At 35.2% G+C, this 72,089-nt stretch overlaps 1 protein-coding gene and 2 non-coding genes across 3 annotated transcripts; all 3 read right to left on the reverse strand.

The window, feature by feature from the left end:
• Positions 1-785: 785 nt before the first annotated feature.
• LOC123522820 (uncharacterized) lies at positions 786-48,308 on the reverse strand. Its single transcript, XM_053549077.1, has 6 exons — positions 48,219-48,308; positions 11,972-12,551; positions 10,768-10,926; positions 8,089-8,268; positions 6,068-6,137; positions 786-2,533 (listed from the first exon to the last, which is right to left on the reverse strand). Exons 2-6 carry the CDS (start codon positions 12,530-12,532, stop codon positions 786-788), a joined length of 2,718 nt encoding a protein of 905 aa, XP_053405052.1. The 5' UTR covers positions 12,533-12,551; positions 48,219-48,308.
• A 3,447-nt stretch (positions 48,309-51,755) lies between these two features.
• Positions 51,756-51,828, reverse strand: Trnat-ugu (transfer RNA threonine (anticodon UGU)). Its single transcript has one exon. It is a non-coding gene; the product is annotated as a tRNA-Thr (tRNA).
• Positions 51,829-52,008: 180 nt separating this feature from the next.
• Positions 52,009-52,081, reverse strand: Trnai-uau (transfer RNA isoleucine (anticodon UAU)). The gene has a single exon. It is a non-coding gene; the product is annotated as a tRNA-Ile (tRNA).
• Between the last annotated feature and the right edge of the window lie 20,008 nt (positions 52,082-72,089).

The following is a 72,089-nucleotide window of genomic DNA, read 5'->3' on the forward strand; positions in this document are numbered from 1 at the left end:
CACAGTTTTACGGTCCAGCATAAGTGGTATATTCTCTGTGATGATATGATAGAAGACATTGTGTCTAAAATTATTTGTCCTCCACCTACGATTAATAAGGATAAGTTGACTGTAATTCTTTGCTGAAAACAGTACTGGTACAGAATCAAAGGACATTAGATAGGTTAAATGCCTGCCATTACATTACTATAATACTCTTAAAAAATGGTGCGAAACAAAAAAAAATATTTCTACATCACACCTGGTTTACCAATTCTTAGCCCACCTGAGCACAAAGTGTTCAAGTTCAGCTATTGTGATAGCTCGCTATCTGGTGTCCGTCCAAACTTTCATATATGGTAAATCAGGGTTTTGAAAGGAGGTAGTCTCCAGTATTTTTGCACTCAAAATTGTTTTATAAGTCTTAGAATGTAGTGATCGATCATTGCTCACACTGCGGGGAGATCAATGCAGGGATATTCAATGTGGTGCATGTCTTCATTTGTCTCCATCGTATGTATAGACAATTTCGAAATGCTATACCAATTCAGACTCTGGACGGATAGGCTTTGTAATTCTTACAATATGCGTGCTTCTGGCGAACTGGACAGGAAATGAGACATATCTATTTCCTTTAAACAACATCTCTGAAACCATTTGGCGGAAGTTGATGAAACTTGGCCTGGATGTCCAAAAGAAGACATAGTTTGACCAAAATGCAGGTCAGAGTTATGGGACTTGACCCAGTGAGGTTGGTAGTTGACCTAGAAAAAGAAAAAAATCAGTTTCAAAGCTATATAATGCCTTTAAATGTAAATGCTATATGTACTTGGCAAAACCTTAACCAAGGAACCAATAATGAACTCAACGACACTGTCAGGAGAAATAAATTGCTTTTCAAAAATTTTACATAAACGCTCGCAATCGGACGTACTTTGAACGAATATGTCACCTAGATTAAGGCTGGACTGTATACATGCTTGCATTTCTTCTATACATTTAAAAATACATTTCTGGACTGTTGAGATAAGATATGTATGTTTAAAATGATTATCTATTGTTCGTCTGTGTTGCAATACACGTTTGTCCGTTGTAACAATATCGTATATATACTTTGAAACGGATGAAGCGATTTGAGGCTCTAGACCACATAGCATAATTAATACATTTTCCTGTTCTAAGATTTCATCCAATGCTATGCACTTACTGAAAAAGTCTGTAATATGCTGTACACAATGACCAGATAAATCTGTGTTTACCGAATCTGGGAACGGCGCGATACGTTCTTCGAAACAGATAGCAATATATACAGCAGCCAAATATTCTTGAAATGACTTGTGAACAAACGAAATGACCGATCTTCTACTTCTACTTGCAGACAAACTCTGACATTTATCTTCAGACAAGATTCCCAATTTCAAACAACATGATTTTACATCTTTTGATATTTTCTTTTGTTCAAAGGTAGAACTATCAAATGACAAAGACGTTTCTTTCGTGTTATTGAACAGTGTTTCATAAGCTAACCTTGAAACATCATGAATGATATAACTATGTGATTTACAGACTTCAGAATCTCTCAGACAGAGAGGAAGTTTTACATTTTTCAGGTCTTCTGATTTCTTCATCATTTTTGTGAACAGAGGATCGTCGGAGTTTTTCTTGTGCCAATCAAAGAAAAGCTCCAGCATTTCAGTGTATAGCGCACATCTGGAGATTTCATCATGAAGTTTGTCGTCAAACCACAGGCAAATCAACTGCTGCAGCATAATCGCTGTATGTTTTAGATTTTTCACAGATTTGTTTTCAAGCGCCTTTTCACAATCACTTGAAACTTTGTCTTTTTCAAACGTTTTGTTTAATATTGGAACTGTCTTTCCAATCATGTTCCTTAAAGATGTTTTATCATCAAACCCCTTAAGGACAATCTTATGTCGTATCTCTGTATCGCTTATTCCTAACGTTGCAATTTTCCAGGGTCGTGACGTAGTTATGACGGTATACTGCTTCAACGAGTCTCGTTCAGGAGGACGTTTTGACGCTTGAGAAGTCCATTCATCAAGACCATCAAGAACAACGAGACAGGTTTGAGACTCGCATTCAAGAAGCTTCGTTAGAACAGGATGATCGTACTTTTCCTCCAGCATTTCTTTTATTTTTACCTTATGTGTATAATGACGGAGAGGAAGAAGAAACAAAAAGTTAAATTTCTTCATTTCCCTGACGCCACTGAACTCATCGTCAATAATTTGTCCTTCATCAGAATGTGCCAAACACCAGTAATTTACCAAACTTTTACAGAAACTACTTTTACCTGATCCCGCTTCTCCGAGGACATAGACTTTTTTTAAAGGTTTACGGTCTTTTTGGAAAATATCAGACATTGATAGAACAGCAGTCTCCTCTGTTTGTTTGTTACCCTTTGATTCAATTACCATTCGTGGTCTGACGTACAAATCTTTAAAGTCACACAGATTACCCTCCTGTTGTTGTGGAAGTGCAGACATGTGTAGCACATCTTCACTGTAAAACTCTATCAAACTTGTCTGTAACTCTGTAATGTTAAAACACGACTAAATAATTATAATGCACTGAGAACCCATACATACGGAAGCCTGTATGGGGCACCCTGATGATGGGATGATGTCGTCTATGTTGAGTTGCACAACACAACAAGTCGTCAAAAATGTGCCGAAAAACCTCTGTACACCACATCATGTTGTCTTAAGATATGTCAACGTGTCGAGTTATTAAATCCGACAAAATAACATTTTATATATGTCAACTTGAAGTAACATGCCTTCCGACATACTCCATGCCGACATACGGTATACAACGAAACAAGTTGTCAAAAAGCATGACAAGCAACCTCTGTAGATATGTCAACTTGTCATGTTATTTAAGCAACTCTACAATATGGAAGCGTATATCGTACATCCTGCTGGCGTGTTCGTGTAGGGAAAGGCATGTTATGGTATGTCGACATGCTTCAATAGAACACATCATGCCGACATAATTAACATCTCTTGTCTATATAATATTTCAGTATCGCTACTTAAAGTTTTGTGGCATGCTAATATGTTCTTACCTTTGCTACATATATTATTACGACATTTTAATAATAAGGATATGTAGACATACATCAACACATCTTTGCGAGAAGGTGTATCGCGCTTTTGCTATATATACAGAGTATCGCGGTTTATCTTTTCCCTAATTATATATATGATCTTAGTATTCCGACATACGTTTTGACAACTTTACCACTTAAACCATTTCGGAGAAACGTCAAAACATAGTAACTAAACTGTCCGTCCGTGTGTCCGTCTCTCTGTCTGTCCGTCTCCACTTTGCCTGTATGGAGCATAACTTAAAAAAACTAATCAAGGGATTGACTTCTCTCAGTTCGTCTGTCCGTCCGTCCCCACTTTGTTTGTCCGGAACATAACTTAACTAGATGACACGGGCAATATGTCGAGCCCGCCCTTTAAAATATAGACTGTGACCTCGACCTTTGAGATAAGAAAGGTGTTTGCACACATGACACTCCGTCTCATCAAGTGAAACATTCATGCTAAATATAAACAAGATTCCTCAATGCAAGTCAAAGTTATGGGCCGGACAAGATCTGATATGACATTGATCCCCAGTTGTGACATTGACTTTTAAGTTAGGATATGCATTGACACCCGTGTCACTGAAGTCAAATCATGTCAAAGTTTGGGCCGGATTACATGACATTTGACTTTCAACTGTGACATTGACCTTGAGATAAGAACCTGGGGTTTGCGCATGCCACTGTGAAAATGACCAGATGACTCCAGAGCATTAAATAACACTGTCTAAGTAAAAAGAGAACATTTGTTTTAAAAGATATCGTTCCGACGGTACTTGAACCTCCACCCTTCGAAATTTGTTCATTATTTGTTCTTTAGCCAACACCTTAGACCACAGTTACATGGCAGATTTCTTTTTTAAATTGATATTTTATAGAAGCGGAAAAGTAAAGTTCATGAAATTTTGTACTGAACTTAGTTCAAAATGAAATTACTTATGCTAGAGAAATATTTCTTCTGCACTGCACTTCTTTTATTATAATTATTATCTAATCTTAATTCAAATATTGTAGGGTGACCTTCTATAATAACCAAGAAAATAGATGGACAAAGAAAAAGAAAAAAGGAATAACTCAACAATAACTGGGGCTAGATTTAGTTATGGTTACTGGGTATTTCACTCTTTCTCATCGCCATCTACCTAATTCCAAGATTGAAGTTAATCCTAGCATAGTTTTTAAGTTAAGCTCCGGACAAGCAAAGAGAAAGTAAAAATGAGCTAAAACAAATTACTAAAATTGGAATAATGGTTTCTGGGTACTGCACTCCTCCTTGTTGCCATCTATCTATATTCCTAGTTTGAAGTCTATCCCTTGCATACTTCACGAGTTATGCTACGGGCAAGCAAAGTGTAAGTAAAACTCAAAACTCAGAATAACTCAAAAATACTAAGATGAAGTTATGGTTACTAGATATTGTACTCCTCTTTGTCGACATCTACTTATATTCCAAGTTTGAAGTCAATCTCTTAATAGTTTTTAAGTTATGCTCTGGAAAAACAAAGTGGGGACGGACGGACAGACTGAAAAACGGACGGTTCAATTACTGTATACCTAAACAATTATTTTGACATTTTTCGGCAATGGTTTAAGTGGTTAAATTATCAAAATGTATGTCGTAATACTATTATAATATACATAATTAGGGAAAATATAAACCGCGAAGACGTGTTGATGTATGTCGACATATCCTTATTATGAAAATGTCGGAATAATATATGTAGCAAAGGTAAGAACATATTAGCATGCCGCAAAACTTTATGTAGCGATACTGGAATATTATGTAGACAAGTCATCTTATTTATGTCGACACACTGTGTTCTATTGAAGCAAGAAGACATACCATAACATGTTTTTCCTATATGAACTCGTCAACAGGATGTACGATATACGCTTCCATACTACAACGTTATTATACCGACAAAATGATATGTTGTATATGTGAACTTGATGTATGTTGGCAGGAATGTTACTAAAAGTCGACATTTACAACATATTATTTTGTCGGGATTTATTAACTCGATATGTTGACATATTGTAAGACAACATGTCATGGTGTATAGAGTTTTTTTGTCATAATTTCGACGGCTTGTTGTGATGTGCAACTCGAAACAGACGACATCATCTCATCATCAGGGTGCCCCATACAGGCTTCCGTACATACACATACATTTCAGCGAATAACTGGTTTATACCACATTTTATGTTCTGATTTGTAAGTTACAATAATTTTCAAAACATGAAGTAAGATAAAAAGAATAAAATATATCTCCCTCAAGTTTGATCATTTCAACAACATGTTAGATATAAAAATATTCAATGTAAAACATTTTATATAAACGCATTGGAAAATAACACCACAGCTGTCATATACGGGACAACGTCCACGGATATTGGAACAGGGTATACCTGCGGAAACTAGATTTATATTCAGTGGAGTGATAAAATACAATACTGTTTTGTCAAAGGAAGCAAACATTCCGTGTTGGCAAGATAAATTTAAATAAGTGAAGTGAATTCGGTTAAACTCCCCTTTCATCCAGAGAGGGTCATATCAGGGCCGACCAGACTGGGCATCGAACTCACGATATCCTGCTAACAACTGTGCCACCAAGACGATGTTAAACTTACAACTATTGCAGGTTGAATCAAATTCAGATATACAAAAAGTGTATAAAAATACTTTAATCCAGAAAGGCATAATTCATGAAATAAAACTGTCCGATTGATGAGTGATGATGTGGAACAACTACTTTAAGTTTAAGTAAAATCGATTTAGTAATAACAGAGATAAAGTGAGTGCATCAAAATTTTAGCCTGGAATTCTAATTAAACATGGGCCAATTTTCATAAAATATTGGGGTGAGAATTATGACCCTTGTCATATGATGTGTAACAATAGGAAACCAAACTTTAGTATTCAGTCAAATTATTAAGACATTTAATCATTTGTGGTATATAATGCTCTATTACCTAACTTGGACTTTTCGTAATCCGACTGTTCCTTTTTGGCAAAATCATCTGTCTTTGGTCTTTTTATTTCCTTTAAAGAAACATTTCTTTGTTAAACAAATTTTATATATAATACATACATTAAACATTTTTTAACTTACATGTTTCAAAAGAATCAAAAGCCTAGTATCTCTAAGCCAAGATCCACTATATATTAAGAATCAAGAGTCTAAGTATCAAAAGCTTAGTACCTCCAAACAAAGTACACCTATATATAAAGTATCAAAAGTCGAGTATCTCTATATGCCAAGATCCCCTACACATACAGTATCAAAAGCCTAGTATCTCTAAGCCAAGATCCCCTACACATAAAGTATCAAAGGCGAGTATCTCTAAGCCAAGATCCCCTATATGTAAACAAGAGGGCCAAGATGGCCCTAGGTCGCTCACCTGAGAAACATACTACAACAGTGTAAACATGTTTAACCTAGTGATTTCATGAAAACAAATATTTTGGTCAATTTTGATTAAGATTGGACTAAAAATGTGGTCTCTTGAGTTTAAACAAGTATTTTCTTAGATATGACCTAGTGACCTAGTTTTTGATCCCAGATGACCCATTTTCGAACTCGGCCTAGATTTCATCAAACCAATCATTCTGACCAATATTCATGAAGATCAACTGAAAAATACAGCCTCTATCGCATACACAAGGTTTTTCCTTGATTTGACCTAGTGACCTAGTTTTTGACCCAGGATGACCCATTTTCGAACTCGGCCTAGATTTCATCAAGGTAATCATTCTGACCATTATTCATGAAGATCAATTGAAAAATACAGCCTCTATCGCATACACAACTTTTTTCCTTGATTTGACCTAGTGACCTAGTTTTTGATCCCAGATAACCCATTTTCGAACTCGGCCTTGATTTTATCAAGGTAATCATTCTGACCATTATTCATGAAGATCAATTGAAAACTACAGCCTCTATCGCATGTATACACAAGGTTTTTCCTTGATTTGACCTAGTGACCTAGTTTTTTACCACAGATGATCCATTTTCGAACTCGGCCTAGATTTCATCAAAATAATCATTCTGACCAATATTCATGAAGATCATACAGCCTCTATCGCATACACAAGCTAAATGTTGACGGACGACAGACGACAGACAGACGACGGACCTAGGACATCGAGCGATCAGAAAAACTCACCTAAGCAGTGCTCAGGTAAGCTAAAACAACAAGTCTAAGTATTAAAAGTCTAGCATCTCTTGGATAAGATCCCCTATATATATATATATTGAATGACAATGAATAGTTATTATGAAACTCATTAAAAAGAACATTAAGTCATTGTTTCATCAGAGTGTCCATACCTTTCTACAGTTTATTACTTATCTAGAAATAATTATAGCTAAGCATATGTTCATTTGAATTGGTCTACTACTTCAGATGTGGTCTACTCTTCACGAGAAAGAAAGAAAGAAAGAAAGAGAGAGAGAGAGAGAGAGAGAGACAGACAGACAGACAGAGAGAGAGAGAGAGAGAGAGAGAGAGAGAGAGAAAGAGAAAGAGAGAGGATATATATAAGTGTCAAAAGTTTAATATCTCTAGGTCGAGTTTCCCTATATATAGACGGCGATATCAAAATTTATTTCAGGTCGAAAAATCATCATGTTTACATAGTTAAAAGATAATTACTGTGTATTAATAGTCTTTACTTCATACAAAACAACAGAAAAAAAATTAAAGTCAGAAAGTTGATACCTCCGTTTGTTCAGACACGAGAGATTCCAGTTCCGTATACAGAGCTACAGAACATTGAAAAGTCAGGCAGCATATACCTTCATTTGTTTGTGACATGAATAACATAAAATGTACACAGTGTATACCTCCATTTGTTCAGACCTGAACAACATCAAAAAGTTATAAAGTGTATACCTCCGTTTGTTCAGATCGGAACAACATCAAAAAGTTATAAATTGTATATCTCAGTTTGTTCAGACCGGAACAACATCAAGAAGTTATAAATTGTATACCTCCATTATTTCAGACATGAGAGATTCCAGTGTAGACATTTTCATTTTGAGATCGTCACAATCGTCCTTAGTCGCAAGACCTTCTGTTGATTTTCTCATAGCTTCCATTAATTCTTCTTTGATATCTCCAAGAACTTTCTCCATATTTTCAGTGGTTATGATGAAATCGTCATTCTTCAGCTGTTCAGATATACGTTATTATATGTAATTTAGAAAAGTTACTAAAATGTTTTATGACAGAAATTTCTGACGATGGCGCTTAATATCGCATACATTTGATGCGAAAACTAAATAGCGAATTAGTCATGAAGCGCATGTTCTGTTTAGGTTCTTCTGGTACGCCACCATAAAATACTAAACTATCAAAATATATTACGTTGTTCCGTTTATGTGCGCGCTCCCCCTCTAAAATCGCCGGACCATAGGTAATTTGTCAAATGTTCTGGGTAAAATAAGTAGTTTTTCTCGCTCGCTACACTCGCGTACACATACTTTGTCTTTTGTTCTGACTGACGAATATAAAATATGCATTTTTCTCGCTCGCTACGCTCGCATTGATAATTTATCTTTTGTTCTGGGTGAAAATATGCATTTCTTTTTATCTCGCTTGCTATGCTCTAATACGTAATTTGTCTTCTATTCTGAGTGAAAAATATAGAATATACATTTTCTATCGCACAGGTAATTTGTTTTTTGTTTCTGGTGAGAAAAAATGCATTCTTTTTCTCGCTCGCCATGCTCGCACATTTAAAAGCTGACAAAGTTTACATAAGCACTTTACAATTTAAAAACTTCAGAATTCAGGTTAAGAATCAGAGATACTTGTGCAAAAATATTTTCTGACAATTCATAAAATGTGACCATAATTAGCATGTTATTTGGTCTGATTTTGTCACAAAACCTGTCGTTTGTCAATAGCAAATAAAGTACCTAAGAATGCCCAGAATGAACCAGATGGATCCATTGTTTTCAATTTTTTCTGGGGGAGCATCCCGCCCCCCCCCCCCCCCGCCCACTTGCTACATACACTACAAATATTTTACGCCCCCTCTAATACCAAATCCTGTATCCGCCCCTGAAAACGTATAACGACCCCAAAACAGATAATTCAAAAGGAAAACACGCCAACAAGAAAAAATTAGAAATGTGTCCATGGGACACAGATGCCCCCACTACATGACAAAGGACACAGTTCAACTTTGAGAAAACAATATGTTGCTATTTAAAAAAATGCAAAAATAACCATATATAATGTACATATAAACATATATGCTTTCTTGAGATTTTTAGATACCTGACCATCACCGCATTTTACTTTTGGAGCTACGCGCGACACAACATTAAAATGACCAATTTTTAACTAAGTCAGGGGCCATAACTCCTACATGACTGAATGAATCCGGACGCGAAACCCCAGGTGCACAACTACACATGCTGACCAACTTTCCTGTAAACTTTGGTGACTCTAGGTCAAATACTTTTGGAGCTACGCGCGACACAACATTAAAATGACCAATTTCTAACTAAGTCAGGGGCCATAACTCCTACACGACTGAATGAATCCGGACGCGAAACCCCAGGTGCACAACTATACACGCTGACCAATATTCCTGTATAGACTTGTGACTCTACGTCAAATACTTTTGGAGCTACGCGCGACACAACATTAAAATGACCAATTGTTACAAAGTCAGGGGCCAAAACTCCTACACGACTGAATGAATCCGGACGTGAAACCCCAAGGTGCACAACTACATATGCTGACCAACATTGCTGTAAAGTTTTGTGACTCTACGTCAAATACTTTTAGAGCTACGCGCGACACAACATTCTCGGAAGGACGGACGGACGGGCGCACAACGCAAAAACTATATCCCTCCGACTTTCATCGTGTGATAAAAAAAGATTTGCGAAAATAAAAAAAAAACAATATTGGAAATCCAAAATATACTGAAGACGAATGTGAATGGATCCTTCTCAGATCTTCATTTAGAAGATCAAGTCAGATTGTAGCGACCCCTAAAGTATCAGAGACATCAATATGTAACCGCTATCTGTCGGGAATAATATTTGACCAATATTACGGTATTACATCAACTTTGCAAAACTTTTAACGGTTGAAATTGAAAAACCGTACTGGTCCAATATATATTGCTTGATGGGTAACTTAATATTACAAACATTTAACAATCCAGATTTTTCAGTATTACAATAAATGACAGTTTGTTGATGCAAAACTAAAATAACATTAGAAATTCAGTGAATCAGTTTTTATAACCTTTTTTAACCCTTAACTTGCTATATTTTTTATAAATTAAATGAACTTTTCCGGACAGTAGCATTAATTGTTAAAAAGGGTGCTTATCAAAAAGATACCGACTGAGTTGCGAGTATTGCATATTATGATCACGGAGGTGCAGGCTGATCATGATTTGAACTGGACGCAAAGGCAGAATCAATAGTGTACAGTATGATAAGAATTAGACAGATTTAGCAACTTCTTCGAATTTTAATCTTAATCTTTGTCTATTTAAAAAGGAATATCTAAAAACTTACATGTATCGTACCAACCTCTTCAAGTTTCTTTACGGCGTCCTGAGCATCTTTTCGGATTTTAATCTTATTCTTTGTCTATGTAAAAAAACATATTTAAAAACTTACAAAATGTATCGTACCAACCTCTTCAAGTTTCTTTACGGCGTCCTGAGCATCTTTTCGGCTGATCAGTTCCTTACCATCTTCCAGCACTGCAATCATATCATCTATGTATCTATTTGCATCTGCCTCTTCTAATTCCATGGTGCTTGAGTGGAAAATCTCGTTTCTGTATTGTCTCACCTGTTTCATTGATTAAACAAAAATACATTTATCTTTCATTCTTCGATATTGTGAACTTCTTTAAGAACACAGCTGTGTTAAGTGTTACCAGAATCTTAGCTTATATATAAAACCAGTAAAAACAGCAGTAAAGATAGATCTACATGGTTACAGATTTGTAACAATGCCTGTTTAAGATGAATTATGTTTAGCGGGTGTGTGTGTGAGTGGGGGGGTGGGGGGGGGGGCACTACTTCGAACGTAAGATGTTCGCTAAGAGTATTACCTCAGACTCGAAAGCCCCGTAAGTTACGACCCCCTACGTAGACGTTCTCACAGCATATAAAAGACATTATATGTCTACCTCTCTAAAGATGAATTTGTTAGTTTCTTATTTCATTATATATCTTTATATATGTTGCCAAAATTACGACTTGTTTTTAGAAGTAAATATAAAAGGCAGATCTTGCATCTTTTGCATTGTATGTTGTCGGACTATTTTCATTTGATATACATATCCTGAGATAGTTTTATAAATCATGAGCGAGCACAAAAATCCACTCATTTCTATTTTTACATTGACAACATTGAAAAATATTGAAGATTTCGTTCGATAACAAAACAACAGTCAAATACACGGAAGAATAATATTCAAAGGGATGTTCATTATAATTATACTTACTGAATGAATAGCGAACGCAGCAGACCATGATGTGCAGGCTGATCTTGGTCTGCACTGGTCGCAAAGGCAGAATCACCAAGGGTTAAACCTTTTGTAAGTCAGGCGTGATTTTGAGCAGAATTTTCGACAAGTACAGTTACAATTGCTACTACAGATAATCAAAAGTTATATAAGGATGGAAATTTATAGGAATATGTTGTTACAATGCAGACTGCATGTGTAAAAATAGATTTTGTACTTACACCATTTATGTGTAATATGTTTGGAGTTTGCAAGGAAACAAGCTTAGAATGCATTTACCTATAATTTAGTATAAATTTTACCAAGCTGACAAAAATTGTATTTGAAATATTAAAGCAGAAGTGTCCGAATGTACAATTTTACCTTTAGAAATACATTGGCTCCACCTAAATTACACAGAATGTGATTATGAAAATATTTGTTGTTGATAATCACATGCAGTAATCCCGTGCAGTCGATGTCGGCTGCTGATGTCTTCTGATCATATCCAGGAGCGTTGATGAAACATTTAGCTATACTCCACGGATCTCCAGTCCACTGCTGAGATTGGGTGTTTTTCCAAGAAGGAGCTGGTGGTGTGTACGCATGGTTAGTTATAATGTTGTCATAGATGGCGCCACATACGTTGTTTGGACAAGCAATTTTACCAGTCGTATAGCAGCAGTTACAGTTAGCTTGGCCATAAGGACATTGATTCTTTCCTATTTTAACATGGTCAGGTTTGAGAGTTCTCAGAGCACACTGACCACATGTCACAGTCGATAGATTCTTTGTCTGTTTAATGTTATCTAAGATGTCTTTATGCTGTTGTTTGGCGACGTCGTCACAAAAAGGCGATAGTCCTTCTTTTAAATATCCTAAACCAAGTCCGGCTTTCACCCATTGTCTGTACTTTTCCTTCTCTAAATGACGTTGATGTGCCATCCTGATAATGGATTGGAACCTAAGCGAAAAAAGTAATAATTACATATTAATTACAGAACAAACAGACTTCAAGTTCCAACAACGTCATACGCAGTTTGCCGGTCACGATCAACTTGTATATCAAGTCGAGGTTCATACAGGCTTTTTTAGTTATCGATCGGAAACCAGCCTTCAGCTCAAGGTCACTGTGACCTCGACATTCGACCGGGAGCAGACTGGGTCATCTACCATTCACGACCATTAGGCCAAGGATATTTGAGGTTCCTGAGATGAAGCGTTCTTGACTTATTAAACCAATTTCCCGCTCAAAGTCAATACGGCGTTGATCTTTGAGAAAATTCAACTTTACCTAGATAATATGTAATGTTCTTGTACCGAAGCATTTTTCAGTTATCGATCGGAAACAAATTTTCAGCTCAGTGACACCACATTTGAGCAACCGATCATAAAATCAAAGGAGCCATTCATGTACTACAATGTCTTACGAAATCAACACATACGAAAAATAGACACATATAATTATTTTTACAGATTGTACACGGGAGCAAGCATCCGACACTGAGCAAACTTTAGAAAGAATTTTGCCAGGATGCTATAGATTAAGTTTGGTGTACATGTAAATTTGATTAATAGATCCAGAGAAGAAGATTATGTAAATATTGGACAACAGATGCCGGACCAGCCATCTATAAGTTCAGTTCAGGTGAACTAAAAAGGTAGGTGTGAGAATACAACAGAACACAAAGAATGTTTAATTTCTAAACCAAAATAGACTTTCCATTTATAATGTAAACATAAAAAAATTGTATTTGTCAGACTGGGACCGACATTCATGTTATATGATAGGGACAGGTACTTCTCGTTACCACCGCGCTACAGGGGCCTTTCTTACTTTGAAATAGAAAATTTGGATACAATTAATATTTGCGTGTAAACATGACACTTGAAGTCAGGACTTCCCGCTCACCACCCCCACCTTCCTCTCCCCCGTCCATTGTTAAGTTTAACCAATAAAATGCTAAAGCTATTCGCTTAATTTATCCAGGGACAGGGGAGAGGTAGAGGAGAGTGGGGTTGGTGGAGAGTCCTGACCTCAAGTGTCGGTCGATGAAAACATCGCGTATATATCAAAAAGAACTATATATACAGTTTAAAACACCGTAAATACTGATGAATGACCACATATTCCATGTTAAACGTATCATATTATATGGATAAGTAATGCATATATAAGTAGAGGCACTACATACATGTACACTCGTACACTGATTTCAGTACAACATAAAGTGCTCCATAAGGCAAAAATGCCACTAAACCTTTGTACCTTGTGCGATCAATAAACATGTTTTGTGACAGTTAAATTATAAAAGACTAAGCTGACCCGACCCGGGGAGCCATGAGAATTGCTCCAAGGATGTCATTGGACTCAGTGAAGGTAGTACTTGGGTTTTCAGGACTGTCTTGACTGCTCTGACAAGTTCATATTTTGGGAATATTACCGGAATTTGACCTTGAACACTAGCCGACCGGGTTCGAACCTGACGTGGCCTCTTTTCTGTAGGTACTGGCTTGCCATTTGTAACAAGGTATAATTTATTAAAATCGGACATCAGGTTATGAAGATATGGCTCCTCATACAAGGACCACCCCTCTATTTAATATAGGAAGAAGTATGCATATTTTCACGAAAAATGATACATTTTGAGACGGTCCTCCGACGAAACCGTCGGGGTAAAATTATACAAGTTACATATCCGTTTAGACAATGTTTATATTTAATTTATAAAAGTTATTTCATTAAAATATCTTGTGTTTGGAACATTCTACAATTATTTGAAGTTTGAAAAAATTGGACATTTTACGTATGGAAAAGTACGGAAATACAGCTTTTTATCGTTTGGAATTGTCGCGCGTCGACCCTCACCCAAACCCGTGACACGCGACATACGATACGACATTTGGAAAATGATTATCGCATGTCGTTTGAAAATGTCGCCATCGCGTTTGCAGGGTCGGCACACGACAACGCGAAGTGACATCGCGACAATACGAACTGACATAGCGACAATGCAATACGACGCTCGGCAAACGCAACGGCGACATTATAAATGGCCCCAACAGGATTCCGTAGATTTCAGTAAAAATATAACTATGTTAATGTTGGAAAGTTTGGGTGAAGCTTGAAGCACTATCGAGCTAAAGGTAAACATCTAAATAACATTGTTATTATGAAAAAGCTTGGGGGAAGCTTGAACCATTTACGTGTTCGAAGTAAACATCTCCTAAATGGTATTTTTAGTAGGCATTTTTAATCTATCCCGATGACGAGTTGTATACCGGATTAAGGACGTATTTACCTGTTTACCTGTGTAAGGGGACATCTCAAAATATTCAAGTGATATAACGTGGTGTGAGAGTAGCATTAATAATTCCACGACTTAATTGATTTATTTCATACCAATCTGGTGGTTAATATCTTAGTCTGGATATGTCTTCGCTTAGTTTTAAAACGTTTTAGAGTGAAGTTGTACACGTGTAATTGAGTAATGTTAGATATCAACAGGAAGTCGCTTTGAATTCAGACTTTTGTAACCATATTTTCAACAAAGAGAAATGTAAAACAAATCAAACATAATTGTAAAATAATGGATAAACGTAGAATAAATAGATAAACTATAGAATTTTAGCCGTACTGAAAAGGCTGCATTATACGAAAGAGCATTAATGCCAGCTATGTGATATTCAAAAAAGTATGTAACTCTTAATTTCGAGTTACGTACTTTTCTAACCCTATATTTTGAAAAGTTTGATATGCCTTACTGGATATTTCGTCTTACTTCTTCGACATTTCGAATTAAATAACTCGAAAATTGGATTTTCTAATGTCTAATACTCAAAATTTCGACTTAGTATCTCGAGATTTCGTCTAAACAGTTCTATGATAAAACTGGAGTGCGTTCAATCTCCAGATTTCGTACTGTCCACACAAAATCCCACTTATGTAGCCATATGGTGACCACTCGATACTTTGGTCCTAGTTTTTATTTAAAAGCCATATGGCTGATCGACCGACAGTCTGTATTTTCATTTTTAGAAGTCACATGACAGGCCGATCGACCGACATTCGCAGGTTATATATGCTCAAACCCATGCTAAATATTTCGTATAATACGCCTACCGTATATCATTTCCGTATTCGCACATATAGAAAGCGGAATCACTGTATCACTTTATATCACTGTATTTTCTGCTACCATTCTTTTTGTATGGTGTTTGCTCTATCGCAGCGACATAACGACAGACGTTATGAACATCGTTAAGGCGCCCAGTCAAATGTCGCCTCTCCGAACGTCCCGCCAAAGCTGCCCCGCTGAATGGTGCCCCACCAAACGTCGCTGCGCCTAACGTCACCCCGTCAAACGTCGTTATAGCGCCCCGCCGACTGTCACCGAATGTCTCACTGCCGAACTTCGCCCTACTAAACGTCGCCCCGCCTGACTTTAGGGCCTGTGTTTTGCATAGCACTAGCCGCATCATTGAGGAAGTAAAACAGATTTCTCTACGAGTATTAAAGTTACTGCTCGGATAATACTTGCCTTAAGTTTTGCCAAACCCACTCACTCAAGTGTAGCATTGACCTTTCGGAGAGGGATCTAGTGCTCGAACGACAATTCATCTCGCTGAGATAAGCGTAAGGTGTTTTTCCAATGTTAGACAAATTTATAATCTCGATAAAGATAAGACGGTCGGACTGACAAACGTGCGTACGCAAGCATATTGCCCTCTATCTATATTCCAAGAAATATCGTGTAATGTAAGATCGTGGGGTGGGAAGGTTTGGGGAGGGGAATAATTGTGAAATTGAGCAATATTCTCTGGTAACACTTCATAAAGGACATACATATATTCCATCAGAATTAAAATCTTACAATCTTTTATCTCCAATTTAATTGATACTGTCATTTATCACATGTTTGACGTCGCAGGAGTGTAATAAAGCCATGACATAAAATGATAATACACTAGTGTAATAAAGCTTGACGTCGACGTCGTTTATAGTATAGGAGACGTTGGTCAAATTGGCTTGTTTATATAGTAAAAGAAAGTAGAATTTTTGATGTTTCGACAGCAAACCTAACATGTGATAAAAAGAATATTGATTTTGTGATTTTCCACTGTCATATCATTCCGGAAAGCGGAAACGACGTTTGACTGGATGACATTTGGCGGGCCGACATTCGGCGGAGCGCCATACAGACGTTTGTCGGGATGACAATTGTAGGGCGACATTCGGTGGGGCGACGTTTGGCTAGGCACCATAGCGGCGTTCTGCTGGGCGACGTTTTGCGGGGGCCGTAACGACTTTCTGCAGGGCGACATTATGGTTATAATGCAGTAATTCGGTCAAAAATGTGCTTCCTTGGTGTATCGAAAGAAGTCCCTAATACATAGATCCTAATTTTTCCATTTTTCGCGCATTTGCGCGTAAATCGGGGGCCAAATGGGCATTATTTCACTCGTGGAATGACTTTTACATAAAATAGGACACTTTTCATGCTAATATTCGCATGTTTTCGAGTTGTTTACTTGAAAACGAAAGTAGGGTGTTTATTCTGCGGACCGATTTCTGAAATGCGGCAATATGAGGGTACCTGACTTCAGTTGACTTGCATTCCACTGCATACTATTCAACACCCCTTTTTCTTTTCGTTTTCTTGAAGCAAATGTATGGATATCTTGTGGAAAATAGGTCTACGAAGGGGTGAAAATCTAGAAACTGTAACAAAATTGTTCTGAAGTAGCTGAATTTTATACTGATGAAACAAAGAACACTTTCTTTTATTGGTATATAGCCTTATCCGTGGCGACTTCCGGCAGGACGCCATAACGACGTTTATCGTTGTATCGCTGCGATAGATCGAAATAACGAAATATCACAAATCAGCCACCGTATTTCATTTCAAGTCATTTTTTCGATTAATAAATATATAAAACATACAGTTGTTCTAATATATATCTAAACGCAGACAATATATGTACAAAAGTATTGGAAAGCACCGAACATAAAACATGTGTTGAGGCATCCAAACAGTGAACATACGTGTGTCTTTTAATAGTTTTGCAGACACGAACTATTAAAAGAAGTAAAATAGTGCTATATTTTCAATTAGATATAGTAACAAATCTACCTGATTTATTTTCTAAACCAGTGTATAATGATCCTTGGAAATAAATCATCGCTTGCTATAGCCCTGTATCTTTACATGCGTATACTTAAATGCATTTGAGAAAACCCCCAATATTTAATCGGCATACGACATCCAAGTCAGCACCGGGATAGGCTAGAAATGCCTATTAGACATTGTCGGTTTATGTGAAGTCTGACTGTGAACACCGAATGCGGACTGTCTAGGGAGCGTTTCAAAACACATTTATTCATTTAGTTTTGGTAAGCGCCGTTTTTTATAGTATTTCTGTTATGTAACGGCAGGCAGTTGGCCTAACCAGTGTTCCTGGATTGCTTACCGGTACAAGTTAACCCTTTCTCAGCAAGTGACTGTTGCTGTTTTTTCATGGAAAATGTTAAAATGTAACGAGCAAACTATTTTTAAGTTGCTTTAACACAGTGACAAGTCAAACCCACTAACTGTGATACTGAAAATAGACTGGTCGGAGACCATGAAATTACAGTTTGATGATCATCTGACTTTCATTTTAAGCTAGTGTAGAGATTTTTAAACTATCAAAATGTGTATCCCAAGTATAGATGAAGCCGTGCATTCATTTTCAGTGACTACAATTATATGCTTGAAGTGCGAAATCTTAAACAAATTATCCTCTTTTTTACATTATATTCTCGACAGTCTCTTTTATACATTAATGTGCTCGTCAATCTATAATCATGCTTGAGAGATATTTAAAAAACGATTTTTCTCCCTTCCTGATAAAATAGAACGGGGAAATTAATGTTAACCTACAACAAAGAAACATATACTGCAAGGGCGTAGCCAGAGGCGGGAAAGGATAGGTGCATCGGGTGCGATCGCACTTTCTTTTCGGCAAAGCTTCCATTTTTCATTATATCAAAATACCCTTGAATGTCCTTTTTGCGGACCGCTACGCTCGCCAACTTGCCTATATTTACTATTATTGATGTTGTAACCTTTTTATAAAATCTGATGATGATTCTTTATATTATAGAATATGATTTTTAGAAAGGTCAGAGCATTACTTTTATACGAAACTGATTATGTATAACTATTTACATTTTCACAGTAGAGGAATGAAATGTATAAAAATGACAGTTTACATTTACATTAAATTCTAAAAAACGATGTAAAATAAATAATGTAAACTTTGTAACTGAATACAATGACATTTTTAACGGTGATATGTGAATATTTTAACGGTGTTATGTGAATTTTAGTGTAAAAATCAAGGATCGTATATCAGTGAAAAATTGTTTAGCGGCAGGACCCGTGCTACTCATTTTATTCGAAAATGATTTTAAGCGTAATAACTCCGCAAACAATATTTCGAGCGGACGTGCCAATGATATGCTCAACAAGGCAATATACCAAGCACTTTCTACTATCATTGAAATCTGGACTAGAATTTTTAAATGAAGCGTTGACAAAAATTTCTAGCAGGGCTTTTCTCCCTATAAATCTACCTCCAGTAAAAGGATGTAATCCCAAAGCAAAGAAAATATTTTTCCCCAATTCTTAATTTAACATTCCCAAATTAGTGTTACGTTTTAGGAATTTTGCCGGTTTAAAATAGTTTCGCTAATTTGTATGTTTATTTTGGTCATTAAAAACAGTTATACTTAAGAAATAATATATCTCACCCAGTGATTTGTCGTTGAATAAAACATTGTTTGGAGTTCAGATGCGCCCTCGTGATATAATAATACGCATCTGAACGACAAACAATGATTTATTCAAGAGCAAATCACTAAATGAGATATATTATTTCGATTCTAGCACGTTACCAAGGATTTTTAAATACATCCTTGCCAACATTAATTAAATATTTGCACGTTTTCAATCGGTTTCTTTTCCAGCGCGCCGCTATGCCATTTGACGCCATGACGTAATAATTGTGACGTCAGAACAGTGATTTGTTGTATAATAATTCACTGTTTTCTGCCTTCTTTGTTTAATAGGAAAATGAATCTGATCATGTTAGAATGTTGAACAATTACTAAAATGCAGTACATTAATATTTTACACAAAACTATCTTTACACAGATTTTGTTCATTTGCAAATTTTTTCAAATAAAACAATTTTCTAGAACATTTTCCTAATTCCACTGGCGTTGATGGCGTTCCCAAAATGATGAAAGAGGATCTGTCTACATAATTTCTATTTCTAATAATGAGGTACAATTAATTCGTCAAATCGTTCAACGTACAATCCATACCTTATGAATAATATAGACCTGCAACTATCATTCCTAAGACGTTTCAGTCAAAGCACACAAACAGCCCTATACTAGGAGAAGAAGTCCGAATATTTTTTTCCGTAAAATGAATAATGGACATAAATCCGGAAAAAATATTTCGAGCAGTATGTACCAACGATATGCACATCTTATTTCAATAAATCCCTTAGGCTTCAATGAAATTTGGAGTGAATTACAGAAAAAATCTTTTCAAAGACTTTATGTAGGATAATCAAAGGGCCATTACTCAGTACACAAGATAATTTAATTTAATATGAACCTCGTAATACATGCTCAGCTAGAATTTGAACGGATCATTCCTATGAAATTGTTTTCAAATCCTGCTAATTATAATAAATAGCAGTTCGGACAAATTTCATTCAAAAACTACTTTTAAGTGACCCTAACTCCACAAAAAAAACGAGGATACGCACAACAAGGCTTCATAATATCATTTCTGTGAAGTTCCGTTTAAATCCTAGCAGAGGATTTTGAGAAGCTAGATCAGGCTATATGAAGACGGACAGACTATGACGAAGGCAGAAACACAATATATCAAATGAAATGGGAAACATAGTTGATGGAACTTTTGTAGAATTACTATTTGTTTTTAAAAGAAATCTTATTCTAAGTTTATGTATATTTTGGAGAGCTCTTGATAAAAAACTTTACTCGTGTTTGGTTAAAGTAACTCTTCTAGTGTCTTATGAGAACATTCCTTTACTAACATTCATTTAAATTGTCCCAAATAATTACTTCCTATACAAACATAGAACATTACCAAGACTCAGTTTCATTCAGTCTGTTTATATAATACTTGAATGACGTTCTGTCATGAACAAAGTCAGGTACTGTAACAGTGAATTAAATACAAGTATGTCTTGAGAAGACCCCCAGGATTTACAGCACATTCACAGTTCATTGTCCACATCAACTTAAGCCGACAATGTCTATTACGAGGAAGTGTAGGTGAAGTGCGTTTACTACCGTAGTGAATATTGTAAGTAAAACCGATAGTCTTTCATGCTGGATAACTATTTTAGTTGACATAGCAAGTGAAATGACGTCGCACACGAAAATTTGACGTTGCCCCGTCTCCATGTTACCAGCGTTAAACAAATATTAAATATCTGATAAAGACACCTCTGAGGAGCAAATACCTCGCTATAAAGACAATATTTTCTTTCTAATTTGAAGTGATTCATAGTAAAGTAACTTTTGTTTGAACTAGTTTATCTTAGGTCGATTTAATAGCAAGTTCTACAACTACAACTTATACTAAACACTATCGATAACTCATTCCTGATGGAATCCATCGCCACGAGGGTATAAGAAAAGAGAAACCAGTTTCCCTTTTAATGCTAAAGCGTCAAGCAAGGGTACTACTGGTTCCATTATTCACGTCTTTGGTATGACGCGGCCGGGGATCGAACACACGGCTTCGCGCACTCGAAGCGGACGCTCTACCACTAGGCTATCGATGCGGTTAAATTAACTTCTCAAGAGCAACAACCTCTGTGCAACAAATAATTTTCCGTCTTGCTCCAGGAGTTGCACTGAGTATACAGTGCAATGAAAATATTTTGACGAATTAATCGGTTTAATAATATTTTAACTGTGTTTTATATACATACGGTGTTCATTAACATTAACAGTGTCCCGAAAAGCAGCTACTGTACATGTAATTATTATATTCTCTACAAGTGATTGACTGCAAGAAGTTTCCTGCATGAGTCAGAGCTTAGGCGTGATACATATATCACCATGCCAGGGGCGTAACTGGGCCTATTTTGAGAATACGCACGATTGTTAGGGGGGTTCGGGGGCATGCTCCCCCGGTAATTTTCTTTTCTTAGAACATGATTCATAGGTGCGTTCTGGAGGGTATCCGGATGACGAATTTCAATATAAAAATCATACAATTCATTGTAGCAAATTTGATTTAATACCTATTTTTTTTTTAATCTTTAACAGCCGATCTGAACCACATTATTATAAGTGACCAGAGAGGGTCCATCACTAGATCTTGCATATCAAGTAAATGCCAAACTGAATACCAATGATTTTACGGCACAGTGTTGAAAATCATCAAAATATGCAGAACATTTTTCCGATAAAGACAGGAGTTAATTAAATACTTTTTACACGCTTCAGTCGTAAGCATGAAAAAACAAAAAATTCCCCTGATTGACTATAGATGGCTATGGTCGATGGGCTCGTGTCGTATCAATGATCAGTGCGACATTTTCTATTGACATTATTATATATTCAAACACGGAAGTGCCAAACGTCGGCTTTTCCTTTTCGCAAATATGTCAACAACATGTTCTGAACTAATTTCCCGCTCTCTATGAATGTTCAGGAGTCCTAACCCGGACAACCGCTTTCTGTACTCATTGTACTGCGCAGATAGGTCTTCACCCTTCTCATAGTGGAGAAGGATCTTTCTGCGGTTGCAGTCGAGACTGGCATCACTAACAGAATGATCAGACATTTTCTGATGCTTGGGTACATATCGGACGCATACTCCAAGCTTCTCAGTGCATCCGATGTCCACCAAATGCGCCAACAATCACATTCCCCGAGAAAGAGGTCTTCGGTGACATCTACTGGCAGGTTGGCACTGTAAAATTGGAACACTTCTTCTTTGCATTGTTCCTGTGAAAACGGACGTGACACCTTCAGCTAGGCTGAACGGGTCATTGTCCAAAGGGGATACTACTTTAAGGTCCCTTAGGGGCTATGAGTTTACTCAACCGTAACCCAATACCCAATGGGGACATTGTAGTATGCTCAATTGAAAAAATACTAATAGCGCCTGCAGATACAGTGTAAAAAACATCCATGTTGAACAGCTAAATTAAAGGCAATAAAAATAAAATTTAAATATTTTCGAAATCCATTTTGTAGCGATAAGTTTATCTACCATTTAATTCATATTTGAAAATAAGGCCAATTTTTTTATTATTAGTTTTACCGATTTGTTTGTTTTTTTTTGGAAAAAAGGTAGGGCAGGAGGAGGGGAAAAAAGAAGTGTGCTCGATTGTAAAATCTCAAACGCAGCCCTGTTCAACCTGAACTGAAACTACCAACAAGGCAACACTATCACCAAATGAAATGATGATTATTGAATCAAACTACAGCCACATCCCTGTTCACAAGGCAAACGCTGACAGCCAGAGGACAGACAGTAGTTGATCACAAAAACTTACCTGGTGTACCTGTGCTCAGTTCTCAACATGTTCGAAATATACATTTTTATTGTTCTTGTATTTTTATTCAAGAAGGTTTGTAATTGCTCAGCAGTTGGTGCCGAGTGGATACTGGTTCAAATCCAACTATAGCCCATTACCTTTATATGTTAAGTGATTAAGGTCAATAATTTTATATTCTTACACAATGTCATACCATCAACTGTGGAACAAGATTTGAATCACAATGCTCAACGAACCCCATCCGTGGAACAAGTTGGCAGATAAAAGTTAAAGACAACCGTGATAGTCTTTTTTTCTCACATTAAAATAATTTTCTTTGACTTTAAATTATAAGATATCAGCAATAAAAAATACACTTATCATATAGTTTACATTTTTATATATATAAATAAAAAAAACTGGAATAGAACCCGTTTTTACAGCAAATATGAAGGAAGGAGTCAGGACATTTCTTGTTTTATTATATCCCAATCCATATTCAAAAACTCATCTTTTTTTAAAATGCATATGATTTGTTCTTAAGCATTAAACATTATTTTCATGTATAATCATATGGAACCTGTTTTCTGATATTCCTGCCCTTAAACTGTTTTTTGAATTAAAAAAAAAAAAAAAAAAAAAAAAAAAAAAAAAACACTTCACATTTATTAATTTTCCTGAAAAAAAAAGAGGTAAAATACCTACTACTAAGAAAATCAACATAAAAAATAAGTTTACCATCTATGATCACTGTGTGTGCATCATTTTTGGACACTTTGAGTTTGTTTTTTTTAATCTTACTTTTCTCACTTTCCCAAATTTTAGGGCAGGAGGGCCGGTAAAACTAAAGATAGAAAAATACTGGCGTAAAGTATTTTGGAAGACATAAGTTAAATCAAACTCTTTGGGGAGGCACGAGATAACAGTTCTTAGATAAATTCTGCCGCTGATGCTTTACTTGCTAGTTAGGCCTAAAAAAATCTTTGTTTCCGGTAACATGCTAAAAAAATTAGGGTAGGTTTTTTTTTGAATTTTTTTATTAAGTGAGACTTCTCGGAAATTATTTTAATGTCAAATAAGGGGGTTATACCTTTAGAGCATCAGCAAGTTGATTTCTAACATCACTGGCCATGTTTAAAGCATAAATAATGCAGTTTTGCAACCTTTTGTTAAAAAGTTGAAAAAATATTCTCCAAGGCCATAAACACATTTAGGGTCGGGCCAAACATTTACGGTAGGTCGGGATACCGGAAGCAAACAATATTTTTTACGCCTTAGCAATGATTTTTCCCTCTGTAAAACGTTGTTTAACTCAGGGGATGTTTTCAGTATTTCGGCGGGCCCTTAGTATACTCAATGCAATGTTTTGCTTCCCACACAAAATAATCGTCTCTACAATACAAGTAATTATCTGTCTATTTTTCTCAATTATTTCATGATACTGCGACGAAAGAGTATTTTCATTGTCCTTTCTGTCCCCCCTCATAACAGCCAAAAAGTTATCTGCAGCAATAGATTGCTGAACATGGTAAGGATGTGGCAGGTTCTCTAGAGAGCTCCTTATTACTTGGGTTATGCTCACCAAATAAAAAGCAGTTAACACAGTAGACTCCTTTAGACTTAACCGAATATCGCAACAACTTGTAATCCACAAACCACAAAGCTTGTGCCTTTCGCATTTTGTCACTATTATAAAAAGAAAAAAAATGAGAACTGATTAAACATATCTTGCTGGATTCGAACCTCGAACCAATAAATTCGACAGCGAGTGCTCTACCAAAAGACATATGACGACTATACGATTGCGCAATATATATTATTGTAGTATTTAACCAGTTGCTGTACCCACCGTAACAGTTTGCCGCTTCTTGAAAGTTCAATTTCTAATGTTTACATGTTAATTAACACATTATTGACATACATATAATTAAATAAATGCACTTTTAGCAATTCATAATTATGGCAGATGTTCAATTAATTTACTATCATGATGTGGAATATAATTAAATAGATCTAGAACTTACCAGAAGAGATTCTACATCATTCTAAGTTAGCTTACATTTACGGGAAATCAAAAACATGGACTTGCTTCCTTTTTGAGTAATGCCACGTTTTCATCTTTATTACAAGAATTTGGGTTATCTGTCCTTTCAAAAACGTCAGCGTAAGGCGACGAAATGCCACAGTCAGCCATTTCAAACATTCATGTTACATTTGGAATATACCGAGATACAACGATAAAGCGATACAATCAAGGGTTATAAACAGTGACACGAAGTAGGTCTGCGGTCGGCTTTTTGTGAGGGACTTTTCTCATTTTGAGATGAAGAACACAAGAATTCAGCTGTGATTAATAGGAATTTAATGCCTAACCCCCGTTAGGCATCGATTTTTAATGCAGATTTCGCATTTTTAGACTTTTTATTTTTTGAAAATGCGATTTGAAAATGCCGCACGTGCGTATTTGCGTATGCCTAGTCACGCGCCTGCATGCAGAAAATAATATGTCTCGACAAGATATGTCAACCCTACAACTTCCCGATTTTAAGTATTTTTTTGTTTATTTCCTGCTGAGCTTAGTACATGGCAGAGATGTACTGTAATAAGAAAGTATTTCTCCATTTAGCTGATCTTTCTTCAACTTGACCAGGATGTCAAGCTTCAACTTCCTGATTTTAAGTATTTTGTTTTTTTCCTGCTAAGATTACAAGTAGATGCAAGAGATGAACTGTAACATGAAACACATCAGTTCATTTAAAATGGCTATGGCATTTTTTTTCTTTCACAAGTGTGAAAAAAAAGAAGTTTGTACGCCTTCAAATATGTATGACAGGGTTTATGTGGCGTTAACAGAAATTATTGAAATAACTGAGATTGAGTTAATGAATCTTAAACGTTGAGCAAAGAATGTTTCTTATCACAGGTCTGCATACCTGCAGAAATTAATCCCTCCAAAGTTGCAATTTCATATGTAGCATATATAAGTTACTTTTTGTTAAAATACCTGAAGTAAACATATTAGTAAGGGTTTTCCGTGATGTATACACAGGTAACCATAACAAGACATTGCGAGTATTATTTAGTTCAAGATCATATTTCTTTTTTACATTTGTAATGTAATGTTATATAAACCAATGCATAATTTATATAAAAAAAAAAAAACCAACAAGTGCAGATATCGTGTTTGTATAACTATAATAAATTTGAAAATAGTTTCCAAGGCAGTCTAGACATTCCTTGAATAAAGACGATCAAAAGGAAAACATTTCAACAAGATATTAATATGTCTGTTTTTCTAAATATATAGAACATTTATTTTATGCTTTCTTATGAAATACTGTATTCTGTCAGTGAGATATAATCCATATCACTGGCACAAGACCACAGTTATTTGTCCTTGGTTGACCACAAATCGGAAGTGGTACGCTGAAAATACGGAAGTGGTTACGCGGAAAATAGTTCCTCTGTTTGATGATGAATATTCGTGATTTTTTTGAGTGAAAGACCTGCAATAAATGGCATAATTTAATAGAGGAGATATGAAATAGTAGGTACATGTAGAATTTGACAGAATGAGAATGTCAGAATATGCATAACATGACTTTTTGATAGGGCCCGTTTTGCCTGTTTGTGGCCATCTAGAGTGGGGGGTTTGGAATGCATGTAAAATTGCAATCGTGTCTAGTGCCTATATAGAACATACAGTTAAAATAACTGTGGTCTTAGGCCCACTCACTGTATATCACTCACTGTAAATGATATAGCTTTGCCGATCTAGATCTACTTGTACAATGTGTATAAATTTTAAATCATTTACTTAAAACAGGCTGAAAATTGTAGTCGCAGTTTGTTCTTTATAGTACATTTCTCGATTCAAATCATTTTATTTAATTAGAATTTCATAACATTATAGATCTACAGCAAGAAATAAAACAAGAGCTGTCCGTAAGACAGCCAAGCTCGACTATTCGAAATATTGTCCCAGAAGCAGGAAAATATTACCCAAAATGTTAAATATCAAAATAGTTTTAAGTTCAAAAGGGGACATAATTTGACCAAAATGCATATCAGAGTTACGGGACTTGATGCTATCAACTAGTTTTAGAACCCCGAAGGCACATGTGAAGTTTCAATTCAATATCTGCATTAGTTTTGGAGATAGTAACTTGCATGTAGAACTTTAACAAGGACTTTCAAAGTCTAAAAGGGGACATAATTTGCAAAAAATAGTCAGCGTTATGGGACTTGACCCAGTGAGGTTGGTAATTGATCTAGAAAATGAAAAAATAAGTTTCAAATCTATATGCCTTTTGGTAATAGCTGTATGTACTTCCACAAAAAAACTTTAACCAGGATTTTCTAAGTCCAAAAGGGGGCATAATTTGTCTAAAATACAGGTCAGAGTTATGGACCTTGACCCAGTGAGGTTGGAAATTGATGTAGAAAATGGAAAAATAAGTTTCAAATATATATACCTTTTGGTATATAAGATTCTTTCACTGGTTGTAGGTGCAGATGGGAATTTCCGGCCTCGAGGGTAACTGTTTAGGCGGTAACGAGGTTCCTACCGAGTTACCGCCTAACAGTTACCCAAGGGCCGGATATCCCTATATGCACCTATAACCAGTGACAGAATCTTTTTCTTGCATACCGATATCAAAGTCCGTAAACAGGAAAGACGTCATGAAGTTTCAAAGACATATAACAATGTTTAGTTCCGGTTTTGTTTTATCAGTTGCAGCGTAACGTTATGGTTTTTTGATGAAATAACGTGTTTTGAATCGAAAAATATATCGTCAGGAACAAAGAGGAACTGTCAAGGTACTGGATTTTTATTCCGCTTTTTGAAATAAAATACAAAATGTATAAACTACTACATCAATCTTCCACATATATGTGTAGTTCGTAATACGTCATTTAAAGCACGAGAGTAAAGATACCGGAAATCCCCGTGTAATATGCAAGAAATAGCTGTATGTGCTTGCACGCAAAACTTTAACCAGGATTTTCTAAGTCCAAAAGGGAGCATAATTTGGCTAAAGTGCAGGTCGGAGTTATGGGACTTGGTGCTATCAACTAGTTTTATAACCCCGAAGACACATGTGAAGTTTCAATTCAATATCTGCATTAGTTTTGGAGATAGTAACTTGCATGTAGAGCTTATGCCAGGATTTTCTAAGTCTAAAAGGGGGTACAATTTGCCCAAAATACATGTAAGAGTTATGGGACTTGACCCTGTGAGGTTGGTAATTGATCTAGAAAAAAGCAAAAATAAGTTTCAAATCTAGTTGCCTTTTAGTAATAGCTGTATGTACTTGCACGCACAACTTTAACCAGAATTTTTTTTATGTCCAAAAGGGGGCATTTGTTGGCCAAAATGAATGTCAGAGGTATGGGACTTGGTGCAATCAACTAGTTTTATAACCCCGAAGACACATGTTTAGGTTCAATTCAATACCTGCATTAGTTTTGGAGATAGTAACTTGCATATAAAACTTTAACTAGAATTTTCTATGTCCAAAAGGAGGCATAATTTGCTCAAAATACATGTCAGAGTTATGTGTCTTGACCCAGTGAGGTTGGTAATTGACCTAGAAAAAGAAAAAATAAGTTTCAAAGCTATATGTTTTTAAATGATAGCTATATGTACTTGCATGCAAAAACTTAACCAAGGTGTGACGCCGACGCCAGGGTGAGTAGAATAGCTAGACTATTCTTCGAATAGTCGAGCTAATAAAATGGAACTTTATGTCGCGTGCGTCTTTCTAACGTCAAAACACGTCTGACGTCATGTTCGTTTCCATCTGTTCCCGTGCTGAGATTAAAATTTGTTGCAAAGTGCATATCTCAATGAAATTAAGCATAAAATTAATAGAAAATTTGTTTGTTTTTCGTGAGTATCTCACCTCAAAGTGAGAACATTTTTAACATTCCACTCGCGCTACGGGCTCATCAAAATGTTTGAAATTTTCTCACTTCTTAGTGAGATATCCAATATTTACTCAAAACAAACAAATATCCTCTATATATTGTTTCGTACTGTTAACATACTTATCCGACAGTGTTTCGTTCATTTTGAATGACACTAAAAGAATATATGTGAACTTAATTGATATCTTAGTTATAAAGATCACATGGTACGTCGAATATAGCCTAGGTAACCATCACTAGATCTATACTCTTTCGATATGTTGATGTTGAGAACGTCTTAATCTGATATTTCTTCAAAGTTTAAAAAATCGAAGTTTCTATAAAAAGTTGTAGATCTACTGTATGAAAATTTCTTCGGTTGGACGTATTACATTCAAGCGACTGGAATCTATTTAAATATCATTTCGCGGGAAATACTATTACATTGACAACTCTTGTGTAACATCATCTAAACAATGACGTCACCATGTGTTTGTAATGTTGTTATGTTAAAATTTCCACAGGAATAAAATCATGTTTCTGCGTTGAGAAAAAGAGTTCAGCTCATTCAATGAACGGTGTAAATGTTCTGTACAGATCGGCCCGAATCAGCCATTGGCACTCATAGTAGTAAAAGCAATCGGCCCAAAATCGGCCTTTGGCACAGAAGTAGTTAATGCTGAAATAATGAATGAATTACCACAGAAACATTACAAAATATTGTTGCCTTAAAATGACGTCATCCACGTCATGACGTTACGTGTCAGTTACCGCGCAAAATAAACAGCTTTTATCTTGATTTTAATTTGAACTATTTTAAACAGAGAATATTTGCCGAAATATTAATAATATCTGTCATGTGTTTACGAATCGGATAGAAATATCCGTCCCGAGGGCACCTGCGCATTGGGCGGTAATGAGGCTTGCGTTTCTATTTAAAATTTGGTATTTATATATTAAAACTATTCTTTAGAAATGTTCAAAATTCAGGAGAAAAAATAAATTAATGTACAATGGAAACGAATACCGTAACTGACATAATATTATCTAAATGTAAAATTCTAAGGCGTTGACACTAGTCTATTAAAGGAACACATCTTCAGCGTTTTTATCTGTATTTCAACACTATCTATATGAGAATAATAATTGTCAGCACAATGATTGTTCCATAAACATGTCAGACGAGGAGTTCTCTAAGTAATTTAAGCTTTATAATTTGTTTAAATAAATGCAGATTATACCAACACATCATTAACTTTGGAAATATAATGTTTTGAAGCTACAATAAGTGAGAAAAATAATTGTATTTATATTTTTTCTAAGAACTTACGATGAAAAGCAAGATATAACATACATGTATTTTAAACATTTTTGTGGCCATGGTTACTTTAAACGTTAAGATAGATATGGTAACATTTAGAGTGTTTAGTATTCTGCTAATAACATTTCCCTAATATTCCATGTTGGTCATTAACAGAATGACACTGAAGTCATACATAATTGTTTAAAAAATGAGAGAAAATGCATTACCATGGAAACACAAGCCATGCGACATATACATTTTAAGCTTATATTAGAAAGCTTACGCGCATACTAGTAAAATTATCAACTTCGCAAATTTCCGCGGAAAACAATGAAACCAAAAATATGGAAAGGTATTAAATATCCGCATCTTCCTTCTTTCAATATAAAATAGCTTTGGATGGTCTGTAGAAACGAACTTGAGATTACAACAGCTAAAATATTAAATTACACGAATAAATTGGTAAAATTCAGCTAACTTGAAATTATTCTGGTAACAAGGTATACTACCTCCTTAAGTATGTTTCAACTTCCTATTTTGTCTGATTTCGTATATTTAATGGTTGCATATTCAATGAAATGTATATTGAAACAGTTTTTGATTTGCCGTGTAATTCTAGATCCGATCTTTTGTATGTATGACACAATTAAGTGGCTGAAGCAGTGAAAGCGACAATGTCGAATAGATTTCATTTCTTTACCGCTGGTTTCAAGTTCTCATTTCAACATTTAAAGATAAGCTGAAAAATGGCTCTATCGAATATCATGAGCACCGAAAAAGGTCTTTATTAGTTTATTTTGACATTCGCTGTGTAAAATGAATAAGTAATTTGATCTTTGTTTTCCTGAAACTGAATATGACTTTCTAACTCAAACCATATTAGCAAATCACGCTCACTTCCAAAAGATTTATTTCATCGAACCACTATTGAAGAAATTATTGTAATTTCAAATTCAAGAAAATTACCTTATCTAAAGTAAAGTTTCTTGTTTCGGTTTCAGAAAATACCGAAATATTAATTTAGCAGATTTATGTGTCAAATATTCAACATTCTATAAGATATTTGTAAAGCTATTTATATCACATGAACATTGTACTAAAAGGCAGTAACAATAATTGTACTTACCTAAATGAAGTGTCTTATTGTCTTATTCCAGGACTCATTTCAGCCATGTTTCTCTTGGGAAAATAAAATATTGTTCACTGCGCATGTCAATATTAAATGTTTCAGTCATATCGATTAAAGCAGCGTAAACAAGTTAGATAAAGAGTGTCATTGGTGTAAAACATATCTGACAAGTGAAATTTTACATAAGTGAACACAATAAGGTATGAAACAAATCTAAAGCAAACCTAGTTATTTGCCATTACCTTTGTTATCCAGATTTGGTAAGCAAAATTGTATCTTGTATGTTCCCCATACTAGAAAAAAGCTAGAGTCTTCCTATTTGCCCACTGAGTCAGAGTATTTACATTTAACAATTATGTGACCAACAGTATACTCCTCAAGGGACAGAATATGATCTCATTCTGACATCAAATACGTTTCTGCAATTTGCACGGGTGCATTATAGTAGATTATCAGATTGTAAACGAGACCTATGCATGTGTCTATCATTTATGGTGTTGCTGCTAACTATATAAGGTGTTGTACTATGCTGATTAAGGTGTCGCAGCTAACCATATAAGGTGTTGAAGTGTGCTATATATAACGTGTTAAAGTTAACCATCTAAGGTGCTGCACAGTATGCAATATAAGGTGTTGCAGTATGCTGTATAAAGTTTTGCAGCTAAAAACTATATAAGGTGTCGCAGTATATGATATAAGGTGTTGTAGTATGCATTATGACTTGTCATTTATTCATATTTAGCAATACTTTACTTAGATGCTGTTTGATCATAAATTCGGCGTGATTAGCTGAAACCACTCCCGGTAGTAATTGCGCATGCTCTCCAAGTAAATGAAAGAAAGAAATCTGAGGTTCGATTTGGGACTGTGACGAACCTCTGATTATTTCAATGAAAAGTAGCAGACTTGGTTCAGTTGAATCTGTTCATGAGAGGTAATGAAGTGTGAAATATCTCACACAAAAACCACCACCACCACCCCACACTAGAACCGGCTAGTTGAAACTCTGGCATATTTCGCCGATATTTTTAGGTTTGTTACACTACAGGTAAGAAGTTTCAGCCAATCAGCGACGTTTCGCGATAAATCATCGTGAACCAGTTAAAATCGACAATGTAAAGCTTGACCACGTCCTTTTTGATATCGGCGCCATATAATAAGGAATATTATAATTTCCTGATACATCCGATTACATGAATAAATCTATATTAATCACAGTCATACAATATCGTCTTTATTCATTTTTAGCAAGTACTCTACTTAGATACTGTTTAAGCATAAAATCGGCGTGACTGGTTGAAACTACTTCCGGTAGTAATTGCGCATGCTCAGCAAATAAATGAAATAAATAAATCTGAGGTTCGATTTGAAACTGTGACATATTTCCAAACTCTCCAGTGCACCATGGAAAATATAAATATAATTTTAAAGTGTTTGTAAAACCTGTATTTCGTAGCTGACAATTGCACTTTCAAAATCATTATAGGATCCCTCTTCATCACTTTTGTCTTACATTTTGACTTGTTGTTACCAATGAAACATCAAACGAAAACAAAAACAAAAGAATACAAATATTCAACATATATATATATTTAGGTTACATCATAAATACACTTTATTTTTGGAATTATTGTATGATCGCAACTGACAGTTGACAGACGGATTGAGTGGTAGACAGACAGACAAAGGGCAAACCAGAAGTCACCTCAGATGAAACACTGACAGAGAACACTACATGTACAGGTAACTAAAGAATTATACGATGAAAAGGGCAAAGAAATTGAGCTCAGACTCGTCATTTATGTAAAATTATACTCATGAACATTCGTTACTATGGTAACGAGTCGTTTAATTCATTATAGTTTGGATTATTCAAGTGGTAACTGAAAATAGAAGAAATATAAAACGGATCAAACCACTCTACATGTCTTAATTTCGAAAAAAAAAATCGAAGAAAACCAAGTTTTCCATTACAAACGGCTGATTTGAGTAAGGAAGACTTATCTCCCTTAATTCCTGCACTATTTCAAATATTTTACGGCAGTTTTCTAATTCTATAAAGAATTGTACACTACGGTAATAATCATTTATCGTAATTTTTTTTTAATTTAGGTAAATAAAATCTCCACTTTTTTATTTTCTTTATTTTTGTTGTTGGATTTAACGTCGCACCAACACATGATAGGTCATATGGCGACTTTCCAGCTTTTAATGGTGGAGAAAGACCCCAGGTGCCCCTCCGTGCATTATTTCAAAACAAGCGGGCACCTGGGTAGAACCACCGACCTTCCGTAAGCCAGCTGAATGGCTTCCTCACATGAAGAATTCAACGCCCCGAGTGAGGCTCGAACCCACATCGATGAGGGGCAAGTGATTTGAAGTCAGCGACCTTAACCACTCGGCCACGGAGGCCCATATTTTCTTTAGGCATACCCCCTAATCAAGCAAATATTTACAAACACACAGACACGTATAGATAAATTATTATTTTATGAATTTAATGGAGTATTTGAGATATTTGGCAACTGAAATGAGAAAATACATACATTTGCCAAGTTATTGATACATGTTTAAACAAAATTGGAATGGGGGCCCAAAACACCCCTTATCATACATGGTCCTTTTCGGGGTAAGTATCTGGTACCGTAACTCTCCCAGGTATATACATGGGATATATATATATATACATATATATTCTTCAATCAAGGATATGTCAGTGTAAATGAGCTGAGCGTTAGTTTTCTAAGAAAACGTCGTTAAACCTAGTTACACGAATCACACGTGCACCACTTTTTTACAAACATATTTCCGCCATGTTTTCTTCAGTGAACGAAATAAAAAGAGTATTTTACCTTAGATTTCCTTATTGTAGAGTACGACTGACTTTCTAATCTAAATAAAGCATCACTTTTTTTATAACATCCCACTGTCCGATCTTTCTGATCATTTAATGATCACTCACAATTACAAAATAAAACCAACGTGCCATTATCACTTTACACGGCTTCATGGACATCACGGCCTACTAACATTAAATTTGTAATCATGCGCCAACCAAACAAATGATGAAAGATCGGGATTTTTTCAAAGATATGTTTTATTTCCTGATATTCTAACATTTAAACAACCGAATTGTATGCACAGAAATAACGAAGAATGTATGCAATATAGCTTTTAGTTTAAAGTTTGGACCTATCTTTTTCCAGCCCAACAACAGACATGTATATGTCACAAACCCGGCCTGTCCTCGAAATCAGTGTCAAAGGTTACAAGAACATGAATACAATAAATAAACAACCGCTTACTATGTTCCTGTAAGTCCTGTAAGATGAAACGGCTCGTGTTTATACATTCATATATATTCCGTATCGGGAACATTGAAAATCACAAGTCGATCCTTACCACGAACATGAAAACAATTACTTTTATGCCTTTGTTTACATTTCCAACATGACGATTCACATGTACGTTCAAGAACGTAAATTTCGTGCTTTCCGACCCACATGGTGTGTAAACTTTTGTAATTAAAAGTATGGCGTATTCGGCAAACCATTTATAATTTCCGACGTGGTAAATATCATTGAGAGTATCAGTTAAGTTCACGAAATTTAATTGAATATTTATGTTTGATACTTGCAAAAGAAAAACTCGATGGTCATGGTCGCTGGATTCGAATTCCTCGCCCATCACCGACGTGAGATCGAAACCTCACTTGAGGTGTAAAACTTTTCACGTAAGCCATCCAGCTGAGGTAAGTGTCTCGATCTAGGTACTAGTCTGAGCCCCCAAAAATGTCTGGAGGGGCACCTGGAGCCTTTCCCCGCCAACAAAACCTGGGAAAAGTTCATTGTGTCGTTTCGGTGTTACTCTCAATCAAACAAAATAAACATTGTTCTCGTTTTTGTTTGTTTATATTTCTATATAAATGAGTATGCAAAAAGGGTTTGTTTGTTTCAGTGTAACGTCAAAATATAATATTACAATTATATATCAACAGTGAACGCCACATGCGTTATATTTTCACGAGGGATTAATGCTTTAATCTTACATGTAAAACAAACATATTCCTAATGTATAATATGTAAAGGTAAATATATTTGTATATATGTGTGTACTCGTGGAATTAAATGTTAAGTGTAAAAAGTAAAATAATACGTACGATATGTTTGCTTTCGCACTGTCTAACATGTCCGAAATGATCTACTAGTATTCGATTTTTATCATAGAGTTTTAGACATTTCCCCCCTTAAATTAAAGCAAACGTGTTCAATATCATTTTAAACTCAAACTTTGAAGTTTAGTAGGTTGTAGCATTTTCTAGGTCAAAAGTATTTTTATTACCTTCGGTAGTCAGTCATTAACCAAAGTGGAAAAGTTCAGGTACTTGAAAATGCAGCTTTCTAAAAGGTCAGTTAGAATTTTCGATGTCATTTGTCAGACACACCTTGTAAATAAATAATATTATTAGAAAGTTAATACTGCTATTTCTTTTGTTGCACTTTGCTAACTGATGATAAAGTTATATATATATTTATCTGAGCAGTACAATCCCTGTAAATGAGCGCTACGTAAGCGCTCAGGCCCTTCTCGCACACCATACCTATAGTTCGGACTTCTTTCATGTGTAAAGGCATGTGCACAAAATGACAAATTTTGCCAACACTTGGTAAATTGTAATGTGTTTTTTAGAACAGTTATAAACGGAAATAGAAAAATAGCTCTCAGCTCATTTACACGGATAGTTTAGCTTTATTATGTATGTTATAGTTTTTCGCAGTTATGCACGATGACATCTATAGAATACTTACCCCGAAAATTGTGACACGAACATACTGATAACTTTTCCCACTTTAGTCTTTTAATTAAAGTAAGAGTTCAGCACTTCATGGTTTTAATGTATTGTCACATTGGAAAAAAGTTTGTTTTACAGTAACTTCGAAATTCCTCAGAAATCATATCATGTAACCAACCCACTTAATTCATAATTTCAAAATAGCATAGGCCTTTAACAAAGGACATTCTACATAGTTTTCTAGCTAGTCCGAGCCATAGCAACCTTAGCCATTGGACCCATTCATTGTTCTAGATACTGAAGGCGTAAGCACTTTCCTTGGGTCATATAACTCGTATCCTGACATACATAAAATTGATATACATATGCTATGTGGAAGTGTTGTTAGGATATAGATTTATATGCTATTGCAGGTCTATAGCTACACTGAGGCACAGGGAGACCGGTGCCTCCCTGTTTTTCTGCCAAGATTATGAGAAAAAAGGATATGTTTTCGGTCACCATCTTAAAAGGCACAACCGAACTGAGGCACTATATTTCGTTTTAATCTGTTATACTATTTTCCGCCATTTTCTTAATATCACGAATAATTACACTATACATGACCGTAGCGAGAGACTAAATTTTACCGAGGCAAACGAGTATGTGCGTTTGTTCGAGGTTGTTAGGTAAATTTGAATGGTGAAGGCAAAGCCCCGAAAGGCATTAATTTGGAAGGTTGTGTACCACCCTCCTCCATAGGAGGGTTTGTGGGGGCTCCCCCAAAATAGGATATATATTATGAAAAACACACTCTGTTGCGCTGTTTTTATATTAAAGAGAAAAAATACCCTTTCACTCCGCGATCTACTCATACCGATTTATGGTTTGTTTGTAATGTATCTCTTGCGATGGAGGTCTCAGATGCAACACAGGACTTTTTTGGGAGGTGTATGTCTATAATATTCTTCTTGATGGAACTGCTGATTTGTCTCATACGAATAAAATTAAATGTAAAAATGTTCAAACAATTTTCCCTAAAATCAAAGTTCCGCCTAATGTTGCTCTCATGATGAAAAGGACATTAGTTTTCTATAAAAAAATGTCTTCTTTCATACAATGACAAGGCTGTTGCTACAAAGACTGGATATCAGTATAACTCGCCACAGAGGTAAGAGCAAAATGCGTTTTAACAAATGTTTGTGGCGTGAAATTAAAATAAAACTTCATTAGGTTGAAAAGAACATTCAATTCCATATTAATTTATGAATACAGCATAAATGGAGTTTCATCAGTTGCTCACGATACCACATGTTCTAACTATCGTCTGCTTCAACAAAAATTTCGCGCTTAATATTCTTCAAAATAAATGAACTGCGCCGTTCTCCATCAATGATATTTTGATAAAAATGAAATACTTATAAACTATAATGATAAATCATTAAGTTTCAAATGATTTTGCTTTTGGCACCAACAAATTCATCGATTTATTTTGAATCTTAACCATACTTTGAAATAAATTAGGTTTGAAAAAAAAAAATTATATTGTAGGATACTAGACATAAATTAGCTAGAAAACGTAGGTATGTAAACATTTCTAGTGCCCCTACCTCCCGATCCCGAGGTTCCGTAAATCATTGCTCCGGCTGTAAGTGCCCGAGTACAAAATGACGATATGAGGGATGCGAGTATTAATTCGGGATCCGAATGTTACACGAATGAAAAACGCAGTCTTGTGAATGTTTAGAAATAGCTATTTGGTTGGTTTAACAGGCCTATTATCACATATAAAGGACATTTATGTTGAACTGTGATAGACGTATACAGTACATTTTGCCTTAGCGGTCACTTATAGGTATATAATCATTAAGCGGCCAATCAAAAAACTTCCCAAACTGACTATTCTATTGTGCCGAATAAAAAATAGTAAGACATTGTTTTAATATACTTATGGGCAACACTTCGGCTGATAATACAATACTTGAGCTTATTTGAAACTGAATAAGGAAGATCAAAGTTTAAACTAGTATCTACAATGTTTGACATAATTTGTTTTAGACAGGCACTATGGATATATTTAAAGTTGTAAGACTTAAAGTGTACTATACGAATATAATTTCTCTAGTATGATAAATATACAATTTTTATTCGTATAAGATACTCACGAGTACAATTTTGAAGCAACGGTAAAGGCAAACGTGTAACAAGAAGTTATCATTAGGTTCAACACATCTGACCGAAAGAGTTTTGCTATTGATCTTTTAAATTCTATTTGACTGGAAACTTATTCTGTCACGCTCTTTGGAATAAAAGTAGCTAAATACGTCTGTCATTGGTATAAGACACTGTTTTGTCCTGCTATTTTTGAATTACCTTACATTTACAGTATTATGGTTTCTTTCTGTTTATATTATTTGAACGCAATTATTAGGAGCTTTTTTTCTCATTTTGTGTTACAAATGCAATGACACTGCAACTTATGTCCATATTACCAAGTAATGAGACCCAAGCAACTAAAAGGGAAAAAACTTAATTTGTGGGTATGAATTTCGCTATTTACATTTAAAAGCATTTTTTTTTCATAGTATTTTAGATACTTTCTTGCATTTAGGGACGTTTAGATTATGACGCAAATGTATCTGATAACATATACTGTTATTTTGACACAAACAGTAGTTTTTTGACCGGTAACTTGATTTAGTATTATATCTTATAAATCTTTTGAAGATTACTAAAATTTCTTTACTGGCGTGTCTGAATCATGAAACGATCATGAAAGGATATCAAATCATGTTAACCTGACATCCATTTCTTGTAATAGTGGTAAAACTTTTGTTGGTATAAACCAGTATGGTATGTATCTACATTTAAGCAAGATGAACATTTACAATGAAATAAAGGTCTACAGTAGAAATTATTAAATGAATTACAGTTGTGAAATATTTACTAAGCTGTAGGACTAGGAGTACCAAAATCTGCATTAAGCAAATACAAAATATTTATTTTCACCGTATCCCAGAGTTTCAGATATGCATATGCATAGAAGTGTTTTATCACTCACTGCACTTGCTAATAAATTTCATTAAAAGTGGAACGTCTTAACTGAACCACTGAAACGTCGAGGTCTGATATTCTTCAAACATGCCCTCGTAAGTAGGAGACGGAAAAAGATGCAATCTAAATAATTTGCGCAAATGATTTGTTACAGTTTTTATAAAGGGGAGGAGGTGGAGGTATGTGGTGTTTAAGACCAAATAAAAAAACTTGCTACGGTCCTGTATTTTCTTCTGAAATATAAATCTACAAAAATACAGTTTACTAATATATGCGCAAACATTGGCACTAGCCTCATACCCTGGCCTGATCTGTTTTATTGCTTCTTTCGATATTTGATAGAATAAAGCCCAGCTGTAGCTGAAAAAAATCGAGATTGAGCTTTAATGTAATTTTAGGTCGTAAGTTATATCAGTTTTTAACTAACGATTAGCAACTTTTTACAACATCTTGGTTTTAACACTGTAATTACATGTAGTTGTGAGAGGTAGACATAGTGTAGTATCGTACAATCCTGAACAATACATTGTATGTAATGTAGCGATGGTAAGTGTATAAGCGTGTAATTAGACTTCACACCGCTGACCGAAAGAGGTTTAAATTTTAAATCGGAAAATTGTTTCGCTACTCTTCCATTAAATCATTTCATTTACAGTATGAGGCTGCTGTCTGTTTCTATTATTCGAACGGAGTTATCAGGTGCTTTTTATTCCTATTTTATTTCACAAATTCAATGACACTGCAACTCATGCCCATATTACCAAGTAATGAGATCCAAACAACTAAAAAGGCATAAAAACTTACTTTGCGGCATTCACTACGCTTCATACAAGATCTTTTTTTCTACAGTATTGTATATATTGTTTCATTTAGCGTGTTTAGATTACGATGCAGGTGTAACTTAATGAGTAACTTTTTTGACTGCGGAACTTGATTTAGTATTATATTTAGTGAATCGTTTGAAGATAATTAAAATTTCTTTTCTTTACGTGCGTGTCTGAATCATGAAATGATATCTTAATATGTCAACTTGACATAGCCTTCAAAGCTATACTTAGATTTTTAATTTTAAGTACAGTCAAGCCTGCTTGAGAGACCACAACACTCAATGACTCAGATAATAATCCTACCTTGCATTCATCCATACATCTGTATGTCACAGCTAAGTGAAAAGTAATTTCAATGTAATGTTAATTTTCATGGTAAATATTGAATAGTTTTTTTTATTTTTATATATGATATATGATATGGTTCGAATAACATTTTATCTAAATTTCAGATTAAATAGTGGCTCTGAATTTATTTTATTAGACTTACAAAAAGTTTTCTGATATCATACAATATGCATGTATCTTACTATTTTCCGTCATTGAGAGAAGTTATTCCCGCAATAATTATCAATAGCCTGATAGGTAGGACTATCTGCAGGAGCGGCTACATGGAAATTAAAAAAAAACAACATTATAATAACATGCTCAAAATGATCAATTCAAGATTGTTTGGTCTTGCATATTATATATAAACAACAAACAAGAATTTTTCAATTGCTTTTCATAATTTAAAATTTGGGTACTATCTCTATAATACGAGACCACTTGCATTAAGATATCTGAAATGCGCGCAGTTTAGTTTAGTTTAGTTAATTTACAAATAAGCATGAGTCTCAATTTATGTGGGCAGTATCAGTATATACACGTACATTTCTATAACACATACATTCAGTAATGTATCACATGACCACCAACTGAAGTATGACACTGAAATATCTCACAAATACCACATAGTTATAACGTCGTTTCGTGTTTACGCTGTTGTCATATAACATACCTATTCAAAAATGAAAATTGAAGACATACTTGTCACACCCCATATAGCTCCCTTCGGATATAGTTCCCGGGGTGCTGTATTTGGCACACGTTTCCGTATATAGCTCTTTGGGACAGAGGAGCTGTATACGACAAACCCGAATATGACTCCTTATACATGGAAAAATTAAAATACTATAACACTACTGTTCGAGTACCGCCTCAGTAGCCTAGTGGTACAGCGTCCGCTTCGAGTTCGGGAGGTCGTGGGTTCGATCCCCGGCCGCGTCATACCAAAGACGTAAAAACTGGTACTAGTAGCTTCATCCCGGTGTCAGTATAATGTGACTAGGTGGGGTAACATGTCACGTGTCTACGGCGTGATATTCCAGTGAGGCAGCACTATAAAGTTGGGCATTGTGCTACAAGTAGACACCCGTGTTTATATGACTGAAAAATTGTTGAAAAAGACGTTAAACCCGAACACACACACACACACACACACACACACACACACACACTGTTCGAGTAATAAAAAACATGAATATTTGGCAGAGTGACATTTTTATGACCGAGGCAAGTGCCTCGGTTGCCTCAATAGTCGCTACGACAATGCTATATAGCATAGTTTTCGCACAACCTATGCGCCCGTTAGTTTATATTCCAGCTTACACTATCGCTGTCAGCTAGTTCATGTTCTTGCGAAAGAAGTTTTATGTAATGCATACCTAAATAAAACATGGCGTTTATCTGACTGAATGTTGATATATTTTCTAAATTGATTCATTTTGACATTACAACATAATGAAGTCTTGCAATCATGCGGTTTTGTTCTTAACACGCCTTTGAACATATCATTTCTAAAAAGTCACGATTATAGATCTACGTCAGCATTTCAAAACATCGTTATAAGATTTCTCTCAAAAATATACGGTCACTTAAAAGTTAAGAACTTATATCAGATACACCTATTAATTGTTCGTAAGTATGGAATCTTCACGTTTATACTTTTTTATATATAAATGTGTGACATTTTAGATTTCGATTAACTTATAAGTATAACTTTATGACGACATTGGATCTTTTAGATCTGACATGTGATACACACTATTTATCCAAGTGCTGAATTTCAAAGATGTAATATTATTTTAAGAAGATTGACAAAATATATTATGTACTTAGTAGATTAATTTTGTATTACATTTCTGTATCATATTTGTATATGCATAAACTGTGTTGCTTCTTTCAAATTTTTGTTTCACGTCAGCCCATGCTAAAAAGTTTATACATGAACATATACATTTACTCAACTGAAGATGTAAGAACCAAGCAAACATGACCATATGCCTTTAAATTAGCGTTTTAGGGTGACAATAATCGCAAAGACGTTGGATATTTCAAAACTTTTATTTTTCTGTAGATCAATATTAACTATATTAACTAAAATGTAGGTAGTATTTTCACAATGAAATAATAACATGACAGTATTTGTCATGGAAACTTAGATCATACACCACCACTACAATTTGGGGTATCATTTTTAGCTGATTTTGCAGTTTATGTGTTGGACTGAAAATATCTTTTCTTGCATAAAACATGACTCCCTTGTTTTTCAGCTCTGATAATATTCTTCGTGAAAATATAAGTTACAGACATTTTAAATTGGTCTTGATGTGTACTGCGGTCATTGGAAATATGTCATTTTTATATAGAATAAAGAAGAACAGCTATTTAGCGTGTTGCAACCTTATGGACAACTTGGATTAATAACAGCGATAGCTGGTTCTCAGCAACACATCTGTTATGTACAATAGTAAAAGGAAACCGACTATTTGTTAGAGCAAGTGCTTGTGTACTCGTTGTAAAATAAATTATTCGAATTTGGACAAATCAAAAACAAGTTCCATAAAAAGCACCAATCAAATGACATCTCTGCTAGGGTGTAGATAAGTAGACGGACGGCAATGAAGTCATTCTATATCCAGCGATTGATGCAAACACACCCAGGATTCAACTTATAATTTATCCCAGTACCTTGATTTACGAGCTGTTGCAGCTGCAATGTCAGGTCAGATAAATTATATAAAAGAATATGCTTGAGACTAAGGAAGAGTTGCTGTAGTGTAACTAGGTTTCGAACCAGGTTGTCAGCGCATAGAAATTAAACCTTTACGGGATAGACAATAGCAAGAACATCGGAAAACTGAGACAGAGACTATTTGTTTGGTAATCTTCTGAGTCAGTAAGAGAGTTCCAGCCTACAGACAAGGTTCAACGGTATTAGCAAGTACAGCCAAGGCATTGGGGTCATACCTATAAGGTAGTTTAATGCTATACTAGTATGTTATAGAATATAAGCGCTGAACATCCAGGAGTCAGAGCAACCATAATTGAGTTTCAGCTTCATGTAAGAGAACTTCGGCTGCACATCTATGCGAAATGACTCGTATGTTGTCGACTCAAAGACATTGTCTTGCGGAAACTTCAACAAAACGATTAGTCAAATATACTATCCCTGTTCTACAGGAGTTTGAGCTGATTATCATTAGTTGAAGGTTGTTAGTTATAAACATGACGTGATTCACCTTATCCCTAAAATTATATAGCTCATTATTTAAATCATTCTTGAATCATTGGTACACGAATCATTTAGGCGAGGTAGCTAGAGAAAAAAATATATATGAGGTACTGTATATGGTCTCACAAGCTTTACGTTTTAACTAAGGACATTCTTCATAGTTTTTTAGCTAGTCCGAGCCATAGCAACCTTAGCCATTGGACCCATTGCATTGTTCTAGATACTGTGGGCGTAAGCACTTTACTTGGGTCATATAATTCGTATCCTGACATACATAATACTGATATACATATGCTATGTGGAAGTGTTGTTAGGATATAGATTTATATGCTATTGCGAATCGTATTTTAGTAAAATGTATTCAATTATTGTTCTTGTTAAAGGTTATGACACACATCTATATTTCCAATGACTACAGCTCTCATCAGGACCTATTTTAAATGTCTACATGTAACTTACATTTTCTTGCAGAAAATTGTCAATACTAAATTAAAAAAAAAGAAGTTTGGGTCATGTTTGGTGCAGGAATGTATATTCAGTCAAACACACAAACTGCAAAATTAGCTAAACAATGAGACCCCAAATTGTAGTGGTGGGGTATGATCTATGCATACATGACAATTTATGTAGTGTTATTATTTCCTTATAAAAATACTACCTGAAAATGCTACCTACATTTCAAGCATAGTTCTGTCATGTGATTTCTGCAAACATTGAAGAGAAAATAGCTCTACAGAGCAAAACACTGAGGACTATGTGAAACCGCCATAATGTGACTGCCACAAGGGTAAGAGCTGAAATATTTTGCATGTAAATTAGTAAAATTTATAATGGAGTTGTTTCAAACTTGATTGAATTACCATCCCCAGGGCAATATTAGTCTCTCTCTGTGGATTATCAATATCATTCTAATCTTATACAATATAAGTTAAAAATTACCAGAATGCCCAGAATTTAGAAGTTAACAATTACAAATTGTGAGGTTTTACTATGACTGTCATAACCCACAAGGTCCAGGTGAACAATTCAGGACCATATTCAGGACCATATGGGTCCTCTTGTTTATATTGATATCATAAACAATTGAAGTGAATTCCATATCACTTTGCGTGTAAAAATAAAGAATATCCATTTGAAGGAGGCTTCTGGTTTTGTATTTATCTAACTTCAGTGTTGGCCTTGAATTTGTACCAAATAAATTAACTTGAAGACACAATAGAAAAGAAATTGGAGAATAATAACATTGACTCGTTAATAGACTCTTGAAAAGTTCAAGATGAGTTGACAAAATTAGAAGAATGAGAACGTAATTGGTCTATAGAATTCAATCCTGATAAATGCGAAGTAATAGGAATCTCAAAAAAGGGAAACAACTATCATCTTTCCATATAAATTACTTAATCAAAAACTAAAACTACAGAAAATGCTAAATATCTTGGGATTACTATTAGTGATGACTTAACTTGGAAACACATATTGAAGTTACATCTTCAAAAGATAGTAACACTCTCAGATTTATAAAAATATGTACAATGTAATAACAATAAAATAAAACGAACTGCCTAAAAACATACGTTCGTCCACACTTAGAATACTGTGACAACATATTGCATCCATTGCAGAAAAAACTTAGCATATGAGATTATTATCATTATTATTAATATTATTATTATTATGCCAGATTTGTTGACCGCCCATTTAATATAAAATATACTTTTAAGGGCGCTTAACAATTAAACATGTCACATATCGCAGATATGTAGGAAAATCACAAAAACATGACATATTCAATATTAAAACTGAAACTGAATGATTTGATTAATGGATATTTGTACAACATTATTCGGGATACATGTATTTTTCTATGTTCTAGTGTCTGCCATTTAAGAGTTTCAAGCATTGATGTTACGCTGCTTTGGCATGCGTAGCCAGAACATGTTAAAATCCTAATAAAGTCTTGCAACTCTGGCTGAACTCTGCCTAATTAGTTCAGCCAGAGTAACCAGAGTTCTGGTTACTCTGGCTGAACTCTGCCTACTCTGGCCAGCCAGAGTAACCAGACTTCTAGCTACTCTGGCTACTATAAATAGCCAATTGAAAATAGTAATTAACTTGAAGTTCAGGTTTAAAAATGCTATTTAGAAGGAAATAACATATAAAGTTTCAAAATCAAATTCAACTAAGACTGAAAATGTTTTGCGAACACGAGACCTGGTTACTCTGGCTACTCTGGCTGACCAGAGTAGCCAAAACATGTTATAACCCTAGAAACTCTGGTCACACAGAGTTACAAGAGCTACCTTAATTAACCACTTGAAAATAGTTATTAACTTGAAATTCAGTTTAAAATATGCTATTTAAATAGAAATGATATATTAAGTTTCATAATCAAACTCAGACTGAAAATGTTTTGCGAACACGGGACCTTGTTACTCTAGCTACTCTGGCTGACCAGAGTAGCCAGAACATGTAAATCCTAGAAACTCTGGCTACACTGGCTGAACTCTGGCTTCTCTGTTAGAAAGAGCCAGAGTTACCCGAGCAAGTGATATCCTGGTGACTCGGACTACTGTGGCTACTTTGGCTGACCAGAGTAACCAGAACATGTTAAAAATCTAGAAACTCTGCCTACTCTGGTTGAATTCTGGCTACTCTGACCAGCCAGAGTAACCAGAGGTCTGGCTAGTCTTGCTGAACTCTGGCTACTCTGGCCAGCCCGAGTAACCAGAGTTCTGGATACTGGCTGAACTCTGGCTACTCTTGCTGAACTCTGGCTACTATGGCCAGCCAGAGTAACCAGAGTTCTGGCTACTCTGGCTGAGCTCTGGCTTCTCTGGCCAGCCAGAGTAACCAGAGTTCTGGATACTGGCTGAACTCTGGCTACTCTTGCTGAACTCTGGCTTCTCTGGCCAGCCAGAGAAACCAGAGTTCTGGCTACCCTGGCTGAGCTATGGCTTCTCTGGCCAGCCAGCGTAACCAGATTTCTGACTTCTCTGGCTGAACTCTGGCTACTCTGGCTAAACTCTGGCTGAATTCTGGCTACTCTGGCTGCTCTGGCTAATTCCACGCACATTTGTTTATTGAAGTAGTAATGGTATGTTCGGGATACAAATATTGCATAGACTAACGAAATAGAGAAAAGTGGAAACTTCACAGGTCGCTCAACACGACAAAAACGAAAATGTTCCAGGCTCGGTTTGATTGAGCCTGTTCATGAGAAACACGAAACTGTTGGCGTAGATTAATTAATACATGTACCAGCTAGGTCAATACTTACGGATTACAAACAAAAAAGTGCCGCCTCGGCAATAAAAGCGTTTCTACCATCTTGACCAATACCCCACGAAGGAATTCGTACTTAACGAACGTTTAATATAAAGCTGATAATTAATGAAGTATCCCGTTACAAACAATGGAAAAAATATTAAACACAACAAACAACATATTCTCACGTGTTTCCATATACATAATTTGTCAGTAACTAAGTTTCAAAGCCTTCTTTTGAAATATAGCATTAATTTTCTGATAAGAAATATATTGTTTGTTATCGTACGATCTAAAGGTCAGTGCCTTGAAGTTAAATCGTTGTTGCCAACCTCTTTAGCCAATGTAACAGAACTTTGGAACGTTTGACAGTTGTAAAACTACCACAAGCAATGATGACAGGGATTTTGTATACTCAACATAACAATGTATTCAAAATATGATAAACTGGTGTATATGCCTGGTCAAATGTTGTCTCAGTAAGATGGTAGAGAGCCTGAAGCTCTCCAATTTATGTAAATGCTCATATGTGAGAAAAAAGATCCATCTGACAAAAAATGTGGGCCTATCAATCTCTGTATAAAAGCATAGAATGTAATGCGTTTACACACATATGTAACGCAGTTTGATTTCTGAACATGCAATGGCACTGGCTTCCAGATCGTACGACAACAAGGAAAAGGAAAAAGAGCAGGTATCAAAAATTAATGCTATATTTCTTAAGAAAGCTCTGAAACTTTATTACTGATAGAATATATGTTATGGAAATGCATATAAGTCTTTTTACTAATTTTTACAAAGTGGCGATATTGGTAAAGACAGTGGAAAAGATTTTACTTCCGCGGTGGCTCGGGTTCTATTCCCGACGCGGGTATAATTTTTTTCTTAATTTTGAATTTTTAAGATAGCTTAGAAATGCTTATATTCTAATGTTCATAATATAACCAAACTTCAATCTAAAGAAAGATAATTCTAGCCAACATCTGGAGGCCAGTACCTTTAAGTAATTTAATGCATAATTATATTTTGATATGTATAGGTGTCACAATTCTTAAGTTATATATAACTTCCGTGAAATATAGCACGCAGTCATTTCATACTTGGGTTAAAAACGATTTAAAACATACAAAGTAAATAAATAATAAGGTAAAGAAATTTGATACTGATATGTCCTATAGTGTATTTCATAAACATTTTATCAAATAATGATAATAAATAAAGTGGTACTTACCCCTGGTTTCTTTATTTGCCTGTATGTCCAGGGCTCATTGCTGCCATGTTAACTTGTAGATTCCACAACGAAGTTTGGCTGCGCCTGTGCGAAATATATATCGTAAATTCTTTCACTGCGCATGTGTCAATGTGAATGACGTTATTGTTTATTGCGCATGTGTGAATGTACATGGCGTTATTGTTCATAGCGCATAATAGCATTTATGATATTGGGACGGCTTGTGAAATCACCGGTAAAGAAAAAAGTGTTATTACGTGTTTAATCCGTTTGAATAAATTGTTATGTCATGTAATTATAATAGCAATTTGTAGCAGTGCTCATGTGTAAACGGTTGCAAAAGTGGTCACAATTTAACAGATATCTTACATATGAAATATACATTTATGGATTCCAATTTGGATCTTTGTAAAATGCAAAATACTACAAACGTTTTGAAAACTATTTTTTATAATCCATTTTCATATATATATTCTTATTTAAACGTACCGTATTGGGGATTGTACTAAGTGATAACTCTATTTTCTATAAATAAAATAGGTAACATTATTTCAGACCGCTGGTATATATCTTTTAAGCTTGTAAATTACTTCGTATTAGGATATGTTTAAATGAACATCTGACAGTTTTATTAATGAAACAAAACGTGCGAACACAGATTCCTGCAAATACAATTGAAAAAGAGTTAAATGGTTGAATCATATTTAAAACAGATCACAAATGGTAAGATAAACGATCCGTAGCAATACCCCTCCAGTTACAATTAACGCTTTTTCAGTCTATTGTTTAAGGTATAGGTTCAGGTTGTATGAACAAAACCAAATCATCTAAAGAAAGCGATGTTTTATACGAAATATTGAACATCAAATAAAACATATTTATCATAATACTATAGAATTGTCATTTTATTGGAATATGGCTTAGAATACGGAAAGGGGCTCTAGGAAGGTATCACACTTCCGGATATTTCAAAAATTGTAATAGGATTCTATAGTCTTATTCCGTAAAACGTGAACATTTTTTACATATTGCAAAAATGACCGAGCCCTAAAACTAAAAATATAAGTAAACGTTTCGTTAATTTAATTATTCAATCCATGTACCCGCCACATAAAATACAAAAGGGTCTAGTGGGAAAGGTCCGTGTACATTTATTTCCTCTTTTTAACTTATCAGAATACAACTTGAGGAAGGTGAGCTATTTTGATCATCCGTCAACCGTCTGTCCGTCGCACTTGTCGCAATTTGATGAATGTTTATTTCCTGGACAGTCCTCCAAATTCTGCTTGGTTCCACATAGGGGCAATCAGTGTACAAGAGGACCATGATGGACCTGAATCGCTCACCTTTCCCCACATGACCCAGTTTTGAACTGAGTATAACGTCGTTTTTTCTATTATTTGACATCGTGACCTACTTTTTGAGCTCATGTGACCCAGTAATGAACTTGACCTAGATATCATCAAGATAAAAATTCTGACCAATTTTCATGAAGATCCATTGGAAAATATGGCATCTAGAGAGGTCACAAGGTTTTTCTATTATTAGACCTAATGACCTAGTTTTTAATGGCACGTAATCCAGTTTTAGATTTAACCTAGATATTATCAAGATAAACATTCTCACCAATTTTCATGCAGATTTCATGAAAAATATGGCCTCTAGAGAGGTCACAAGGTTTTTCTATTTTTAGACCTACTGACCTAATTTTTGACCGCACTTAACCCAGTTTCAAACTTGACCTAGATATTATTAAGATGAACATTCTGACCAATTTTCATAAAGATCCATGGAAAATTTTTGCCTCAAGAGAGGTCACAAGGTTTTTCTATTTTTAGACGTAATGACCTAGTTTTTGACGGCATGTGACCCAGTTTCAAATTTGACATAGATAGTATCAAGATTAACATTCAGACCAACGTTCATACAGATCCCATGAAAAATTTGGCCTCTAGAGACGTCACAAAGTTATTATATTATTTGACTTAATGACCTAGTTTTTAATGGCACGTAATATAGTTTCGAACTTGAACTAGATATCATCAGGGTGAACATTATGATCAATTTTCATGAAGATCCATTGAAAAGTGTTGCCCCCAGAGAGGTCATAAGGTTTTTCTATTTTTAAACCTGCTGACATAGTTTTTGACCGCACGTAACCCAGTTTTAAATTTTGTCTAGACACCATCAAGATGAACATTCTGACCAATTTTCATAAAGATCCATAGCAAAATATGGCCTCTAGAGAGGTCACAAGGTTTCTCTATTTTTAGACCTACTGACCTGGTTTTGGACCGCACGCAAACCAGTTTCAAACTTGACCTAGATATTATCAAGATGAACATTCTGACCAACTTTCATGAAGATCCTATGAAAAAAATGAGACCTCTGGTCACAACAAAAGTTTACAGACGCACGCCGCGCGATCACAAAAGCTCACCTTGTCACTTTGTGACAGGTTTAATTTTTAAATTGTTTCATACAAATGTTTATTAGATGACTCTTAGGGAACGAGCGTTTTGCTATAAAAATCACGCTCAAGATCCAGGTGTTTTTCGCTAAATGTGTTGCCCTAGCCGAAAAGCATGTACATGCAATCAGGACACACACACACACACACACACACACTACACATTTTCTCCCCGTTTTAATATTCAAGTTCTATACCGCGACATATATCCCCGCCATTTTGAAATTCGTCCTCGAATTTCAGTGGGTACTTTATATATAAGCAATTTCCGGCGTCGGAGACTAACCAGTGTAATGCCGTCACGGTCCCATGTTGGGCGCCAAATGTCACAGGGTGAGAAAAATGTGCAGTGAGTCCGGGGCTCGAACCCGGGACCCCTCGCTTACAGAGCGAGTGTTTTAACGACTGAGCTAACCGGCACCCTGACACATCTCCCCTAACGTGACCAAGTCCGTACCGTGACATACACCCCCACAAATTGGAACTTCGTCCTTGAATTCCGAAGGTACATAATATTGCAAGCGTCGTAAGATTGACCAAGCACGCATGCCACGGTCCCTTGTTGGGCGCCAAATGTCACAGGGTGAGAAAAATGTGCAGTCAGTCCGGGGCTCGAACCCGGAACCCCTCGCTGGCTGACACATATTCTACCCTAACGTGACCACGTCCGTACCGTGACATACACCCGCACAAATTGGAAATTCGTCTTCGAATTTCGGAGGTACATAATATTGCAAGCGTTGTTAGGCTGACCAAGCAAGGATACCACGGCCCCACTTTTGGCGCAAAATGTCACAGGGTGAGAAAAATGTGCAGTCAGTCCGGGGCTCGAACTCGGAACCCCTCGCTTACAGGGCGAGTGCTCTACCGACTGAGCTAACCGGCTGCCTGACACATATTCTACCCTTACGTGACCACGTCCGTACCGTGACATACACCCCCCACAAACTGGAAATTCGTCCTCGAATTCCGAAGGTACATAATATTGCAAGCGTCGTAAGACAGACCAAGCAAGCATGCCACAGTCCCATGTCTGGCGCCATATGCCACAGGATGAGAAATATGTGCAGTCAGTCCGGGGCTCGAACCCGGGACCTCTCGCTTACAGGGCGAGTGCTCTACCGATTGAGCTAACTGGCTGTCTGACACATCTTCTACCATAACGTGACCACGTCCGTACCGTGACATATACCCCCACAAATTGGAAATTCGTCCTCGAATTCCGAAGGTACATAATATTGCAAGCGTCGTAAGACTGACCAAGCAAGCATGCCACGGTCCCACGTTGGGCGCCAAATGTCACAGGGTGAGAAAAATGTGCAGTCAGTCCGGGGCTCGAACCCGGGACGCGTCGCTTATAGGGCGAGTGCTCTACCGACTGAGCTAACCGGCTGCTTGACACATATTCTACCCTAACGTGACCAAGTCCGTACCGTGACATACACCCGCATAAATTGGAAATTCGTCTTCGAATTTCGGAGGTACATAATATTGCAAGCGTTGTTAGACTGACCAAGCAAGGATGCCACGGCCCCACGTTTGGCGCCAAATGTCACAGGGTGAGAAAAATGTGCAGTCAGTCCGGGGCCCGAACACGGGACCCCTCGCTTACAGGACGAGTGCTCTTCCGACTGAGCTAACCACCTGCTTGACACATCTTCTACCCTAACGTGATCAAGTCCGTACCGTAACATAAATCTCGCAGTCTGGGTTCTTACGCCCTGGGTTGGAGAGTACATGTGGGTCATCTGCCTGTAAAGGCACGCAAAGCGGCACTAAGAATTTGTCGTAAGACAAAAAAAGGAAAATGGCCTCAACTACCATGTATTTCTATTTACTGAAGTACATAATTCCATATTTCCAAGCGAAAGCAATACAAATATGACAGGAAATGAAAGACAAATGAATAACACAATGAATGAAATCAACAATTACCTGTAAAGGCACGCAAAGCGGCACTAACAATTTGTCGTAAGACAAAAAAGAAAAATGGCTTCAACTACCATGTATTTCTATTTACTGAAGTGCGCATGCGTGACATAGGAATGCGGGAAAGTCAAATACGTTTGAGGCCCGTCACCATGGTTAATTAATATGAAAATGAAAATGACAGATGAATGAATGTATTGGAAATGTATAGGAATATTGGAAATATGGGGTTTTAAGACATTTAACATAGACAACACAAAAGGACAATACATAAATCATACAACAGACATATACAAAAATAAAGTGGGTATCTGACCCTGCGACACGTACCTATGAGAAAGATCTTACTAGGTGTTGTATAATGTCTTTCAACGAAATAGCAAATATTAGCATGTCTTAAAAAACAAAACAAAAGAAAACGTATGGTAAAGGGATCGTGGGAGCTTGAAAGATTCAAACGTGACTATTTTTGTTTCTTCTTTTAATTTTAGAACATGTTTACTGTTTACTGTTAACAGAAATGCCATTGGTATTTGTATGACAAACGGCTTTATTTTCAGCGACGCTACAACTGGAAATTCAGATTACCCTGTATGTTTTACATAAGCGAACACACCTCAACATAACATTTACCTCATGGTTTTAGCTTGAAGTGAGGTAACATTGTAATACTTCAGGGTACAGTGACCCACTTTACTAAATGGGGTTGTAAGCTTAACTGTAATTTAATTATAAGATTACAGGCTGTTATTAGTTATTATTTTTCTAGTTTGGTCCTTAAACTTTTGATTTAGCCTAGACTCACCTTCTTCATAAATTCACATAAGCAGTAGTTCTTGTTAAATTACCAGAAACAGGTGACTTCCTGGTTTTGCAGACATGCTGTCGTTGGTGTACTTGCAATGCATTGTGGGTAGTTGCTTAGCAACTACTGCCTTGACTTTAAATAGAAATGTCATTTAACTTTAGAGCACGTGTGCTTGCAAGAAACTTTCTTAAAAGGAAATTTGATGTTAAAATAATTTAGATTATTTATTTTTCTTTCTTTTCATACTCGTATTTGTTATGATCTTTTATTTTTATAGAAATATTGGCTTTTGTTTCCTAACAGTCTGAAGTTCACAGCTTCCACAACTCCATAGTATTTTGTATGAAGCTGAGTTCACATTTGCTTGCATTTTTGAGTGTGCACTTCCACACTTACTTTTATGAAGTCTTGAAGGTATAGATATTCCACTTTGCCTGTTTTCAGATCTCTGGCCTTAAGCTGCTGCTATACTTAATAATTCTAATGTTGAGAAATATTTAAAGAAGCTTAACAAATTTATACAAAGATTGTCTTACTTGGTGTGTTTTTATAGCTGCTCTATATATATAGCTTTTGATGATTGATTGATTGATTGATTGATTGATTGATTTCAGTATGTAAAATACATGGAATGGTACAACACAAATTAAGAATTTCATGTATCACACATACAATGACAAGAAATTAAAACATATCGAAAGACAATTAAGAATCATTACTAACATAAAATACTAATAATTGCAAAATGTACCAGGACATGTATTCATACACCCAGGATGACACAAAAAAGGGATGTGAATCCGCTTAATCCATTGTGTTCCTGGATGAATGATGACATGTCCTAGCAAGGCACAACAACTTTGTAGTAAATGGTGGTAATTTGAGCAAATTTATCAGCAGTTTAAAATAAGTATCACAGTAAAGGAATCACAATATAAATAAAACAAGACAAATGTAACTACAAGCTATATAGAAGATTATTTTCACTCCCTGAGGCCGATATCGTAACATACCTGCTGCGGCGGGATAAGAATTACCACCTGACGTCGAAGAACATTATCTAACCTTATCATAATCAAACTCGCATACAGTCAGTTGAAATCATACAGGGAAACATTATTAACTTGGGTGTAAATTAAAATATACTTACAAAATACTCGAAGTTTGAACAAATATTTTTTATATCCAATTTCGTCCGTAGCCTATATCCAAATAGAACAAAATTTTCACTTCGAAATATTCACAGTTTTAACACACCTACTGCGTTTAATAGATATTTGAACATTAAATTCCAATAAATAGAAATGCATCACTGAATATTTACATCAGCATTACATAAATTTACACCCGTTTTTGTGTGTTTTGATGTATAATCTATTTCTAAACATGTACACAAATGTTGTGTGTCACGCGCTGAGACAGTTAAGTTGTAATATTTACACCCATCTTTGAGTAATTATTAAATTTACAAACATGCGTTTATTTACATATATATTTTTTTTTGTATTTTATGAAACATGCTTTGTTGTGTTATTTTTTATCCATTTGTATCGTAAGTGATATAAGTGTACCAATATTTCAGCCTTCTAAAACTTAACATTTTCCGACCATTCATTTGTCTGATAATGGAATCGCATCGTCGGAATCATCATCCGACGGAACTGATATTTCAGAATCAGCATGATAATAAGTAAATATTTTCTTCATTTCAAGAAAGATCTCTGGCCGACGACATTATTATGATGGGTGGACGGATAGCTCAGTGGTTTGCACACTGGCCTTCCAATCCTGAGGTCGGGGGTTCGATCCCCGGCAGCTACTCGGGAATTTTCAGAAACGCTTTTCAGTGTTTCCCACCCAACTAGAGGTGTACTGGTCAGGAACCCAGGCAATCCTTGCGTGTATCAGTGCTATATACTGGGCACGTTAAAGAACCAGGCTGTCTATTCGAAACGAGCTAGGCTAAGTTAGCCGGACAAGCCTGTATCTGATTTCTGATCTCTCTGTCGTGGGGGCTTTGTCTCACTCTGTCCCTCTGGTCAGATCGCTCTGTGTCTGTACTAGTAGAGGATGAATTATGCGCCCTGTGTGGCTGCATTTGAACTATGTAAAGCGCCTTTGAACGTGAAATTGATCATGAAAAGGGCGCTATATAAATCTGGTATAATAATAATAATAATTATTTTACTCTCTTGAAATACAGTATGAACGAAACACAGCGGAGATCGTCTTTTTATTTCATTTACACTACCGCATAGTTACAGACATTTATTTTAACAAGGGAACTAATTATTAGCACAACTAGTTATTATAACATGAAAGAAATAATAGCCAGTATGCAAAGTAATTTTGCTTTTGTCAAGATTATCAAAAATTAACAAGTACTTATCGCAATCATCATGATCTCGTCAATCGCCGTCTTGGGGAGTCCTGATAACGCGCGTATAGTCGCATATCGACGCTACAGGGGTAGAAAATATAACGCCTATAGTCGCATTTCGGCCCCAGGGAGTTAACTGAAACTTTGAACTGCTGCATGTTTTCAAAATTTTTAACATCATGTGGCAAATTATTCCACAAAGAGCAACCATTGTAGCGGAATGACTTTTACCCAATCCTTTGACTCTAGGAATACTGAAACATGACCCTTTTCTAAACTTTGTATTATGACTATGAACAGAACTGGCTCGAGTAAAATACTCATTCATATAAGAAGGGGCAGAACCTGAATGTACTTTAAAACGTGATTTAGAGCGATTTGTTCCACTCTTCTTGTAACTGGTACATTTTATAACCAGCCCAACAGTAAAAAGTGCTACGTATCAATATCACTTCTTTGAATAAGTCTAAGGATAAACCTAATGATCTTGTTGCCTGGAGCCTGTTCTTCAGACTCTGATAAATGCTATGGAACCACGCAGAGCAGGCATATTCAAAGTGACATTCTATTAATGACATGATTAACATTTTCTTAGTGTAAAATGATAAAAATGTTTCTTTCTGTACAGAAACCTAAGTCTTGCATTTGCTTTTTTAATGATTGTTGTAACCATAGTCTCATAACTCAAACATTGATCCAATATAGCACCCAAATATTTAACAGAGTCGGTGTGCTTAATCATCGTACTATTACGTACTATATGAAGGTTAGAATGTTTCTTTAACCTGGGCTTTGAGCCAAATACAATTGCTTCTGTTTTCCTTAGATGTAATGACAATTTGTTATTAACTAACCAGTTACTAACTCGTTCAAGATCCTGGGTTAACAAACGCTCAATTTCTATTTTACATTTGCAGACATTAAAATGGCAGAATCATCTGCATACAACGAAAGTTTGTTATTTACAACACCTGTAATGTCATTTACAAAAATTAAAAAATCAGAGGCCCAAGAATGGGCACACCACATGTGATACTTGCAGATGTCGAAAGAATGCCAGATATGTCTATACATTTTTGTCGACCAGATAGATATGATTGAAACCATCTGATAACATCCGGACTAAATCATAACATTTTTAGTTTGTCTTAAAGAATAACTTTTAAACAGTAAGACACTGTTGAGATCAAGCTATGTTTTTTTTTTGTTGGGTGTAACGTCGCACCGGCACGAGTATAGGTCATTCCAGCTTTGATGGTGGTTTAAGTCCCCAGGTGCCCTCCATGCACTACTAGTATTTCATCACGAGCGGGCACCTGGGTAGAACCACCGACCTTCCGTTAGCTGGCTGAATGACTTCCATACATTAAGAGTTCAACGCACCGAATGAGGCTCGAACCCACATCGGTGAGGGGCAAGTGATTTGAAGTCGGCGACCTAAACCACTCGGCCACGGAGGTCAGGCCCTGATCACAAGATGACGGTTAATGTTTACTGGGCAATTAGTATTTTTCTACGGAAATGTGAAACAACAAAAAGCGTTAGAACGTTTAAATATGCTACAGGTCTCAACAGGATGCATGTTTAATATATTCAGTGTTTAACTTTTACTCATGTTTATTACTCAAAGCTTTTAAAATAATGCCTTTTTACTCGTCATGTTCTTTAAATGAAACGTTTATCTTTTGTTAAGTCGAATTTCATGTGTCAGAAATATGTTATTCTCTTTACACAAAACCCTAATTATTTTTAATATTATTTCTTTGTCATATGTTATCATCATCATCATACCTAAACACTAAAATGTCCTCGTCACACCGTACTTAAAATGTTATCCTCATTACCTCCTGCCTGTATACGTGCAGTTGACACATGTACGGCCTTTCTTCTCAGAAGTAATTGAAACTTTTCTTCTTTACATAAAAATGAATGCCCTTGAATGTATACCAAAATAACCCATTATATCTTGGATAGCTGCAGAAATGATGTAACAAGATTTGCTTCCAAGAAGACATTTATAGTTTTCCTCGTTTCATAAATATCAGCTTACTGTGTTTTTTTTCGTAAACTGGTATCATCCTCATGTGCGATTTATTTCAGTCTAACTGAAAAAGCATGTAAATGAATAGTACTTCTTCCTTCTTCGTTCGAACCTGTGAAAATATATAATAATTATATTGCTGTACATGCAGCTGGTTTTTATTGTATCTCTACATGAGTGATAAACATTTTTTTTTCATTTTTGCCAATGTAACTGAGCTAGCGAGCCGATAGACTTTGTTTTTGCTTTTCAATGATCATAGCGTTAATTTACTGTACAAAACTAAGAAACTTTAGAAAGAACCACTATAGAACAACTGTCTTCTGTTTGTATTTGTGTTTTTACGACGGTGATTATACACGAGTTGCATAAGGAAGTGAGAAATATAAGTATCTACTAACATTGACAGTGACATTTATGTGGTCAAAATTGGGTGTTTATCACTTAAGCGTTTAATTTTATTAATTTATTGTAGCAGTACCACAGTACTTGATATATTTAGTTAAGTTTAAGCATAATTTAGTTCATACTTTGTTTTAACTTTGTACGCTATTTTTTAAGATAAAATGAAAAACGACTTACTGAATAAAAAAAGTTAAAACAAATAAGCAGATTAATTTGTGAAAATACTATAATTTTGGGATAGCCTTAAGTTTTCCACCTGTCATTTAGTAGTAATATTACTGATACTTTTTAAGATTGATCTTCATGAAGTTTATGTTAGGGGAGTATTTTACTAGACTGTGGCGGGTCTTTAAGTCTTTAAGTCCATATTGCATTGTTGATAAACCCTGATAAAACAACAATTAGAATTGTGATGCTATGCATCAAAGTCACCGATAATAAGTTGATTTATAGTTAAAGAAACTCTGTTTCAGAATTAAGAAGTGTCAGTATTCTGGCTTGAATTTATTAAAACTATGGTTTAATAAGGTGCATGAAAATAAGTCTAATGAATATAACATATTATCTTTCATGATGTGTACTTTGAGTACAACACACTGTGTAGCACGAGTATATCAAATACAGCTTATAAATATTCAAATATTTTTGCACGTGCATTTCTTATACAACTAAAATTAAACGACCACTGCATTCATGAGAAAGTAATGAGGATCTAAATCCTTTTCAACTGTTTATTAATTGACCAAACACTTTCTTGTCCGTGACATGCGCTTAGCTAAATAAGCAAAATATCTCAATATTTTAAGATATTTTGTAAATAGGTATGTTATACGGACAATGTATATAGCTTTCTTATCATTGAAATACTTTACTGTACAGAGAATGGTGTTTGTAGATGTAGTTGTTTATTCCGGCCCGTTTAAACGATAGAATTTTCTGTTATGGTACCTTGGGCTGGACATTTCTAAAACCTATGACACCGTAGCAAAATTAGTCTTTTTAATTTGTTCAAATGCGAAATTGCTACTATCAACTTGCCCCAGACTAAAGTTATTTTACTATACGTTCTATATAGACAATGTGCAATACTGCTATTTTACCTGTGTTCCAATCCTCCCCTTCCCCTCAAAGAAAACAGACCTATTTAAGAGAAAATATAGCACTACCGAATCCAAGTATGGGGAGACTTTTTACAGCCGCCACATTAAATATTAATGTTCTGATAGTTATTAAGATCTGTTAACAGATCCTTTGGAAGCATAGAATTCAACCGAGCAGCGTAATAGCAGACTCGGTTACACAAGATAGCGATACCAGTGGCTAAGGCGAGAACGTTGTCTATGACACTTATATTGGGGATGTCGACGTGCATACCGGCGAAGAGAGTACAGACTGCGACAAATGCTTATGAGTACGATATAAACGAATTCGGAATTAGTTTTAGCATCTCCTAATAAGGGCTTTTGGAACCTAGGCTGAGAGATGTATCGCTTTATCCGTCATCGCCATTGATCTTGCTGTTGGAAGTATAAAGCGTCATAGTTCCAGGAAGTCAACACCGGTAACAACATTAATTTCTGTCCTAGTTAGGATTACAAAGTTCTAAATCCTAACTAGGAGATATTTTCTAATTATCAATAGGGACTGGACAACTCCAGATTTAAAGGATAAAAGTGACATTTCTTTAAAATTGAAGTTTAGTCAAATTACGAACATTATAACATGAATATGTGTTTCTAAACTATTTCAAAATGCTAACTTAACAATAAATTCATGTCTGAGTTGAGAATCGAACCCGTGTTGCCTTGACAAGAAAAACTTTCCAACTACCACGGACGAATTCGTACTTAACGATCTTTAATATAAAGCTTTATAACTAAGGCAGATTACCGTAGTTCGTTACCCATCAACAAACGCTTTTCAATATTGAATAGACTACTTCGTTAAAAAAACAACTAATTCTCATGTGTTCTCATAATATATAATCTGTCAGTAACTAAGTTTAAACGCCCTCTTTAGAAAAATAGCATTTATATCCTTATATCTTAACATTTTCTTTATGTTGTCGTGCGATCTGGATGTCTTAAAGTCCCTTTACATAAGATATTGTGTCCTAGTTAGGAAATAGGAAATACGTGCTCCATTTTGTTTTATACTATGAATATGTCCAAAATAAAATGTTATCCAGTTTAAATCATTATAATTATGAACTATTTTAATTCAGATAGTCCTTGAATGGTTTCCCAATGTGTTGTTTTGTCTTACATTTTTGTTTGTTTGCTTTGCTTTGCTTTGTGTGCGTATGCGTATGTTGTGTGTGCGTGTGTATGTATCTGCGCGTCCATGATGGTTTTTTAATCTCTGCTTTTTATCCACTTCCCCAAACACCACATACCTTGTCTCTGCCCAATCATCATTTTTGTCATTTGATGAACTAAACTGCACTTTTTGTTAGAGTTTGGAAGCAACCCTTCTACCATATCTTTCTACTACAGTTTCTTTTTGTTGAGAGCCTACCATGCGATACATGGCTTTGGCTGTGTATGGTGTGCTATGTGTTTATGAGGTATCTACACATGCTTTTTGTTTTTAAATGTTATTCTGTATATAAAATAGAACAATATCAGTACAGGAGCCAAGCCAGATGGCTGTATTTTTCACTAACAAATCATTCATAAAAAATCATCTTTAGATTTTTATCACATGGTGATTTATTTAACGAAACATATTGCATACAACAGATGTTCCTTCTCGAAGCTTATATAATAATTTATGCGTTATTGCAACAAATTGTAAAAGTAACTTCTTTTGCACTATCTTAAAAATGCTCAGAGTATTTTTTATCATACTACGGGCCTCCTCATCAATGCGGGTTCGAGCCTCACTCGGTGCGTTGAATTCTTCATGCGAGGAAGCAGTCTATCTGGCTTACGGAAGGTTGGCGGTTCTATCCAGGTGCTCGCTCGTGATGAGATAATGCACGGAAGGGTACCTGGGATCTTCCTCCACCATCAAAGCTGGAATGTCGCCATATGACACTAGACTTGCTCAGACTTGCAATGCACTCTCAAAGGAAATCCATCAACTGCGAACGGATTAGTCCGCGCTGAAGTTGTACAAATTACGTATAGGTAACTATATGTTGTGTTAGTGTAATGAATCCTTTTCTGCAAGGCTATCTACAACAGAACTCTTACAAAGACCATGGCTTGCAGAATTCCGAACGAAAATATTTGTTAGAATGAAAAGAAAAAGTATTTTTTATGAAATAAATTTATGTCCATCATCAAAGTAATGTTGACATTCTAGAGTTTCATATACGTGTAAGGCCATTTGAACCTCATATTGGGAATATTACCCTAAGAGTTCTTATACATACTTTGTATATTTACCGAAGAGCTTATAATTGAAGAATATGATTAGGACCAGGAAAAACAAACCTCCAAAAAGTACCGTATTTTCCGGACAATATGCCGCTGCACAGTATTGGCCGCAGTCGTACATTTTAACTATTTTAGAAATAAAATTTAACGTATAGGCCGCTCCGGCATATTGGCCGCGGTTTATACACCATGACCATGTCGTATAAAAAATGTTCTCGATAAATAGTCACTGAAATCTGTTGTATTTACAGGTATTCACACTTGTTAATCCGTCTAATTCAGTGAACTGTTAAGTCCGAATGTAAAATTTTCGCAAGCTGTTTTCAATTGTCCATTCTTACTTGATGAGATCGGATAAGCAAAATATGGCTACACCGACGAGAAATAGAAAACTATCTGAATTCGACACTGGAATATCCAGCGCTAGTACATCCAAATGTGAATTATAAATATTTAAAAGCTGAAAATCAGTTGTATAATTAAAATTTCTGCACAACAGTTTTTATATACATGTTAATCAGATTACACATATTTGATGCAATACCGGTACTTGTGTATTTGTGTCTGTTCATCCTTTGTCTACAGACCAATAGAGATGCGAAACAACTTGGCTAATTTCACAGTTTGTCTTTTGTTATAAATTACTTGCCGAAATCGAGATTTTACCGAGATGTTTATAACTTTCGAGATTTATAGGCCGTTGAAAAAAGCAAAAATCATTTTGAAAAAAATCAATTGACGGAAAAAAACTGTTGCATAGGCCGCATGAAAGACCCATTTAGAAAAAAATGAAATGACGTATAGGCCGCTTCGACGCATAGGCCGCACCCCTGAAAATTTCACTTTTTTTAATGTATAGGCCGCGGCCTATTGACCGGAAAATACGGTATCTCATCTCTGATAAATACTGAAGATTTTAAAAAGGAATCACAGTCTTTCAAAATAGATGATAAAACAGTGTCTCTTAATAAGTCTTTACTCATTACTGAACTAGTATCTAAGAGTTTAAAACTATTATAATTATATGGTTTCTATTTGTACATTTATCCAGGTTTTTCCATGCCTTAAGTTGCTTTACATCAGTTTGATTCTTGTCTTTGTTTGGCCGTCCACTTTTGCATGAACAAATTATTTTCTTTCATTTCAAAATACGATAATATGTAAAACCAAAGGTTGCTTGCAGGCATATTATCTATACACTTACTACATTACTGTTATCATTGGCCTAAGTCATACAACATTTGCATGTCTAAATTTGTAACAAGGAAAATAATGTGGCGATAGTTTTCAAAGTAATATAAATGTGTGGAGGGATGTGGATGTCGTACAATTCAATATGAAAGTAACTGATTGGACTTTGATCCTTGTTTAAATACTTGAGAAGTTATCAGCAAGCTTAAGGATATTCTTGTTTTCAAGTTTCCATGTCAATTCAGATTTCAGTTGAAAGTTTTAGCGATCAAAACAGTATCAAACGTCATAAAAAAAGGAGAAACAGCCTACCGCGGTTTTAGGCATATATAATATATATCTATATAGATGGCTGTAGGAGCATATTAAAGTCTGTATTAAGTATATATTTTAGTTTTAATTACTCCTACAATCGTGTACAAAGAACTTCATTAAACCATAGCAGGTGAAACAAGGCATAGGATCTAAATAAAAGATTTATTAAGAATAAGAATACAGATACCCAGCCCTATAAACCTTCTCATTGCATTCGCACTAAAATTCTGACTCTTAGCAGACATAAGGCGGTATTATCTATTGTAATACCGGTATCATAATTTTATGCACATTTGGTGCACCCTTGGTCTTTTGTGACTGGGAACGTCCGCTTTTACGTCCGCTTTAATTCCAATAGCTATATTCCTATCAACTTCTTATATAAATTTTCTTATGACTTTACCCCACTTTGTTGAATGGAATTTAGAGACCAAATGTGTCTTGTCTTTTAAGGTAACATTAGGAAAATCATCCATTCAACAAAGCGCTTTATATATACTACAATTTTCACAAAAAACGTTGTTATGCTTGATTTTTACAAACATTCTATGACTACAACATAACAATCTTTTCCAATCAGCTTATGTCTCATAGATCTAACGGGATTCCATCCAATCAATTGCCACGATTTGATAACAATTTCTGTTACAGTGAGACTATATAATTACGATCCTATTATCATTTTAAAACAAACTCTATACTCTATTATAAAATTCAAGACTCTTGTTCCATGTAACATTTTCTTTAAGTCAACTGCACCAGGATTTTGCTTCCTTATCCTCTCAAAAGATTGTCAACACATTTTCACATTTTATGGGGATAACCCAAAGGGTCTTAAGACACTTAGTAAATAAATACTGTTTGATACTTTGATAGAGATAACACAAAAATATCAATATCATTTAAGATCATTAAAACAGGAAACCTAACAAGTATTTCAAGTATACCTCTACTACAAGCATTTCGTTATTTAAAATAAGTAAGACTTTTTAAACAAATATAAGTCCACATACTAGTATAAAGAATCATATTCCTGTGTAGAAACTTAAATTGCTATTGATATAGGCTTTAATCTCATCAAGAATCTCAGTTATTTTAACTTAACTGTACACAACGGAAACCTAAATGTCTATTTTAGAACATATTTCTGCAATAAAGATTAATTTCTATGCTAATCCAACAACACAATGATGTTGTCTAGCCCAAAATACCACATCGGAACAGTTAAAAACTGATCTATACTAGTGAGTAGTCTAAACAATTAATGGGAGGTAATTCATTTATATTATTAGATACCAATATTTAAATTCTGGTAACACATTGGTTCAATTTTATACTTTTCTGTCACTCACACTAGAAACAACACTGAAAATCAGTTATGAAAACATGTGTATCAAGCAGAAAAGCAAATCAGATATGTATGAACCTCTCCAGAAATAATTTTCGGTACTTACTTTTCCCCTCTATCCACGAAATGTGCACACAATATATTTCAGTTTCTAAAAACGAAACTGAAGCCTAGACACTTCATAAATTCGAGTAAAGTTAAATCTCAATATTCTTTCAATCTTCCATTGATAATTTGAACAAAGGAATTATGAAAAGAATCACTTAAACATTATCATTAAGTACATAAAAGACAATAATAGCGCCATGCATACATTCCTTGCTAAGAAGAAATAGTTTCCATATATGCTTTAGGAGGTCGTATGGACATATTTTAAGTCATGTACTTTTAGAACGATTTTAATTTATCATCTATTAGCACACAATTGCATCACAATCAAATCTTTAACTAATTCATGGATCCATAATCAGTCAAGAATTTGAATAGACCTAAATAAATGATTGGTTTCAAACACCAGTCGTTGAACCCTCCTGATTTTCTATTAACTGAGACAAATCTGTCACTATACAGACACCAAAATGTACAAGAATCACCTGGGTCAAATGATACTACATGAACTTGTTAGAAATATTGAAAATGCCACCTTTTAGTAGCCCTTGTCTTTATAGTGACTGAAACTTCTAAACAGATTGCCTAAATTTCTAAAATGTATTACTAAACTAATAGGTTGATTTGATTTGATTTGATTTGTTTGATTCTGTTATAAACTCAAAAATAACAAAATCTGTTTTCTCTGACACTGTTATTTTTAGCCTTTCGTTATCAAAAATGTCCCTGTCACAACCTCTTAATTGAGAGTTGACCATTGAAATGTTATTCTTTCAAAAGCATAACATCAGTAATAGCAATATCATAAAGAAGAGACAACCAAACATATGAAACACATGAAACTGTGCACGACGGGAAGTATACTCGTGCAAATAAAGTAGAAATGCTTTAATAAGCTATACATGGCTGTCTAGCATTTCAAGAATGTCATGTATATACTATTATCACGCTTTTTAGACCATTGAAAGCTTTAATACATATTTTAGAACTAAAAATATCTACCATATTAATCTTTCGATCATAGATGTATTATGAACTTCTCCAGAAAGAAATGTTCGAATGCTATTTACTTTTCCTACTCTATCCTGTAAAAGGCACACGTTATATTACTTGTCCTTAAAATATAACTGGAACCTGAACACTTAACCGAAAAAAAAAAGAAACATTTCTTATCTTGATCGTTTTCTTTCACTAAATGATATATTCCAAAACATTGCCCTTCTTGCTGAGAGTTAAATATCAACTATATGTATCGTTTGATGAATGTACTTTATCAATGTTTTCTCTGGGCAGCAAGACTAAAGATATTCTAATATTCAAAACTCATTTATTTTCCTTCTTTCAATTGAAATTTAAAAGCAATGAACCAATAAAAAACAAATTTAATTCCTTAGACATTATCTATTATCACAAAAATGAGAAATAAGGAAGAGAAAAATAGCTAGCGGCAGACTCGCTTGGCTTCATGGAAAAAAGAAAAAGTTTCCATTTACAGAATCGTGAAATAAAACGCTAGGATCGGCGGGTTTAGCTAGGTAGGATCGGGTTACCCGAAACAAATATTTTTTGGCCTTATTACTTACGACGATCCACGCTTTAAACAAATGAATACGTTGTGTATATGCCAATCACTTAATAAGAATTTAAAGCTTCCATTAAAACAAACCGAATATTCGAATATATTCGAATATGGCAAACCGAATATTCGAATATTGATTTCAGTATTCGTTCCCATCCCTAATTTATAATGAAGGAGGTCGTAGAAGCGCACTTTAAGCTATTACTGTATTATTATATGTGTATGTTAAGTGTCATAACTCTACTATTCTTCATCAATATACGCCAGGGCTCTTTCAGTACATGACTGCCTCACAATCATGTCTAAACTTCTTTACAGATCCATAACCAACCAAACATATGTATTCGTCTGAATAAAAGATATATTTTAAACATCACTACAGGAAATTTCTGACATTATACATACACTAAATATTGCAAGTAACTCCTGGGTCGCATGATATTGCATGCACCTGGTAGAAATATTAATAACGCAACCCTTTAGCAGCTCTAGTCCTTATATTGACTAAATGTGCCAAGTAACTAAGTCTAAATTCCTGTAATTGTGTTGCTAAACAGCTGGGTAGCTTTGAATCGGCACCAAACTAAGAAAGAAGAAAATATTTTTTCTATATCATTTATTTCAGAAAATTCACATTTAGAATTAAAATCTCTTTGAGACACTCTTTTTGATTTTTCCATACCATTCCGTTATAAGAAATGACCGTATCACTTACCCAAAACTTGAGAGTTGACCATTGAAACATGATTCTATGTACATTGTATCAATAAAATAAATTCAGACACACAAAATAGTAATGCTATAAAAAGACACAAAGGGAAGTAGAATCTATCGAAGAAAAAAAATCTTTTCAGATTTGTTTTTCAAAATCTCCAATCAAATGTCATGTTTTTGTTATTTGCACATAATTTAATACAATTGACACTTTACACAAGTGATCGGTACCAACCCTAAAAATATCTGCTCTACTAATCTTGCAAAACAATGATTTTATCTAGTCCAAAATATCTCACTGAGCAGTTAAAAGATTGAAACATAAGCATTCTAAACAGTCAATGGGAGGTAATTCATTTCTATTATTGTGTACCAGTATTTCAATTCTGAAAACACGTTGGTTTGTATGTTTCTGTGAAACTAACTAATGACAATCAGTGATACAACATGTACATCATACCGTGAAACAAATCAGATATGTTTGAACTTCCTTAGAAAAAATCTTGTTCAAATGATATCTTCTTTGCCTACTCTAACAAACAAAAAAAGCAAAGTAATTTTCCCTCAAAGATATAACTGGAGCCTGTCAGTGAACACCTGATTTATACAGATAAAATAACGACATTTTTAATCTTGACTTTCAACTGAACAGAAGAGACAACATAAAATTGTTTTCAAACTTCTTAAGGCTTAAATATTAACTGTATGTATCATATAATGAATGTATTTGACAGATCAAAGATCAAAGATATTCTAATATTCAAATTTCAATTATTTTCAACTGGAATTTTGAACAACTAAACTAGGGAAAAAAATAAAATTAAAAAGATTCTATATATCATGTAGGCGGCTGCAGAAGCACATATTGTGTGTACCTTATCGTCATACCTCTTCTATTCTTCGTCAGTAATCATCCTGGCTCTATCAATATATGATTGCCCCACAATCATGTCTGAAATTCTTCATGGATCCAAAACCAGCTATGCATGTGCAGAGACCTAAATAAAAATTTCTATTAAAACAACAATGCAGTCATCCAATATTCCTCATGTCCCACCCACTGAGAGATACTGATTCAAACAACAAACTTGAAAAAATCAACTGGAGCACATCTTATGACCTATTAAAACTGTGCATAATGCAATTTTTGAGAACACCTTGGTCTTATATGAACTGAAGGTGGCCAATTACTTGTTTAGATTTTTATTATTGTGTTAGTAAAACAACTGGGAAGCTTTGAGTTTGCTAGAAAATCCAAATAAAAATAATTTTCCTCAATCAGTTGTTTCTCTTCGTCCGCAATTACAATCAAACTCTCTTAAATTTAGACAATGCTGTTCATTTTTCTACAGTTTCCATTGTACCATTGTAAGGAATGGCACTGTCACAATCCAAAAAGTGCTGTCCATTAAAGTATGATTCTTTCAATAAAATAACGTCCAAGTCACACATACAAAACAAATAATGCTATTTAGTCTTAACTAATACATTTACATATTTATTCTTCAACAAACGCATATACCTGTTATTTCACTCTCATCTAAAAGTCAAGCCTATCATTTCAGATGCAGTATGTCACAGTATCTCAAGTAAAGTGCTGCAGCCTGCATATTTTTTTTCCATCCATATCCATGACAAAATCAGTGATTTTCGGCATTGTCAATACATTCTCTCATCTAAGGGGATAACTGAAAGGGACATAAGTGTTTAGTAGACAGTAAATAAACTCTAGTTGATATTTTGATAGACATTACTCATTATTATCAAAAGCTGTGAAGTATAACAGGCATAACAGGTCTTTTACATTCACCCCTACTACAAGATGTTTACCATTTTTACCACTAGATACATGGAAAACTTTTAAGACAGATGCTACGTACAGTACGTAAATTGAAGCACACCCCTGCTACGAAAATTAAAATTGCTTTTGATAAATGCTTCATTCGCAAATAAATGGATTTCAAGAATTTCCATCTCCATAGTGTAACTCTTTTAGGTTATTTTCACACAATTTTAGAACTTCTATATTATGTACCGATATTCCAATTTCGAAAAATCTTCGGTCCAGGTTTAGCATTTTTCTTTCAAACGGACTCTCCATATCACTGAAAATAAGTTATAAAACATGAACATCATGCCGAAAAGAATATAATGTAGATGGTTCTAAAAGCAAATTCAGCTTATGTCCAAATTGAATGTTCTATTTGTATTGTCAAATCACCTGTTTGAAAAATCAATATTGCAAAGTATGTGCAGCCCTGGTGTTTGAATTGATTGAAATGAACCAGGCACTTACTTGGGTCTAAATTCCTTTACTGATTACTTAACAACCTGGTAAGACTTGTTTCTCCTAAAAATAAAAAGCATATTCAAAAATTATCTTTATATCAGATTATTTCAGATACTTCACAATGGCAATTAAACTCTCTCTAGGTCAGGCCCAGCTATTGATTTTTCCATTGACTTCCTTTATAAGAAATGGTCCTGTCATGTACCCAAAAACTGAGAGTTGATCATTGAAAGGTATTTTTTTTTCAATGAGAGAAATGTGTGATACACAAAATTGGTGGTTTTATATAGCCCTAAACAATTAATTTCATACAGTTTTTCTCCGAACACACCTACTGTCTTTGTTGAATGGCATTTAAAGTTCAAATGTCCACTAACACCTGCTAGTCTAACGTCATGTATTCAGCCAGATACGTTTTAAATATTCTAATCTTCACAGAAAACATCGTATTGCTTGATTTGTGCACACAAGATATAATTGTAATCATTACCTTTTAATCCAGTAATTTTATATCTCCTTTAATCTATTACAGGTAGCATCTTAAACGTATGTATATAACACTGTCTTGTTAATTTTACTTGAAGGTAAAATCTAAAACTTAACACTATTTTAAGACGCCGTAAACAGTTTATGTGTAAGAGACTTTCATTTCTTACTTCAAAATTTATAGTCTGCTAACCAATTAGCTCACTTACGTTTTCTTTCTTAAAGTTACATTCTACTTACCTAACAGCTTACTTGCACTTTCTTTCTTATCATACATATTTTATAAATACTTATCATATTTTTTTAAACAAAGAGCAAACTTGCACTTTTATTCTTATTCTGATAACACCTTGAGCAAGTCTGCGTGTTCTTTCCCCGGCACGTTGTTGAATGTATATGTACAGTACATGATTTTTCATTTTGAACTGTCACAGTGATTGATTTGATAAGCATCCAGTGTTAGAACGTATGGTATGTTTTTAGCATAATGATAATTATTGGATTACAACATACAAAATATTTTAGAGAATTCCATTCAAAGGGGGGGGAAAGTCGAGATTTGTAACTAAATTGGCGGGGCGGGGCGAAAACACGATAATTAGCGCTCTTCAAACGTCGAGTTTTCGCACCGCGCCCGCGCCATCAGAGTTACTAAATGTCGACTTTTCGCCCCGCGACCCCGCTAATTATCGTGTTTTCGCTCCGCGCCCCCGCTAAATAGCGAGTTTTCGCCCCGCGCCCCCGCCATTTTAACTTGTTAATTCTCGTGTTTTCGCTTGGCGGGGTCGCGGGGCGAAAACGCGAAATGGCAGAAATCAGCCACCATACTTCTCAAACGCAGGTTTTTGTTTTTGTTGATTGTTCTACAATTCTTTATTTGTTTTGAGTGATATTAAAGATGATACATGACAATACATTAGGAATTCTAGACAGGAATTCTAGACATTTGCTTATATGTCTCTCAAAAGTGTCAACATTTGTTTTTGTTTACTTTGTATAGTCAAACTCTCAAAGTGCTGGATTTTCATTTGATTTCTGACAGTAAAACCCAGCCTGCAGACTTAGCACCGAATAGTACCACCTCTGATTCAAACAGGTTCAATTGAGTGCTGTGTGATCTGCATTTGTAATAGATACATGTTGTCCAGCACTTCAAGGGTTAAAAGGTTTAATGTCACGAGCAGAGAAAATTGTTAAGTGATATGGGATAAATAAGACATTTCAGAATAATAAAAGCGCTGATATATTTCTTACTTTTTATTGTATGCATTACACATTAACCATTCAATACTCCAAAGGCAGTGCTGTCTGAATGTTACTTCACACACATTTGTTTTTCCGGCTTATGAATAGAAATACACTTGATTTGGTGTTAAACATGACACAGGCGATTATTTAATTTTTTTTTTATTTCATCGCTCTTCGCTCGCTTCAATAAATGATGATTAAAAAAAAAATATTTTTTTTTTTTTTTTCGCTCGCTCGCCCCAAATATTTTTGAAAAAAAATCCGAAGAACAAGACACCAATTTGGTGTGGCCTTAAGAAAGCAAGGGGCTGTGGGTAGTGTATTCCAAATGCTGCAAACAGAAAGGTGTTCGCAGTCCTTAACTTTCTAGATTTACAATGTACTGTTGAATTGCTGCACAATCTAATACACCTCTTATATTACAGTGCTAAACAATTCTATTGTAATCCAACCAACAATGTAACAAATATATTTCTATCTTAGATAAAATGATATGGAAAAGTTTTGTCAATAGAATGGAAAATGTAATATTGAAATTACACTATTAAGGTCATATTTACACACGGTATATAGACAAAGTTCAAATCAAAGCTAGTCTCTAAAGCGACCATTCAACTCATTTCTTCTACAATTTCCTATTTTTCGCCTCTTACCACCTTTCTTTGCCACTAGAGATACACATTTTAGTACAACTTATATATTGACAACCGATTACTTTAATGCTATATTACTTCCTATTTTGTCTTTGCGTTCATGCGCGTAGCATGGTTATTTCCTAAAAACCTATAATAAGAATAAAACAAATGAGCCGTGCCATGAGAAAACCAACATAGTGGGTTTGCGACCAGCAAGGATCCAGACCAGCCTGCGCATCCGCGCAGTCTGGTCAGGATCCATGCTGTTCGCTAACGGTTTCTCTAATTGCAATAGGCTTTGATAGCGAACAGCATGGATCCTGACCAGACTGCGCGGATGCGCAGGCTGGTCTGGATCCATGCTGGTCGCAAAGCCACTATGTTGGTTTTCTCATGGCACGGCTCAAATGTAGATGAAGAAGAAACTGCTAGCAATTTATATTATCAATCACTTGTCTTCATAAGTTACCGTGACATAATAAACGAAAATATTTAAGGAGAGAGTTTCAAATAAGCTTTCAGTTTCCTACTCAATTTTTTG

Source organism: Mercenaria mercenaria, chromosome 8 (assembly GCF_021730395.1).
Source record: "Mercenaria mercenaria strain notata chromosome 8, MADL_Memer_1, whole genome shotgun sequence".
Taxonomy (NCBI): Eukaryota; Metazoa; Mollusca; class Bivalvia; order Venerida; family Veneridae; genus Mercenaria; species Mercenaria mercenaria.

What these genes read in the sequence shown, in the direction of transcription:
- LOC123522820 (XM_053549077.1), bottom strand. Translation starts at nt 12,532, where the DNA reads ATGGCACATCAACGTCATTTAGAGAAGGAAAAGTACAGACAATGGGTG. An exon ending in GAGCCAATGTATTTCTAAAG is followed by an intron (nt 10,927 to 11,971) that starts GTAAAATTGTAC and finishes TCAATGAAACAG; the next exon opens with GTGAGACAATACAGAAACGA. An exon ending in TTACGAAAAGTCCAAGTTAG is followed by an intron (nt 2,534 to 6,067) that starts GTAATAGAGCAT and finishes TTAACATTACAG; the next exon opens with AGTTACAGACAAGTTTGATA.